At 36.9% G+C, this 67,173-nt stretch overlaps 5 protein-coding genes and 1 long non-coding RNA gene across 6 annotated transcripts in view; 2 read left to right on the forward strand and 4 right to left on the reverse strand.

Annotated features, from left to right (window-relative positions):
• The window catches only part of LOC102919782 (olfactory receptor 52E2), a 1,172-nt gene extending 46 nt beyond the window's left edge, over nucleotides 1–1,126 (reverse strand). Inside the window, exon 1 of the mRNA XM_006997804.3 lies at nucleotides 1–1,126. This exon is cut by the window's left edge and continues 46 nt beyond it. Within this exon, the coding sequence (XP_006997866.1) occupies nucleotides 1–908 (908 nt within the window). The 5' untranslated portion in view covers nucleotides 909–1,126.
• Nucleotides 1,127–7,349: 6,223 nt separating this feature from the next.
• Nucleotides 7,350–15,631, reverse strand: LOC121826455 (uncharacterized). Its single transcript, XR_006068732.2, has 2 exons — nucleotides 15,486–15,631; nucleotides 7,350–7,548 (listed from the first exon to the last, which is right to left on the reverse strand). It is a non-coding gene; the product is annotated as an uncharacterized LOC121826455 (long non-coding RNA).
• LOC102919479 (olfactory receptor 52E1-like) lies at nucleotides 10,094–11,029 on the forward strand. The gene has a single exon (XM_006997803.1). It carries the CDS (start codon nucleotides 10,094–10,096, stop codon nucleotides 11,027–11,029), a length of 936 nt encoding a protein of 311 aa, XP_006997865.1.
• Nucleotides 15,632–15,688: 57 nt separating the features above from the next.
• LOC102919167 (olfactory receptor 52D1-like) lies at nucleotides 15,689–16,633 on the reverse strand. Its single transcript, XM_006997802.2, has one exon. It carries the CDS (start codon nucleotides 16,631–16,633, stop codon nucleotides 15,689–15,691), a length of 945 nt encoding a protein of 314 aa, XP_006997864.1.
• Nucleotides 16,634–33,518: 16,885 nt separating this feature from the next.
• LOC102918866 (olfactory receptor 52J3) lies at nucleotides 33,519–34,454 on the forward strand. Its single transcript, XM_006997801.1, has one exon. It carries the CDS (start codon nucleotides 33,519–33,521, stop codon nucleotides 34,452–34,454), a length of 936 nt encoding a protein of 311 aa, XP_006997863.1.
• A 12,163-nt stretch (nucleotides 34,455–46,617) lies between these two features.
• On the reverse strand, nucleotides 46,618–47,586 carry LOC102918560 (olfactory receptor 52D1-like). Its single transcript, XM_015990787.1, has one exon. The coding sequence runs from the start codon at nucleotides 47,584–47,586 to the stop codon at nucleotides 46,618–46,620; it is 969 nt and encodes a 322-aa protein (XP_015846273.1).
• Between the last annotated feature and the right edge of the window lie 19,587 nt (nucleotides 47,587–67,173).

The raw sequence follows: 67,173 nt of genomic DNA on the forward strand, positions 1-67,173 counted from the left end.
CGGTCATAGATTTGCTTGGTTCTCACCCCATATATGACAGGATTGAGCATTGGCGGCACTACAACATAAAGGTTGGCCAGAAGTATATGTATATAGCGAGGCACATTTCGACCAAAGCGGTGTGTCATGAAAGAAAAGAGAGCCGGTGTATAGAAGGCAAGAATGACACAGACATGAGAACCACAAGTGCTGAGGGACTTGATTCGGGCTTCCTGAGAAGGGAGATGAAACACAACACGTAGTATTTGTATGTAAGAAAGGGCAATAGCTACTATGTCAAACAGTAAATTACATATGGCACATAAGCCATAAATGATATTGGCCTTGACACTGGCACAAGACAGACGAGCAAGACCCATGTGTTCACAGTAGGTGTGAGGAATTATGCGATGCCCACAGAAAGGCAGTCTCAAAATCAGAAATATAAATGGAATAACAAAGATAATTGCCCTCACTAGCACAGCAAGACCAATCATAGAGACAACCTTGTTGGTGAGAATGATACTATAACGAAGTGGGTTGCAGATGGCCACATAGCGGTCATAAGCCATTGCCAAGAGGACTGCTGACTCCATAAGCGTGAATTTGTGGATGAAAAACATCTGTATAAGGCAATCCTCAAAGGTGATCTCTCTGAGATTAATCCAGAAGATCCCAAGCATCTTAGGAATGGTTGCTGTCGAGAGGCCCAAGTCAATGGTAGCCAACATTGCCAGAAAGTAGAACATGGGCTGGTGGAGGCTGCTCTCAGTTTTGATAACAAACAAGATGGTGAAGTTTCCTAAGAGAGCAATCATGTACACAACACAGAAGGGAAAGCCAATCCAAATGTGAAGAGTCTCTAGTCCTGGGATTCCCAGCAACAAGAAGGAGGAAGGGTGAAACTGGGTGTCATTGGGAAGGAGCATCCTATAGGAGAATGCATGAATCAGTCTTCAGAACTGTGTGTTTATCCAAGCTGCAGCTCTCAGGATAGATTTTTGAAACTGGAGACCTAGAGCTATTTTAAGTGATGCTATATATCCTGTTCATATTCATCTGGAAGCCATCATATCAATTTGAAATGCATCATGTACCAAGTCTTTTAGAATATTAACAAATCAAGCACAAGTCTTGGAGGAAGCTATACACTACACAGTAAATAAAAGTAAAATATTGATCATGTCATCATCTATTGTATAGTCATCCTTCTCTTTGAAATCACTAGCCTTATAACCAATCTAACCAATCTTTAAGAATTATTTTACACTAATACTGCCTTTTGTGAGTGTTTTGTTATTTCAACCATTTTTAATAAGAGAGCATCCTTGAATGTTAACGGACTTAGGCTTCTGCTAGTCCCTGAATATAGTACTAAAAATGACAGTATTGTGATGGTTAGTCAAGGCTGTCAGCTTGACTGGTTAAGAAACACCTGGATGATTACTAAAATTCACTCCCAGATGACGTTATGAACCAATCTCCAGACACTATTAAATCATAAGTATAAATGACATAGTAAAAGTTTAATTTATTGGTATATTATAAATTTGAATGCTTACCTGAGTTATACAAATAAATTATTATCCTCAAGCATGCAGATTCAACACAAAATCCTCCACAAACATTATAAAAACACACTATCCCTCTGAATATCTTAATATCATGCTAAATGTTATATATTAGCATCTTTAGTTCATAAGTGAAGCAGTCATAGATTTTGCAATCTAAGGGCTTGATCAGTGCACGATTTGTATCCAGAGAAGTATCTCAATGAATCCTATTAATTAGTACAGCAAATGTATTTTAATTTCTTTAAAAATGAGACTACAAGGAAGTACTATATTTATCTAATAAATGTTACCTGCACAGCTACATATAATACATCAATAATTCTTTTTTAATTTTTATATAAAATATTTTGATCATGTTTTTCACCTCTTCCAACTCTTCCCTGATTTAGCCCACAATTCTACCCACTCTTTTTGTTCTTTCTCCCCACTTCCCTTTCTGTATCTTTCTAAAAAGAAAGACAAGAAACCAAAACAAAACCAAAATAAAGAAAACCAAGAAACAAAACCCCCACAAAAAAAATCAAAATAGAAAGATTATGCAGAAATATTGTAATTGTATTATAATAATCAAAAAGTCTAAAAAGACAAAAATGCATTTAGTAGTTATTTAAAACTATAAGCATATTCTTTTCTCTATTTCCATATATTTAAATATAAATATTTCTGTCAAAGATCATCAAGCTGTGCTGTTTCTCATTGGTAGAAGGATTTTCTCAGCATGCTATTGCTCTGAATTCAAACCATAGCATTGCCATTTGTGTGTATATGATCTGTCTATCTATCTATCTATCTATCTATCTATCTATCTATCTATCTATCTATCTATCTATCTGTCTGTCCATCTGTCTATCTCTACCTACCTACTTAGGTTATATGAAGTTTTTACTTGTCTATTCTACTACATACTAACAGTTCAAACCATCATTTCTTGAAACTGGTATAGTGTGATGATTTCAAATGCTTCAGAGTATGAAGTCTGCATCAGATTGATTGTCATAAAACTTAACTTTCTGAATAATTCAACCTATATTTGAAGGAAGTTAAGAGCAAATGTTACTTTCCACAAATAATTTAAATTTTTTAATTTATAACTATTTCTTGATATAGAAAATAGAGATAATTAAGCCAAACAAACATTAAACTTTAAATCTATTATATTTTTAGAATAAGTAATTTTTTTCAAAAGTAGTTTAAACTTTTTTTGCAAAGAAATGCTATCATTCACTAGACATTAAGCAGAATAATTTTTCTAAAAGGCACTGACTAGCCTCTTCTCGTAGTCTTATATGACCTCAATTAACCATCTCCTATTCTTTTCAAAAGCTCCATCTTCAGTCTCTGCCTCTAATAGACCCCATGTCCCCTATCCTTTCTTCTGTGTTCTCTAATTCCCTTTATATGTCTGCAAGCTAAAAAAGGGGAGACTCACCAGGCTGAGCCCCAGGATGGAATCTTGCCTTTGTTGTGTGTCATTCTGGCCTGCTTTTATCAGGGTTTTGCAATTTTTCAGGAAGTACCTTTCATTTCCTTTTCCCCTAGAGCCAGTATTATTTAAAAAAAAAAAAAAAAAAAAAACCAGGAAATCCCTGTGGATTTCAGTTCTTTTTTTTTTTTTTTTTTTTTTTTTTTTTTTTTTTTTTTTTGGTTTTTCGAGACAGGGTTTCTCTGTGTAGCTTTGCGCCTCTCCTGGGACTCACTTGGTAGTCCAGGCTGGCCTCGAACTCACAGAGATCCACCTGGCTCTGCCTCCCGAGTGCTGGGATTAAAGGCGTGCGCCACCACCGCCCGGCACGGATTTCAGTTCTTATTCCTGCATGATCAGTGAAGAACACTGTAGCTTGTGAGAAAACCAAAAAAGAAGAAAGTAGAGGTGTGGACAAGCACCCTTCATATGTGTGTAAACCTCTTCTGAGCTTCCTATGTATTAAAGCAGTAACACATATACATAAGAAGAGTTAAGACTGTGTTACCCTTTAACAGGACAACAGTGGTCTGATGTCTGAGAAAAGGTGTCTGGCCAGTAGACATCAGTGGTTAACAAAACCCGGCCCAATGCCAGGTGTGGTTTATTTCTTTTCTAGTTCTTGGCCACTGAGGCTCCGTTGATGCCAAAACATTATAGGCTATCAATAATGCACTTACTTACCCTCCAGAACTTGACTGCAAGACCCTATTGCTGAAGATATCACATACTTGAGCCATAGAACATGGAGATATCAAACTAGTAGTGACCTGAGAGCTTAATTACTACTTGATAGCTTTTATAGTTCTGGAATGTGCTATGTGCACTAAAAGGAAATCATCAATTTTATGCAGATATAAACCATTTAAGCTACAATAATAACTGACCTGGCAGGACATAACCACTGCTGTAATAGTAGCATAAACATCATGGGAGGAACTAGCCATTTTCTTATTGGACTTTAAGTCATGCTCCATAAAATAAAGCTCATATATAGCACCATTATTGGACAATGAACCCATGGCTAGATAATTCATAGACCCTAGGGGACAACTACTACTATTATTTACTTAGTGGTCATAATATTAAACCAACCCCTAACAATTTATCATTATATCCACAGATCTCCCAACTCTCACCAGAGAAGCTTCTATTTTCACGAGATGGTTATAAACACAGAGACACACAATTGGCCATAGTATAGAGAATAAGAAGACTACAGAATTGTCAGCTCTATGGAATATCTATAATGTATACTTCTTCCAGAAACTGAGGGATCAGTATGTAAGAGGGTGTGGAAGGAGTGGAAGAGCCAGAAGCAGCAGATAACTACCAGTAAAGAGCAGGGTAGCTGCACATATGAGTTCAGAGTAGTTGTGACAGCAAACACAAAACCTGTGCAAGCTCAAGCCAGAGCAGATCTCAGCATAGAGAAGGGAGATGGGTGAGCACACAGTAGTAGTAGCATGCTCTTATGGTCCCTGTGGATTTAAATCAAAAGAACAGATGATTTTGTGAAAAGACAATCATAACGTTTTTCATCATTATTCATAAAACTCATCATAATATATACAATATAAATTTTAAATATGTGCATATAAACTGTCAAATAAAAGATCAAAAAATTATCCTGTTCCCATCTTTCCATAGTTGCCTATAGTTCTTTATGTAGGCTTGAGGCCCTATAAGCTTTTATGTGTCCAGAGGTGGCCTTCTGTGAGGAAGAACACATCTATTGATTGTCTGGTACCAAACAGTCACTTCCCCCAAAGCAAACATGTAGATAGCATTATATAGATGCAATAGGTCATACTTAGGAATATATGCATATATACATAAATGTATGCAATAACAACTAGTGAAAAAAGAAGCCATGAATTTGAAGGTGAATGGGGAGGTGTATATGGGAGGTTCTGGAGGAAAGAAAGGGAAGGAATAAATGTTGTAATTAAACTGTAGTCCCAAAAATTAAAAAAAAAATAAAAAATACACTAATGAATAAATATCAGAAATTAAAAATATATAAATGCAGAATTAAAGTAAAATTATGTGGTATGCCAAAGTAAATAGACAGAAACAAATGCAATGCTACAGAGAAGAGCATTTACTTAATTAGAGGACAATTCTAAAATTTCTCAATCTATCAAATCGTATTGCTTAGACAACGGTACTAATAGTGGCACTAGAACTTTCATAGCAGGACTAGTTGGAAGAAATGTCTGCTGACACTTGCAGGCGAGATTCCCTTGTCATTTGATGCAGTTAACTGAAGGTGTACAAATGAGAATTGACATGAGCAAAAGCATTTCCCTATGACATGTAGTCACTCCCTCCTCGCCTCTAACTACTAGAATGGAATGAAACAATTTCTCTGTTTGTTTTGGGATATGAGATTCCTCAGAATCTAAAAAATAATTACAACTTGATCAAAGAAGGAATGAAAAGGCATGCAAATATTATCACACGTGATAATTCAATATTTAAAAAGTAGCTATTGATGTTCTGACAAGGTGGTTGCTTTTTCTGTTAACAAAAAAAGTTACAAAAAAGGAAAATGAGCTTTGAGTTATCTTGAATGTTAACTTCCCATCTCTGTGGCCTTGCCTTTGGTTCAGTAATTTTACTTTGACACATACTACATGATCTATACATTTGAAATATAACATATTTTATATTTTTATACTTTTTATAGTCATTTTACAAATATTTTATTATGTTTTATTACTTCTCTCTTCATTAGTAACTTCCCTCTTGCTATAATCTACAATATGTATTTCTGACCATTTTACATTGATTCTGCAATATATGTTTTGAATTTCTGATATATATCTGTTTTGATATTTTTTGAGACTATAATTTAATTACAACTTTATTAACCATCCCTCTATGGTCTACAATGATTATTAGATCCTGCATGAGCTGATTTTTATTTTAAATTGACACAAGCTAAGATCACCTGAGAAGTGGCAAGTTTAATGGAGAACATTGATTCATCAGAATTGCCTGTGGCCTGTAGGAAAGTCTGTGGGACATTTCCACTTCATTAATGGCTAATGTTGGAGGACCCAGTTCATTATGAATGATTTCACACCTGGACAGGTGGTCCTGGGTTATATAAGAAAGCAAAGTAAAGAAGCCATGAGGAGCAAGCCAGTAAACAGCACTCCTCCATTGCCTCTGCTTCAGTTCCAGCCTTCAGGTTCCTGTATTGACTTTCTGCCCTGACTTTTCATGATGGACTATAAGCTGTAAAGCTGAAAGAAATAATTTCCTCCCCAAGCTGCTTTGGTAATGATGTTTTATTGCAGCAATAGAAACCTAATTAAGATACTGCTTGTGGACCTCCTTCAGTCCTCACGTCAATTGCTGAAAATCTAATGATGTATATGACTGTGGAAAGTTGAGCTTTCCAAATTATGTCACTTCAGAGACTTCGATTTGAACCAACTGTGTTCTCCTGGATTTGAGCTAGCATACTATAATCCCTTCATATTTTCTCTTCTTTCTAGAATGTTTCTCCTGGCTTCACAAATTCCACATGGCTTGCCTTCTTTCATCCTTCATATGTCTACTTAAATGTCATTTTCATAGTGTCACTTCCCCTAACAATGTTACTGAGAATTATTAACTTTACAGTCAGCATCTCCATTACTCATATTTCTATCTATGGACCTACTTAATCTGTCTTGTTTTTCCACATTTTGTTAGTACTGTTTAATAGTATACAACACATAAAACAGTACCTGCTACACAGTATATGATAAATGTATATTTGTTGAATAGTAATATGATGAAACACACATATCCTACTTTGTATAAGAAGCCAGTCATTATCTATTATGAACAAAACCTTCCAAGATGGAAGCCTGAGCACTCAGCTCTATAACACTATGAGCAACCTTATTCTTCTTGACTTCTCCCTTTTCAGAAAAATGGGATAAACAGCACATATTTGGTGAGATTTTTTAAAATTAACCTTATTTGAAGAATTTCTGTATTATTCACATTTCAAAGTTGAGATCAAGAACATAATACTCATCTCTCTTTCTCTGCACACACGTGCATGTGCACACACACACACACACACACACACACACACACATACACACACAATATGATATGCCAGCTTTGTTGGTGTCATTAGTCTATATTTTGGTGACCATGATGATGTCTCACCCTAAGTCAGGATTAAAGTAAAGGATTCAAAATTAATCATATTAGAAAGAGAATGTTTAAAGATATAACAAGAAAAAAGTCTTGCATGTATACAGGTATTCCTAAATTTGAAAATCTGATGCAAGAATCAGGGTATGGGTTAACTATGTCTAAGAAGATTTAATTACACCATAACAATTTAATTCTGACAGCAGAGCTTTGTTATCCCTCGGGGTCTTCCAAAAGTCTCCCTCTAGAGATTATGAGTGCAGAGAAAAGCAGCTAAGGATATGGAGTATAGAAGGAAGCTGAGGGAGATTTACATCTTCTCTGGATGTTGAAGTTCAAGTGAGAACGTGGATCCTTTTCTGTGGTTATCTGAAATTAAGGAAGAAAGCAGTAGGTGAAATAACCATGGGAGGGCATAACACCTTCTAATACTGAGAAATGGGTAAAGGAACTATCTACAAGAATCGATTGGCATAATCAAATAAACTGAGTAGCAGCTACTTTCATTTGTGTTTTTTTTTTAAATACAGACTTATACAATCTCTTGTAAAAGTTATATGTCATTTGATACCTTTGAGGTCCTTTATGTACACTGCATTTTTTCACTGACCTGGATTATGTCTATGCAATGAACCATCAATGATTTATTTTCTTCATGCTTTCTGTTTCTCATGGTTATTTCTCTTTCAAATTTTTTATTATAGGTTGAATAAATAGCTCCAATGCAAACTCATATTCCATGGGAAGATAGAATAACAATAGCCCTGAAGTTAAACTGATCACAAACTGTCCTTCACCATTTGTAGCCCAGTGAAATACAATTCATCTACTTGCTACTTCCCCTCATGCAGAAGGTAATGCTAATCACCTTGCAATGGTGTAGTCCCCAGGGGTAGAAACTAATTTTTTTTGTAGATGTAGGTGCAGATGCAAGAGTTGCCAGTTGCCTTACATTATGAATATTATCAACTGTTGTAGAATGATCATGAAAGTTAAAATAATAATGAGGGCTTCACATTTGCTAGTTCCTGTTGATATCTGAGAAGTGTAGCTCTGCCAGACTCAAGTCCGCTGTAGTCTTTCTTCTGTTACATTCTGTTACATACATAAAGGATCATAAAGGATAGCCATTAACTTCAGACTTTTTTAAATGATTTATTGTGAGTGAAACACATGTCTCAAGAAATTCTCCTATGGAAGCCTTTCATAATTTTATTTCATGGATGAGTAATCTTATACTCAGGAAAGAAAATAACCTCTTCCCATCCCACATGGTAATGAGAAACAATGTAGATTCAGTCTTTGTGTCTTTCCTAAATATTAAATAATTTCTATAGATAAAACATTTAAATCAGCTTTTTTATCAACTGAATGTGAGTACAAAGAAGGACTCTGGAGATGTAGGTCTCCTAGATCTCTTTCCCCAAGCCCTGCAGCCACATAGTCATCATGGCTCAGCTTAGTGTTTGTTTTCCTAAATAGTTGTTTCTTTCTTGGAATTTTTCTTCTCCTCTCCTACACTAGTAGCTTGCTTGGTTCTCATTACTATAATTCCATGCTGCTTTCTCCTTCCTGTATCAGAAAGAAAAATTTCCTTCCTAAGAATTCTCATGCATGAAAGAGAAAGAGACTTAGAACTTATTTTCCTTATTGATTTAGGGGCAAATGTAATGATAAAAATTTGGCAAAGCAAGAATATGAGCATTAACATAGAAAAGCAGTATATATACATGATCTAACATTACCTAGTAGCTGTGTAATAGCTTATACATTTGAACATGTGTGTTTCTATGTGTATATGTACATAAATCTGTGTTTCTTTCTTGATAGTGCCAGCAGGAAGATACTGAGAGACAAGAAGGACAATCACCAGGTCACTGTTAAAGAGGGATCTGCACATTCCCCTGCAAGCAGACGTATAAGTCAGGTTTCAAGGTGGCATGTCTCTCTGGTGGGAGCACCAAGAAAGGGAAGGTTGGAAGATAACTGTAGGATGAGAAATGGTCTGAGGAAATTGATCAATCAAAATATACACAAAAAACCCTTAGAAAGTCCTGGTCCTGCACTAAGTGAGTTAGGTTTCCTCAGCTCAGGAAAGCGTGTCTTGCACAGCTTTAATGACTTTTGTCCTTTTTAAACCTCTCCACTTTTGCTCATAAAGTAATTAGTCACAAAAAACAATACTTCTATAAAGCTTGTTGTCATTTCATGAGACTTTATTTCATGAATCTTAATTGATGACTTCTGCAATGTCAGTCACTACCTTTCTGTTCCACAGGAATAAACATTCTCAAGCTCATCTTTTGCAGCCAGTCTCAGCTTAGAACCTGGAATGTTCATTTTGGACACTCGATTTTCTTAACTGAAATCTAGAATATAACTGAATGGATGTGTGTGTGTGTGTGTGTGTGTGTGTGTGTGTGTGTGTGTGTGTGTGTGTGTGTTATCAGAGTGCAGGATATACAGAGCCTCTAGAAAAATATATTAGATCCATTAAAACTGGAGTTACAGGTGGTTGTGAGCTGCCTTCCATGGCTTGGAACTGAGGGCTAGGAGCTGAAGCATCTCTCCACCACCACCAACACCACCAACACCACCAACACCAACACCCCTTTAGAATAAGAAGTAGAGTGAGAGCAAAGAGTAGTCATGATATATTGTATGAGAAAAGACTATTTTCAATAAAAGGGGAAAAAGAAGAAAATAAAATTGTTCTACCATTACATTTTAGACATAGGTACTTTCAAACCTCTGTGATCAAGTAACCTGGATAACTATGATAAAAGTTTCTCTGATACAGTCTCTTGTTTTGGTGAGCTATAGAAGGATGCTGTCTAGTATCCCATGTCTGTAACCCACAGTGGATGTGATGCCTTCGGTCTATGCTGTACTTTGGCACAACAATCACAGAAGTATGGTTTTACACAATGTTACTTTATTTCACCCTAATACTTTCCTGCTCTTGGGAATTCCTGGATTGGAAAACATGCACTGTTGGATTGGTTTTCCTTTCTTTGTTGTGTTTCTAACAGCCGTACTTGGTAATATAACCATCCTTTATGTAATTCAGACTGAACATGGTCTCCATCAGCCCATGTTCTACTTCCTGGCCATTCTGTCATCTATTGACCTGGGCCTGTCCACGTCCACCATCCCCAAGATGCTTGGAATCTTTTGGCTTAACCTGAGAGAAATACTATTTGAGGGATGTCTCACCCAGATGTTCTTCATCCACCTGTGCACAGGCATGGAGTCAGCTGTGCTTGTGGCCATGGCCTATGATCGCTATGTGGCCATCTGTAACCCTCTTCGCTATACATTGGTGCTGACGAACAAGGTGGTGTTCATCATTGCTTGGGTCATCCTCCTGAGACCATTGTTTTTTGCCATACCCTTTGTCTTGCTCATCTTACGGTTACCATTTTGTGGGCACCAAATCATCCCACACACATATTGTGAGCACATGGGCATCGCCCGCCTGTCCTGTGCCAGCATCAAGGTCAATATCATCTATGGCTTGTGTGCCATCTCTATCCTGGTTTGTGATATTATAGCCATTGTCATTTCCTATGTCCAGATCCTTCGTGCTGTATTTCGACTCTCTTCTCAGGATGCCCGGCTCAAGGCACTCAGTACCTGTGGATCTCATGTGTGTGTCATGTTGACATTCTACACTCCTGCTTTCTTTTCATTTATGACTCATAGGTTTGGCCGTAATGTACCACGCTACATTCACATTCTTCTGGCCAATTTCTATGTAGTCATTCCACCTGCTCTCAACCCTGTAATCTATGGTGTCAGAACAAAACAGATTAGGGAACGGGTACTGAAAATGTTTTCCAAGAAATAAAACGAAGCTCTGATGCTCACAAAAAAACAGATGCATGAAAGAAAGGTCAGTAAAAGTCAATGTTCAAAATAGGTGAATGTTTATAAGTTTTATAGTCCTATATAGGGAGGGGATTGTCAATTTTGACACAAACCACCAAAGCTTTTTATATTGTATTATTAAAGCCTAATGGCAGGTCATTCCTGTTAGTGCTGACCTCAAAATTATGAAGTCAGAGCATCTGCCACATGTTGGCATTGACTCTCAGAACAGCTGCATTCTTAACTTTGCTTAGCTATTACCGGTGAGGTGAATCTGATGCTATGAGAGTTTCAAGTATGTGAGACAGTGTGAGAAACCCTGTCCTGAACAGAATTATAAACTCTGAGATTTTGATCAATGTGCTGCAATTCTATTTTTTCAAGATTTTCAAGCAAATATTACTTACTGTAAAAATTGCAATCATATTTAATGTTAACAACTCAGAAATAATGTATTATTTTCAAAGAAGGTTTTCTCTGTAAGGTTTATTATGTTTCACATGTGAAGAGTGTCACTGTTACAGAATGCTGCAAGTCCCAGCAATGGCAAGTCTAGCACTATCTACGTTTGGTTTTGTTTGATAGTCTCATTGAAATGAGCTCCATGTGCTAACATCCAGTGTTATCTATATCTATGTAACACGATTGACATTATGTGAGTAAATTTTCCAGGAAACACAACTTCATGCAATTCTGATAAGATATAACTTTCTTTTAATAATTATATCTCAGAATCTGTACAAATTTGTAAACTACAAAGGCCATTTGTGATTTTGTGATGTGTTTGGCTTCCAAATACACTTTTTAAAACTATTCCGCCGGGCGGTGGTGGCGCACGCCTTTAATCCCAGCACTCGGGAGGCAGAGCCAGGTGGATCTCTGTGAGTTCGAGGCCAGCCTGGACTACCAAGTGAGTCCCAGGAAAGGCGCAAAGCTACACAGAGAAACCCTGTCTCGAAAAACCAAAAAAAAAAAAAAAATATGGGGCTGGAGAGATGGCTCAGAGGTTAAGAGCACTGCTTGTTCTTCCAAAGGTCCTGAGTTCAATTCCCAGCAACCACATGGTGGCTCACAACCATCTATAGTGAGATCTGGTGCCCTCTTCTGGCCTGCAGGGATATGTGCAGACAGAACACTGTATACATAATAAATAAATAAATCTTAAAGAAAAAAAAAAACTATTCCATGGCATGCTTAGTCTGTAGAATGAACTTTATGGAAGAAATCTTGTCTAGTTATATTATGGTAGAAATATGATATTACAAATTGTTGGAGGAAAATTGTATTAGTTTTCACTGCACTTAAACTAGATATTCTCTGGGAAATCATCCTGTAGTTATGCTGTGTAATTAGACACACAAGTGACTCTTCTAGGAACTCACTGACTGATGAAGCTATGTCATCCCTTATCTATGTTTTATTCAGTTTATGAAATAGGCTTGAATTTCATTGCTATTATTGCATCCTTGGTTAGATAGAAATGTTCACTCTTATATTGAATGATTTGTATTATGATTGGCATGGTTTTAGTAATTTTGATAAATTTATAAGTGTAGCCATCTAGATGTGGCATGTACCCTTAGGTTTCTATGCACAAGTTTGGTTTCTTGAATAAGTATTTTAGCATTAAGTCCATCTGTTACTTTTTGCTATGTATGCCAGCTACTACTAGATTACAGATTTGTAGTACTGTTGCTTTATTTTTGTGTAGGGTATGGGCTGGATCAGAGGGTCTTTCTTAGTGTCTACTGCACTTTAATCTACTTCAGATTTAGTCTTCCCTTTGTTCCTGTGACACAGATGAACTCAGGTCCCATCATTCTCAGTCTTCTTCAGCACATCACCCTACATATCTAATGTTGAAATATTAAAGACACTATTATTTCTTGTGCTGGTTCCAGGTAAGTCTTAAGCAGATACACAGACTTGACCACTTGCTAAGAATACAGTAATTTTAATAAAACATCCTGCACATGCTCCGATAATGATACTTTCTAAGAAGTGATGGATTCCTTTATACTATATGCAACAAAATTTATAGGGCACACTAGGAAAACAGGAAATTTTAGGGATGTTTTAGATTCTCAATGTCTCTTGATAAAAACTCAAATCTTCAGGTTGCTTTTCATCAGTAAGAAAGATTGTACTTTAAACTCACATCTCTTTTCTTTTCTTTCCACCTTTTAAAGTTATATAGGAGTGGAATTGTGTATTAGAAAGTGGGTGGTTATAGGGCATGGAAGTGATAGCAGTAAACTATGGAATCCATAGCTATGGGAAAGTGTGTTTCTGAGAACTCCAGTAAGATTAGGCTGTAGATAAAATTAATGTTAGACTGTAAGAAAATTATGATATCGAAGCTACAAAGACTTATTTTTTTGTCTACTCATTGGCCAATAGGGTACACAACTGTGTAGACAATTTCCATTTAGTATTTGTAAACGTTATGTCAGATGAAATTGTATGAGTTAAGTGATGAAACACATAAAATACATACGTAAAATTTAGAACCAGTAAACAATTGTATATTCTTTTCATGCTTTTATTTTGAGAGATGCAGACTTTGGCTTACATTTTTATTTAGTCACTAGGAAATTTATATGTATCTCAACCCACATAATTAATTAAATTCTGGAGCCTATACGATTAATACAGAAAATTTAGAAATCATAGATGTCAGAATGCAATTCCCACTGTAGTGTTGTTGCATTCTCTGTAGTGAACAGACACAGGCCATGGGTAGATTTTGTATATGATTTTATCATTTCATCATAATCCTGGTGAGATTTATCCATGAGAAACAATAAACATTAGTGAAAACCAAAAGATACAGCAACAGTTAGAGAGTCAAGAGTATAACCCACAAATTCATGAAAATGTGACCAGGAACAGATTTCTTTGAAACTATAACACAATCCTCAGATGTGTGATCATGACTTCAAAAACATAAGAGAATATGATGACCAGAAAAATAAAGTGGTACAGCTGTAAAAGCATCATTCAAAAATGAGGACAATAATGAAAAATTTAGAAGAGGTGTTAACACATATATTGTCATACAAATGTTGAAATATGTCCTTGTGTTATATAGTGAACAACAAGAAACTTGTCAATATGGTGATTATAAAAGGCCAGCCACATATGTCACATGTCATTACCATTTTAAAATCTCTCTGTCTCTCTCTCTCTCTGCTTTATATCACATCTTATAAATGGCGACTTATGACTTCATTTCCAGAAATAAGTATTTTGATAGTTATTTCTATTTGGGGTTGCAGCAATCCCATAACTGTTTATCATAATTAATTAGGTCACTAAGAAAATGTACATTTTTGTACACAATAAATGATGACAAGCAATATATGTGAATATTTTCCTGGGTATCACTCTCTTGGATACAAATGTACAAAAAACATTATGTATGTTAAAATACTAAATCTCAAGGAAAGCACCAAGAAGATATAAAATATGCAGTGCCAAGTAAATCTAGCGGTCAAATGCAGTAGGTATAAAGTTAGAACTGTTATTCTTCATAGGAAATGCAAGCTACATGATCTCAATGTTGTCATAATTTAAAAGTTTGAGGACTCTTATATTTTTGGTTGTGAGCCTAGCCTTTAACAGCTGAGCCATCTCTCCAGCCGGGCGGTGGTGGCTCACTCCTTTAATCCCAGCACTCGGGAGGCAGAGGCGGGTGGATCTCTGTGAGTTCAAAGCCAGCCTGGTCTCCAAAGCGAGTTCCAGGAAAGGCACAAAGCTACACAGAGAAACCCTGTCTTGAAAAAAAAAAAAAAGTTTGAGGACATTTTCTTTGTCCTATGATAGGGCGAAATTTTAAGTGTACTGAATTTAAGATTAGCTGTCAAAGATCCCTTCAAAAAATGGAGGTGGGGCAGTTAAGTAGGTACAAACAGGAAACAATCACACATTCTAGAAAGAACCAGAAAGTGTTGTAAATGCCTAAATGAAGTTAGATAAAGAGCATGCTTTTGCCTAGCTTCTTGCTTGTTTTATAAACTTTTTAAAAAACATATCTAGGTTGATGTTTCCTATAGTGCTAATGCACAGACATTTATGTTAACTTGAATATTTAAATTAACTTCATGGTAATCTTGGTAATTAGATTCAAATGATTATGTTAAATCAGATACTGAGGCTCTTGGGGATGGAGAGACGGCTCAGAGGTTAAGGTTGTTCCTCCACCAAACAGGCTTGTATATGATTCCTAGTACCAACATGGTGGCTCACACCTATCCATAACTCCCATTTCAGAAGATCTGATGCCCTCTCCTGGACTGTGTGTGCACTGGGCGTGTAAATAGTACACAGATATACATGCAAGCAAATTACCCGTAATCAAACAAACAAAAACTAATAAAGGTGATGAGGCTCCATTTTGAAATAAAGACAATGAGATCCCATTTTGGAATACTTACATTTCATCTTGAAAGTGTTTGTGAAATTTTCAGAAAAATCTAGTTGGGATCTTTAAGTAGAAATGACATTTGGATATGTTACTTCTTAGCAAAACAACACAATCATTTGATCCTAGAAAAGGATCTTCAAAATGATACATGGCAAGTAAAGTCAAAAGTATAATGTTCTATTTTGATGCTACTTAGCAACAAAAGAACTAAGTTCAAATTCTTTGAAAACTAAACAGTTTAAGGAACCTGTCTCTTATCTTCTTGGTTCTTACACCATAAATAATGGGGTCCATCATGGGGGGCACAAGAAGATACATATTGGCAACAAGTATGTGTACATGTGGAGCCACTTTATGCCCAAATCTGTGGGTGAGGAAGGAGAAGAAAGCAGGGGTATAGAACACTAAGATGACACAAACATGTGAGCCACAGGTGCCCAGAGTCTTGAGTCTGGCATCCTTGGAAGGAAGGTGGAAGACTGTGTTGAGTATAAGGACATAGGAACAAATTATCAATATGAAGTCCACCCCACCAGTGAGAAAGGCAACAATGAGGCTGTAAGCTCTGCGGATGCGTGTCTCAGCACAGGCAATCTTGATGAGGGCCATGAACTCACAGTATGTATGGGAGATTACATTAGTCTTACAATAGGGAAGCCAGCGTAGCAAAAAAGGGTGAAGACTGAGAAAGGCTGCTCCCCGAAGTACAATAGCCAGGCCCATTGCCCCAGTTATATTGTGTGTCAAAACAGCTGAGTGTCTTAATGGGTTACAAATGGCTATATAACGGTCAAAAGCCATCCCTACGAGGAAGCCAGATTCCATGGTTGAGCAAGAGTGAATCAGGAAGACCTGAGTGAGGCAAGCTTCAAAGGGAATCTCTCCATCATGAAACCAGAAGAGACTGAGAAGTTTGGGAACAGCTGTAGTGCACACCACGAGGTCAGCCACTGCCAACATGCAGAGGAAGAGGTACATTGGCTCATGGAGGCTGGCGTCTGTCTTGATGATGAACAGAAGAGAACAGTTTCCCACTAGTGCCAAAATGTAGCCCATGCAAAAGGGAATGGAGATCCACATGTGTGCCTCTTCCAACCCAGGAATGCCAATGAGAATGAAAGTTGAGGGATGGACATTAGTTTTATTGTATGTTAACATGATAAGTGTCAAATGTATGTGGATGTTACCTTTAAAGAAAAAAATATTAATCTGAGTTTGAGGCTAGTCTGTTTGTTCTACAGAGTGAGTCCCAGGACAGCCAGTGCTAAACAGAGAATCCCTGTCCCAAACAAACGAACAACAAAGAAAAGAAAAAGGAAGAAACAATATTAATTTATAAAATATTTAAAAGAAGGAAGTCAAGATGCAGGCAACTATATTTCACAGATCTACTGGAATTCTTGTAAATATGTATGTACAAATCATTTTATCAAATAGTAGAATCAACTAAAGTTATAATCAGTCCATCTTGAAACTGTATCACTTAAATTCATATTTAGAATTTACTAGCAGTGAAAGCTGCAAAAGTCAGATTACTTCTTTATTGAGATTCATTTAATTCTTGTGTCTTCCACGCAGTGAGCAAACTTAATGCCTTTTTTCTATTTGTTGACCTCTATATTTTCAATGATATATTATTTTTATTAATATTTTGCCTTTAAAAAAAGTGAAACCAAATGGAAATTAATGAATACGTAAGGGCCATGGATATGGAAGAATAAACATTAGTCAAAGAAGAATGCTATGTGAGAGATGAAAAGCGATGTTCCGCACAGAATTTATACTTTTTAGATGTTAATAAATACTTTAGTAAATTCAAGTTGACATAGGCTGTTAAAACACGGAAACCAATATTTAGAAAAATGTTTCAATATTATGAAATGATTGGAAGGGGATTTATTCACTTCTGCCTAATTATTATTAAAAGTGATGTCAAGACTAGGATGAGGACTGAGTTAGGAGATGATCAAGGCACAGCATTATTCTTGGCCCTTCACTGGCTGCAGAATTTATGTTCCTTTTTACCTTAGACAGCAATTATTGTTTGATTGTATTGGTAGTCTCAGCTCCCATGATTTCCTTTTATATATCAAATTATCCAGACAATATTCTCTCCTTTAAGTTGACTCTACAGGTATTCTATCCAAGTTGTTCTGATTTTTCCATTATCTGAACATTTCTCTTGAATCATTTGATACTATGATCAGCTCATATCGCCATTTGCTGATTACACTAGTTTTGTTTTAGACTATTAGAATACCATTTAGGTCACTTTATATAGTTACTTTTTTTCTTTTAAAAAAGGTAACTGAAAGTGTCTTAAATTTTTTGTACTTATTGTAATAGATATATATGTACCACAGAGTACTTTTATTATGACAATCAACCCTTAAGCCCTTACCCAAAAATGTTTGAACCAAAAAGTTCATAGAAGGTTGATTCTTAATAATGAATTAAAATTATAGTATTTTAGACTTTTATCTGATTTTGACAGTTCATGTTCAAAGAGTTTACTTAGCTAACTATTTTACTTACAGAGATCACAGAGATATATATTCTTTTGAGCTTGAAACAACTAGGCACATGCATCTGAAGAGCCTCAGAATATCTAGGACATGACATTTGTGAATCACAACAGAAGAAGAATCTAAAAACAACAAATTGTTTAAAAGTTATGTAATGATGTAATAGCTAACACTTGCAATTTTTTCCATAGATAGTAATGAGTCAGATTTTCCCCTGAGAGCAATTCATATACTATGACACATAAATTTCATTTGTGAGTATTGATTAAGTCAGTAGCATAGATGTAAACAGTTGGTAGATAACAAGTCCCAGACACCGATTTCAGAAACCTCATGCCAAAACCACTGATAAATTGCCCTAATTATGTGGCACTATAATGATGTTGCTAGCAACAGAAATGATGGATATCATTCTATGTACAGCATAAAGATACACCCTGCCACTGTTACTGGTGAATTATGATTGATATCCATATCTTAGAATGTCACAAAGAAGAGAATCTAACACTTAGACCTTCTTTCTTTTTCACTTTTATTTTTTCTTTTTATTTAAAAGGTTTTTTTTCCACTTTCCATTGGAACTTCTTTCTAATAAACCCTTTTCCCAATGCATTTACTCAGTCAGGAACATTTAATACAACTAACAGACATAGTGTAACTACACTCTCTCAATCGTAGCTTTGTTCTGCTCTGCAGTTAATTAAGTTCATGTGTGCACCTCCAAAACAATGTATTTTTACTTCGTTTCCTAAATTTATTAAATTTAAACCTTGTATATTTTATTCTATATTTTGGTGCTTTTAATATTCTTTTGTATTGAAAAAAATTTTGATCATTTTCTGATCAAGATTTCCTCTCCTCTAACTTCTCTGTTTTCTCACTTCCCCAACTCTACTCCCCACCCTTTCTTTCTCTCTTTTTCGAAAGAAAACAGGTAAATAAACAAGTAAACAAAAACAAACAAGCCAGAATTTAATAAAAGAAAAAGCAAAAGCACAAGAAACACATACACACACACACACACACACGGTATAATTAAAATTTCTCATTTGCTATTTATTCTTACCTTTATATAGTGTAAACATTTTTATCAGTAGAATGTAGGGGCATAGATTATGGAGGAAAATAAATCCACATTGTATTGATTGCAAATGTGCAATAACTATACTTAAAATGAGTTGCACCCCAACTTCAATCATTGAATTAAAATTGAAAATAATATAAATCATAGAATGTCAAGATTAATACTAAATATTGTTAATAAAAACATGGGATTTTCAGTCTGCCTCAACTGAATGTACCAGGCTCTGCTGGCTCCTCATGAGAAGCCTTACATTGTCGGAGGAGGGAATAGGGGTTGGGTTGTGGGGGAAGGCTGGGGGGAGGGAGGAGGGAAGTGAGGAGGATCTGTGGTTGCTATGTAAAATGAATATAAAAATTTCTTAATAAAGAAAAAATTAATGAATAAAAACATGGGATTTTATGGTAAATATGAGTTTAGGGTTAAAGTTCAATGCTTAAGAAAAATCGATACTACTTTCAAAAGAAAATAATATGTTAACCAATATTATTTTTATTATTAAAATATATATTATTATTAAAACAGTACTTTGGCAACCTAATGAATTGGAACTCTATCAGTTATATATGTACACATAAAAGTATAAGTAGTGAGTCATTACTATAATACTATCTATAATAAATGATGTTGAATTATTCAAAATATTCAACTATAAGGTAACTAGATATAATTATGATTTTAATACTATTTACTCAGCATAATTTAATAGTGCATACTTCTATAAACTAATATATATATCAAATAAAGTGAATATTAGTTTTACATTGTTACTGGAGTATACACACAAAACTTTAACATATTTCGATATATGTATATGATTCAAGCATGTTTATACTGAGCACTTTATAAACAAAGAAACATAATCTATACGGGTATGCATCCAACTTGGCACTCCAAAGTGGGATGGATGAAAGGCAATATAGACTAGGTATAATATATCTTTATTATTATGTTTGTCTTTTTAAATAGTAACAACATATTAGTTGCTCTCGATTTCCCTGTAGTGTTACAATAAGTAAACATTGAAAACTTATGTTGATATTCATCAGAAAGAAACCACAAAACAAGGTATTATGTATATAATGGAGTTTCCCTTGTATTTCAAAATGTTAAGAAGCTTAGCTACCATTTGAAATGTATTTCTTTCTTCCTCTTTGTATACATAATTGTCTAGTTTTCTATCTATGAAATCAATGATCATATGCCATTATTCTTGGTGGGATTACTCATACAAGAAACAGTTTAATAACTTGTGAACAGAGCCGAAGACTCTATTCACATATCACCTTTGCATTATTTTTTCTAGCTTTCTTGAGCTATCATTGACACTTGTTTCTGGTGTTCTTACGATATGGCCTTTACCTGCCTTCTACTTTTTGTTATATTGTGTTTTATATTTGGTTAATACTTTCTCACTTAATGTATTAGAGATTATTATTGGTGAAAATGATACTTTTCCTTTGCCATTTTATAATGAATCAATAGGGAAAAAAGAAAATGACATGTAGGAGATAACATAATTTCAATATAATTTTAAGATAAGCAGTAATTTAGAATCATAAACCATTCACCTCCTGAAGGAATCCTGACACTGTGTTGCAATAACAATTTCTTGATTATAGCACCAAATTTTAAGATAGGTTTAAGGATTGTTTTCCAACATAGTTGAGTTCTGTAACTCTTTGTTGTTGTTTTTTTCTGACTTCATGATGGAAAAGTTTGGTAACATAGAAGGTATTTTGATATTCTTTCGGGCAGAATAAAATCAGTGATGTCTGATGTTGGTAAATCCTGAATCCCTGAGCCACCTTTTACTGTGAATGAAACTACTTTGCTGCCATCTTATTTCATTTTCAGTTTTAATATTTGGTGGTTGGCAATACTACTTATGACACAGGTAACTCTAGGAAATGACATTTATGAATCATAACATCTGGTCAATACAAAACACTGGGAAAATTATAGTACTGAAAAGTCACATGAGTAGCTACAGTCAGCCTTTTCAAAGCTGTTACACCGTGAAGTTGTAAACCTGTAATTTTAAAACAAACAATTACAAAACTTCAGTCTCTACATTTATCTAAAACAATATAGAGCAGGATTAGCAAATAAAAAAAATGACACAATGGATGCCAGAATGCTTTCAGAAGGAGGAAATGTTGCTTAAACATCCCAGATGTGTGAGGTCTGCTCAGTGCATGCACTGATACAGCTTATTTCCATCCTTCATCAGTCTTCTAGCATACTTAGTACACAGAAAAGCCAGGTGCCATTCATTCTTAGGAAAATTAGTAAGCCTCTCTCAGTTTCTATCAAAGATATCAAAGAATAGCTACCATTGCTTTTATCGCCAACGTAGCCTGGTTGGGAACCATAAGCCCAAAGGGGCTCTGCAATCCAAAGAAATTTTACACCAGCCAGCTTAAGCAACTGGCTGCTCTAAGTAGAACCCTCACTCCCTCCTCCAGCCAGTTGTTCACCCACGACACAATCAAAGTTAATGTGCAGTCCGTACCTCACTAGGCATTGTGTGTGGACCAAGGCGAGTCTTTGAGGAAACCCTGTTCTCTTATGTCTTATAGCTTTTCCATTTGAACTCATTATGGATGTTTTCCAGCTGCTTCTGACTCCCATTGGCAGGGAAGGAGAATGGCTTCTCCATGGGATCAGAAAGAGAAACCATTGGGGGTTTGAAATTTGAGATCAGAAAGCTATACACAGATACTTAAAGTCAACATCTCAATAACAGCAGAATTCAGAAGCAAAGAAGTCAGGTAGACTTCAACTTTCTGCAGCCTGATTCCCAGCAGGATTGCTTAAGTCTCAGAAGAACTCTTTTAAATAAAGCATTTATACAAGTGTGTATTGCGCATAATCCTCTGATACCTCCCTGTCCCCTTCTTTCTCTTCCCTTCCTATTATTCACCTCCTAGACTGCTCTGTTTCTATTTTCATAGTATATAAGCATACGTAACTTTATGTATATAGAATCCAGGAACTACTATGAGAGAAAATATTTGATATTTGTCTTTCTGGGATTGACTTGATTCACTTATATGGTTATCTCCAGAGGATTCCATTTTTCTGCAAATGGACATGATCTCATTCTTCATCTTGCCTAGATAATATTCATTGTGCATATAGAACACATTTTCCTTATCTAGTCTCCTGTTGAACACCATACTTGGCTCCACAGCTTTCTTGTTATGGACATTGCTATAATAAATACTCGTATGAGAATATCTTTGATATATTGACCTAGAGTTCTTTGGGTGACTGCCTGGGAGTATTATCTCTGAGTCATATGAAAGATTATTTACGGTTTTTGATAAAAATACTCCTTGAATTCCATAGTGGATTGACTAATTTATATTCTTACCAGCAGTGTATCAGGTTTTCCCTTGGTCCAGAGCCTGGCCAGTGTTTCTTGTTTGTGTCTGTATGTCTGCTGTTATGACTGACATTAGATTGAATCACAATGTAGTTTTCTTTGCATTTCTCTGATGTCTAGATCCAAATTATAATTTTTACTGTGTTGTTTTAATAATTCATCATAAGAAATTGCATAGAAAATTACTGAGTCATATGAAATAACAATTTGATGAGACTGTATTACATCTAAATATTAATGTGGAAAATTTGTTACATTTAGTGAAACAGCTCTGATTTTTTCTGTCAGTATATGCTTTGACCCTATCTGTAGACTCTTTGGAGTTTTTTAATATATTTTTGAAATGTCTTTGTGCTATTTGCTACAGTTTGGTCTACTGAAATTTGGAATTTCATAATTTATTTATGATACTTGCATTCTTATATGTTATAAGGGAATAGTCTATATTAATAACACACATATAGTCTCATTATTCATGTTATCTATACTAAAATTGTTTTATTTCCTAAAATGTATTTATAGCTCCATATATTGATGGCTTATTCTTTTATTTATTTTACTTTATGTATGTGTATGTTTACAATGTTGGTGTGTTTATGCTTGAATATCAAGGTGGCATGTGGTAGTCAAAACACAGCTCTTGGGAATCTGTTCATTCATTCCACTGTTTAGGTCTTTGGGAAACTCAGGCAGCCAGGCTTGGTGAATACATTTATCTGCTGAGCCATCTCCCTGTCTTTTTATGGCCTATTCAAAATAATTAGAATCATACATAAAGCTCCATAGCCTGATAAGATTATTCCCAGAAGCTTAACAAGTAATTCTCTGGTTAAGTTTGTTTCTCCTTTTCTTCTGTTCTGCACATGTGCCACTGTCCCCAAACACATTTCATTTTCGGGAAGTGTTCTTTTTTTTTTTAATTTAAAAAAAAATTTAAAAAAAGTTTTATACTCTGGTTTCTCTTCAGATCGTATAAATCCTTCACCTTTTTTTCATTTCACATATCAATCCTACCTCCCTTTCCCTCCACTTCTCCCGCCTCCCCTGCCTCCCCTAATACCATCCACTCCTCAGAGAGGGTAGGTAATTCCTCCCTTGGGGGTCAACAAAGTCTGGCATACTAAGTTGAGATAGGGCCAAGCCCCACCCCTCTGTGTCAAGGCTGAGAAAGGTATCCCACCCTAGGGAATGTGTTCCAAAAAGCCATTTCATGCACCTGGGATAAGTCCTGGTCCCACTACCAGGGGCTCCCCAAGTAGATCTAGCCATATAACTATCACCTACATTCAGAGGGCCTGGTTCGGTCCCATGCATGTTCCCCAGCTGACAGGACAGAGTCCACAAGCTTGGGTCAGCTGTCTTTGTGGTTTTCTCCATCCTGATGTTGACCTCATTTGCTCTTGTGACCCTTCCTCCCTCTTTTCAACTAAAGTCTATGAGCTCAGCTCAGAGCTAGGTTGTGGATCACTGTATCTGCTTCCATAAGTTACTGGATGTAGGTTCTATGGTAACAATTAGGGTAGTCACTGACCTGATTATAGGGGAAGGTAAATTTAGACACCCTATCCATTATTGCTAGAAGTTTAAGTTGGTGTTATCCTTGTGGATTCCTGGGGATTTCCCTAGCGCCAGGTTTCTCCCTAACCCCCTAATGGTTCCCTCTGTCAAGTTATCTCTTTCATTGCCCTCCCTCTCTGTCCCTGCCTCCACTTGGTCATCTCAGTTCCTCCTGTTCCTTTCCTCCATCCCTTCTCTTCTACCCCACTCCCAGTTTACCCAGAAGACATTAACTGTTTTCTTTTCCTGGGGCCCACCATGTGTGTTCTTGTTAGGGTCCTCCTTTTTACCTAGCTCCTCTGGGTTGTGGATTGCAGCTTGGTTATTCTTTGCTTTGCATCTAATATCCATTTAAGAGTGAATACATACTGTTTGTCTTTTGGGTCTGGGTTACCTCACTCAGGATGATTTTTTTCTAGTTCCATCCATTTGCCTGAAAATTTCATGATGTCATTGTTCTTTTTCTTCTGAGTAGAAAATACCATATTATTATTTTTTTTTATCTATTCTTTGTTTGAGGGGCATTTAGGTTGTTTCCTGGCTCTGGCTATTACAAATAATGCTGTTGTGAATATAGTTGATCAAGTGTCCTTGTGGTATGGTTGAGCATCCTTTGAATATATATCCAAGAGTGGTATCACTGGGTCTTGAGGTAGATTGATTGCCAATTTCCTAATAAACTGCCATACTGATTTCCAAAGTGGCTGTACAAGTTTGCACTCCCACCAGCAGTGGAAGAATGTTCCCCTTACTCCACATCCTCTCCAACATAGACTGTAATTAGTGTTTTTGGTCTTGGTCATTCTGACAGGTGTAAAATGGTATCCCAGAGTCATTTATATTTGCATTTCCCTGATAACTAAGGATGTTGAACACATCTTTAAGTGTCTTTCGGCCATTTGAGATTCTTCAATTGAGAATTCCCTGTTTAGATCTGTATCCCATTTTTAATTGGATTATTTGGTATTTTGATGTTTAGTTTCTTGAGTTCTTTATATATTTTGGAGATCAGACCTCTGTCAGATATGGGGTTGATGAATATCTTGCATCATTCTGTAGACTGCCATTTTCTCTTATTGATAGTGTCCTTTGTCTTACAGAAGCCTTTCAGTTTCAGGAGGTCCCATTTTTTAGTTGTAGATCTCAGTATCTGTGCTACTGGAATTATATTCAGGAAGTAGTCTTCTGTGCCAGTGTGTTCAAGGCTACTTCTCACTTTCTTTTCTATGAGCTTCAATGTAACTGGGTTTATGTTGAGGTCTTTGATCCACTTGGACTTGAGTTTTGTGCAGGGCAGTAAATACAGGTCTATTTGCATTCTTCTACATATCAACATCCAGTTATGCCAACACCATTTGTTGAAGATGCTTTCTTTTTTTTCCATCGTATATTTTTAGCTTCTTTGTCAAAATCAGGTGTTCATAAGTGTGTGGATTTATGTCAGGGTCTTTGATTCAATTCCACTGATCCTCGTGTCTGTTTTTATGCCAATACCAAACTGTTTTTATTAGTATAGCTCTATAGTAGATCTTGAAGTCAGGGATGGTGATACCTTGAGAAGTTCATTATTATACAGGATTGTTTTAGCTATACTGGGTTTTTGTTTGTTTGTTTGTTTTTCCATATCAGGTTGATATGGAAGTCTGTGAATAATTGTGTTGAGATTTTGATGGGGATTGCGCTGAATGTAGATTGCTTTTGGTAAGAATGCTATTTTTATTTGTTAATCCTACCTATCCATGAGCATGGGAGATCTTTCCATTATCTGATCTCTTTCTCAAATTCTTTCTTCAAAGACTTGAAATTCTTACCATATAGGTCTTTCACTTGTTTGGTTAGACTTACCCTAAGATATTTTATATTATTTTAGGCTACTGTAAAGGGTGTTGTTTCTCTGATTTCTTTCTCGGCCCATTTATCATTTGTATATAGGAGGGCTACTGATTTTTTTTTAGTTAACCTTGTATCCAACCACCTTAATGAAGGTGTTTATCAGCTGTAGAAGTTCCCTCATAGAATTTTGGGGATCACTTATGTATACTACCATATCATCTGCAAATAGAGAAAGTCTGACTTCTTCCTTTCCAATTTGTATCCCCTTGATCTCATTTTGTTGTCTTATTGCTCTAACTAGAACTTTGAGTACTGTATTGAATAGATATTGAGAGAGTGGAAAGCCTTGTCTTGTCCCTGATTTTAGTGGATTCACTTTGAGTTTCTCTCCATTTAATTTGATATTGGCTGTTGGTTTAAGGTATATTGCCTTTATTATGTTTAGGTATGTTCCTTGTATCCATGATCTCTCCAAGATCTTTATCATTAAGGGGTGTTGAATTTTGTCTGATTTTGTCTTTCACCATCTGATGAGATGATCATGTGTTTTTTTTTTCTTTGAGATTGTTTATATGGTGGATTACATTGAAAGATTTTCATATGTTGAACCATCCCTGCATCTCTGGGATGAAGTCTACTTGATCATGATGGATGATTTTTTTGATATGTTCTTGGGTTTGGTTTGCCAGTATTTTATTGAGTATTTTTGCATCAATGTTCACTAGGGAGATTGGTCTGTAATTCTCTTTCTTTGTTGCATCTTTGTGTGGATTAGGTTTCAAGTAACTATGACCTCATAAAAAGAGTTTGGCAATGTTCCTTCTGTTTCTTTGGTGCAGAACAATTTGAGGAATATTGGTATTAGCTCTTTTTTGAAATTCTGGTAGAATTCTGCACTCATATCATCTGGCCCTGGGTTTGTTTGGTTGTATTTCAGCTGCATTGGAATGTTCAGGTTTTGCTATTGTAGGATCATTGGGTTCTGGTGATGCCATATTGCTCTTTCAGTTGTTTAATGTATTCTTACAACAGTGTTTACTCATCTTTTCTTCCAACTGGTGTAGCTTGTGCCTGTGCCTGTGCCTGTTCTTTCAACTGTTGCTATTTGCAACTGTGCCTGTGTAGTCTGCTGTTTTTCCAACTAGTGTGGTTTGCACCTGTACCTATGTAGTCTGATGGGGTTAGCAGGGCAGGGCTGACCATGGGGAAGCTGACCAGGTGCTTGGGGTTGGGTGGCAGAGTGTCTTAGTTGGACAGCATCCAGTGGGTGGTGGGAGTGGGGGCGCATCCTGGGAGCAGGTGTCTCAACTGCTTGCAGGCTGGTGGGGACTGCAGCAGAGCAGTGGAGTTTCACCAGGGGTGGGGGTGGGGTCCAGCTCCCTTGCTGGGAAAGAAATTAAAGACCTCTCATATTTGAATGAAAATGAATACACAACATACCCAAATTTATGGGACACAATGAAGGCAATTCTAAGAGGAAAATTCATAGACCTAAGTGCTTATATGAAAAAACTGGAGAACACTCATGTTAGGAACTTAACAGTATACCTGAAAGCTCCAGAACACAAAGAAAAATTACACACAAAAGGAGTAGATGTCAAGGAAAAAAAGCAAACTCAGGGTTGAAATCAATAAAATAGAAACAAAGAGAACAATACAAAGAATCAATGAAACAAAGAGTTGGTTCTTTGAAAAAATAATCAAGAAGATTGACAAACCTTATCAGAAATAATCAAAAGGCAGAGAGAAAATATACAAATTAACAAAATCAGAAAAGTGGGGCATAACAATACACATTGAGGAAATCTAGAGAATCATAAGGTCCTACTCTAAAACCTTATTTTACTGAATTGGAAATCTAAAAAAAAATGGATATTTTTCTCTATAGATACCACTTATGAGTTAAATAGAGATTAGATAAACAATTTAAATAGACCCATAACTCTCCTAGTGAAATAGAAGCAGTCATTAAAAGTCTCCCAAGCAAAAAATGTCCAGGGCCCGATGATTTTAGTACAGATTTCTACCAGACTTTCAAAGAAGAGTTAACACCAATACTCCTCAAATTATTCCACTAAATAGAAACAGAAGGAACTTTGTCCCATTCATTTTATGAGGCTACAGTTACCCTGATACCCAAACCACATGAAAATTCAACAAAGAGAATTACAGGCCAATTTTCCTTATAAACATAGATGCAAAGATACTCAATAAAATACTTGCAAACTGAATTCAAGAACACGTCAAAAAGATCATCATCCACCATGTTCAAGTAGTCTTCATCCTACAGATGCACGGATGGTTAAATATGACCAAATTTAAAAAAAAATGTAATTCATGCCAGGCAGTGGTGACTCATGCCTTTAATCCCAGCACTTTGGAGGCAGAAGCAGGCAGATCTTTATGGGCTTGAGACCAGCTTAGTCTACAGAGTGAGTTTCAGGACAGGTTCCAAACCTACATAGAAAAACCCTATCTAGAACAAAAAAAAAATGTAATTCACTATATAAACAAAATGAAAGACAAAACCACATCATTATCGTATTAGTGCAGAAAAGGCCTTTGAAAAAAATCCAACACCCTTTTATGATAACAGTCCTGGAGAGATTAGAGATACAAGGGAAATACCTAAACCTAATAAAGGCAGTTTACAGGAATCCCACAGCCAACATCAACTTAATATAGACAAGCTCAAAGTAAAATCCACTAAAATCAGTAAAAAGACAAGGTCATCCATTCTCCATACCTATTTAATATGTAGTGCTCGAAATTCTAGCTAGAACAAAACAACTGAAGGAGATCAAAGGGATACAAATTGGAAAGGAAGAAGTCAAAGTATCTTTATTTGTAGTCTATGTGATAGTATACATAAGGGATCCTAAAAATTCAATTGGGGGAACTCCTATAACTGATAAATACGTTAAGCAAAGAAGCTGGATACAAAATTAAATAAAAAAAAAACAGTAACCCTCATATATACAAATGACAAATGGACTGAGAAATCAATGATACAACACCTCTCACAATAGGCTCAAACAATATAAAACATCTTGGGGTAGCACAAACCGATGAAGTAAAAGACTTGTGTGATAAAAACTTCAAGTCTTTGAAGAAAGAAATTGAGGAAGATAGCAGAAGATGGAAAGATCTCCTATTCTCATGAATCTGTGGGATTAACAAAATAAAAATGACCATCCTATCAAAAGCAATCTACAGATTCAATACAATCCTCATCAAAATTCCAACATAATTCTTTACAGACCTTGAGAAGACAATTCTTAGCTTCATGTGAAAAAACAAAAACAAAAACAAAAAGCCCAGGATAGCTCAAACTATCCTGAACAATAAAAGAACTGCTGAAAGGGCTTACCATTCTGATTTCAAGTTGTACTACAAAGCTATGGTAATAAATTCAGCATTATATTGGCATAAAACAGACATGTTGATACATGGAATGGAATGGAAGATCCACACATAAATCTTAAAAACCCAATGGACACTTGGTTATTTTTAATGAAATCAGAAACCCACACTGGGGGAAAAAGAGCATCTTCAACAAAATGATGCTGGTCAAATTGGATAACCGCATGTAGAGGCATGCAAATATATCCATACTTATCACCCTCCACAAAACTCAACTTGAAATTCATCAAAGACCTCAACATAAACCTGATAGAAAGAGAAATTGGGAATAGCCTTGAACTCATTGGCACAGGAGTAATCTTTCTGAACAGAACACCTTTAGCACAAGCAGGCACTATGATCAACAACTAATAAATGGGACCTCAAGAAACCAAAAAGCTTCAGTAAGGGAAAGGCACTATCATTTGGTCAAAGTGGTGACTACAGAATGCGAATTTTTTTTACCTACCCCACATTTGATAGAAACCTAATATCCAAAATAAATAAAGAACTTGAGAAATTAGATATCAAAAGAACCAAATTATCTGATTAAAAAATGGTGTATAGTTCAAAACAGAGAATTCTCAATACAGGAAACTTACATACCTGAGAAACACTTAAATGTTCAACATTCTTAACCATCAAAGAAATGAAAATTAAAACCACTTTGAGATTCTATTTTATACATGTCAGAATGGCTAAGATCAATAAAAAGAGGTTACAACTCAAGTTGTCAAAAATGTGGAATAAGAGGAAAACTCCTGCATTGTTGGTGGGATTGCAAGCTTGTACAGCCATTGTGGAAACCATTAGAATGATTCCTCAGGAAGACAGGAATTGATTTATCTCAATATCCAGCTATACCACTCTTGGGCATAAAACCAAAGGACACTTCATACTACCACACAGACACTATTTTTTAATCCATGTTCCTTGCTGCTCTATTCATAATAGCCAGGAAATGAAAACAACCAACATATTTCTCAACAAAAATGGGTAAATAGTGTGGTATATTTATTTACACATTGGGGTATTAATAGCTCTAAAAAAATGACACCATGAAATTTGCAGGTAAATGGATGGAACCAGAAAAAAATCATCTTGAGTGAGGTAACATAGACGCCCCCCAATAAATATGATATGTATTTACTTATATATGAATATTAGCCATTAAATAAATGATAACAAAACTTACAATCTGCATACCTGGAGAGGTTAGGTACACATTAAGGAACTGAGGGTGGGTGACACATAGATTTTTCTGGGGTAGAACAGAATAGATTTTATGGGCTGACTAGGGCTTGTGTAGGGAATGGTAGAAACAGAAGAAGCAGGTGGGGAAGAAGTGAAAAGAGGCTGATGGAGGAGTTGGAAAAGAAATAGCTAGAATTAGGGGGCATTTATGGGGTCATTTGGAAATCAAATGCAGTGAAAACTTCCTAAAATGTATGAAGGCAATCCTAATGAAGTCTCTAAATAATGCTGCTTATGTAATGCAATTTTTTTCTCTTTCAATCATGGCAAAGTTTTTCTTGGTATGCTATTCTAGGTTGGCCTTTGTAATTTTTAGGACTTGGAATGCAATGCTCAAGGCTTTTAGTTGTTTTTCTGTTGGATTTTACTTAGGATGTTACTTTCATTTTTTCTTTTTCAGCTTTCAATACACTCTCATAGTTCTGTATATTTAGTGTTTTAACTATAATATGCCATGAGGGATTTTCCTTTCTGATCTTGTTATTTGGTGTTCTATGTGATTCTGTGTGTATATGTTGGACATGTTTTTCCTTGGTTTAGGGTAGTTTTTCTTCTATGATATTGTTGAGATTCTGGTGTATGGCATTGACTTTGGATTCTTTTCTATAATCTATGCCTGTTCAAAGTTTTGGTTTTATTGTGGTGTCCTAAATTTTCTGGATAATCTATCCTGTGTTTTATTTTTTTCATATTCTTTATTTACTTGATATCCTACATTCTGCTTGCTTCATTGTAACATTTTCCTATGAGTTTTCTAGTTGAATTATTGAGTTTTCCAATTCCATCTTTATTTCAGCTAGAGTAATCTTAAATACTTCTATCACCTTATGGAATTTTATTCTCAAATCCTTCATTGTCTTTGCTATTTCCACCAGCCTCCTGTTTGTGTTTCCTGGGCATCTCTCAGACATTTATTCTCTTCACATTCTCTCTCCTTAATTTCATTGAGCTCTTTCTTTGTGTCTTCTCTGATCCCCTTCAATTCTTTGATGAAGTTTATTATTGTTTTTTTACATTATATGTCCTATAGTTCATTTAGGTAATTCTCATTTGCAAGCATTTCTATAGAACTGATAGATTGTGGAGAGAAGATGGTGGCTTGATATTTCACATTGTTTGGAGTCTTGCAATGATGTCTGGGCATGTTGACTTCTTTTGTTAATTGTAAATCTGATATATACAGGGCAAGTTGGGGCAGAAGAGAGAATATGCAAGTAGGATAGGCCAGAGATTGGGTATGGTTTGTGTGGAATGAAGTAAGGTGGACAGAGAGAATTGGGTTAGTGTTGCAAGATGTGCTTCCTGGTCAAAACTAAGAGCATAGGTGTAGATCTGGTGTGGTGGTAAGATTGGATGTAGAAAGATTGGGGGTGATAGGAAATGTCCTGACTGAAACCTAGAAATGGGTTACATACAGTATATGCAATGGTGGCTTGACTAGTACGGGCCACTGGATGTGGGAACTAGTCTAGATTTGTCAGGTTGTTGCAGTGGATGGATGTGGAGGCCTAGGGAGACTCAGTGGGCTAGACTTTGGAGAAAACTGGTGAGATCTGTTTGTGTAGAGAGGTTGGATTCAGTGTATAAGGGATCTGTGGGTAGAACACGTAGCAAATTTGATTTTTTAGACAACTGGTTGAAATTGTGTTTATTTACTAGGAAAAAGAGGTTAAATCTGTTTATGAGTGTCAACTAACAAAAACCAATACAGATACAGTAATTTCATGGAGCTGAATGCCATGGAATTTCTGCTGTAGTGATCTGGGGTCAGTGAGATGTTCAAATCTCGTAATTTCATTTCTATGTTCTTTTGGAGGAAAATAGTAATATTTTATAGTATTATCTGATAAATCCTGACGTTCATAGCCATGTGTCTATAAACACACACACACACACACACACACACACACACACACACACACACACACGCACGCACACCAACACAAGTTTCATATCTATTAGCTACCATTTTAGCTTTATTGCTGGTGTTATCTCATTTTATCTTTAATGTTTTATGATAGGGAATCCTACTTATGATACAGATAAGAAAATGAGCTTCAATTATTCTTGGGCATTTTTGTCATTGTCATTCTGTTTCCAGAGCAGGATCTAGGATTACATAAGCAGTCTCTAAGGATTCTGTCCCAGAGCTGAGTCTAAATCTGAGGTTAAAATGGGATATATTTTTAGCAAAATCCTTGTAGTACTTACACAATATAAATGTGTATTTTGGGTACTTTTCAGAAAGGAGTTTAAGTACTATGCTATTTGAGGTTTTGCAGAAAACCACAGTGAATCTGCTGCTGACATCTGGTGAGCAGGTAAGACAGTACGTGGAGAGACATATGAGAAGTACAGGCTAAGATCTGTTTTCATACATGTGTCTCTAGAATGGTCTGTACTGAGAAGTCAGAATTTCTATTCTGAGGTTTAACATGCCTAAAAGTCTGAATCCATGATTTGTGTTCACTATACTTTGCTTGCTGCATTTGTTACCACCTCTGTAGTGTATTCCCTTTACCTATAATAAATCCTGCAACAGAGAGGATTCCCAGAATCAAATCACATTCTGTAATGTTTCTCAAAGGAAGAAGAGAGGTCTAATTATTACAAATCTGCATTGAATTTGCCACAGTGCCTATGCACAGAGGTAAATGAAAAACTGCTGTATGAACACGATCAGAATTATTCAAATGGCTGAAGATACGAGTGAGCACACAATCTGCTGCAACAGGCTGCATTTCATAGTAAAAGTGAGTTCAGCTCTACACATGTTGTTAACAATTGCACTAACCCCTCCATCCCCCCACCTCCTTATCATCTTATTATTTTGTGTTCTCTCTGTGTGTGTCTCTGTATGTCTCTGTCTCTATCTGTCTCTCCATCTTGTGTGTGGTGTGTGTGTGTGTGTGTGTGTGTGTGTGTGTGTGTGTGTGTGTGTGTTTCCCTCATTTTTTTCCCAACAGGAAGAAAAGCTTACCCTCTTCTAACCAGTGCAAGATGACAACCCAGAACAGAAGCATTTCCCACCCAGCCACATTTTTCCTCATTGGGATCCCAGGTCTGGAGGAAATCCATGCCTGGATCTCTCTGCCTTTCTGCTGTATTTATCTTGTGGCCCTAATGGGAAATACCACAATTCTGGTAGTTATCAAGACAGAGCGTTCTCTCCGAGAGCCCATGTTCTACTTTCTGGCCATCCTTTCTTCAGTCGATCTGGCCCTTTCTACAACCTCTGTTCCCCGTATGCTTGGCATATTCTGGTTTGATGCCCATGAAATCAACTTCGGTGGATGTGTGGCTCAGATGTTTTTGATCCATGCCTTCACTGGCATGGAGGCTGAGGTTCTCATGGCCATGGCTTTTGACCGCTATGTAGCCATCTGTGCTCCACTACACTATACAACGATCTTGACATCTCGGGTGCTGATGGGCATCAGTATATGTGTTGTGATCCGTCCAGCCCTGTTTATATGCCCCATGATCTATCTCATTTACCGACTACCCTTTTGTCAAGCTCATATAATAGCACATTCTTATTGTGAACACATGGGCATTGCAAAATTGTCCTGTGGAAACATACATATCAATGCTGTGTATGGCCTTTTTGTGGTCTCTCTCTTTCTTTTGAACCTGCTCCTTATTGGAATCTCATACGGATACATTCTCCGTGCTGTGTTCCGACTCCCATCGCAGGATGCACGGTTAAAAGCCCTCAGCACATGTGGTTCCCATGTTGCTGTTCTCTGTGTTTTTTATATCCCATCAGTCTTCTCTTTCCTCACTCATCGATTTGGACACAACATACCACACTACATTCACATTCTTGTTGCAAACCTCTATCTGGTCATTCCTCCCTCACTTAATCCCATCATTTATGGCGTGAGGACAAAGCAGATAAGAGAACGGGTTCTCCATGTATTTACTAAAAGGTAAGAGTCTCTCATATTCATTGATCCACCCAGGAAGACTCATGCTTTTGTCTTAGTGGATAGTTCCTATGCCTTGCTGTGGGCTATCAATTTGCAAGACTAGTTGGTTTGTCTCAGCCTGTGGGTTAATAATACAGTTCTGCAGAAACTTCATCATATCTCCAAGTTGGAGGACTGTTAGACTAGACTGGACAGGCTACTTTAAGAGAAAGTCATGTAGAAATTGTTTGTATGGCCTCATGAAAAATTCTGGCTTCCTTTGCTATTTTCTTCCATTTATGCATGCTTGCAGTCGGTTTTTGTTGTTGGTGGTGGTGGTGGTGGTGGGTTTTTTGTTTTGTTTTGGATTTTTTTTTTATTTGCAATGACATTGTGTCTGTTGTGTATCTTGCACCATTCTAACATTGGAAGATAAACTGAGAGCCAACTCAAACTACTTGGCTCTGAAAACATTGTGTTTCTGTATGCTCCTCTAAATTCACAATCCTTGGTTCAAAACAATCATTGCAGAATTGGTAGCTTAAACTTGAATAGTCTGCCAAATATATGGGACTCAGTGGAGTGACAGCTGTGGTGATAATCTAATTGTACTGAATTATTATTTTGATTGTATGTTAATAAATAAAGTTGTCTGGGAGTCAGAGCTATTAGAGCCATAGCAAGAGTGTGGCGGTGGTGGCACACGCCTTTAATCCCATAGATATCTGTGTGTTCAGGGTCAGAGCTATTAGAGCCATAGCAAGAGTGTGGCGGTGGTGGCACACGCCTTTAATCCCATAAGATCTCTGTGTGTTCAGGGATACAGCCAGCATTGGAGACATATGCCTTTAAGACCTAGGGGGCTGTACATTCAGACAGTGACGAGGCAGTCATGTGTTTGGGTTTACAACCAATGAGAAGGCAGAACAACATACTTTAAAAAAACGAACCGACAGGAAGTAGGTCTCTCTTTTCGCGAAGCTGGGACAGCAGGAGGAAGGGTGAGATTTTAGCTCTGAGCTCTGACTTCTCGGCTCTCTCTTTTAAAAAAAAAAAAAAGAGAAAGAAAGAAAAGAAAAAGACAATTACTAGTTTTAAATACTTTACATTGGATTGAATTGTTTTATATTGTACACAAATTTGAAACTGATATTGTTAGAAAATGCTATATGTATATTTCTAATTGTATTTATTCCATCCATTTAACAATGTAATGCAAATTTCTGATCCTTGAATGTTATTATTATCAACTATTAGGATATAAAGAAATGAAAGCTAGTAGTTAGACATTATCATAGAACTTGTAGTCATATTAGATATGTTTTAAAAATTGAGCAGAGATGTTTTAGACAGGTCATCTTCAAACCCTTCAGAGATCTACAGAATATGGCATTTAAAATGTTTTAATAACTTAGAAAATTTTTCTTTTTTGAGACATGTCGGCCCCTGGCAGTACCAATCTACTTTAGAGAAAATATGGGCATTGAAGAAACTGCATATGGAGTCAACTTTCATTCTGGCAAAAGTTAGCCACTGGACAACAAAGTATCCTCAAATCAACAGGACAAAATGGACAGACAGATCACGAAACAAGGGACTACTTATTCTTGCCAAAACAAGTGTGGTTATGGCTTTATCAAAAGGCATCTTCTGAGGCCAGGACAATATGGCCCCATCCCTGAAGTGGCCTTCGCATCTGGAAAAGGTACGGTGCCCTTTTCTTCGAAGGCAGCTTAACAGGCAGAGGGCCGATGGATTCTGTTGTACAATGGAACAGCAGCTGAAAGCTCATGCCTCTCAAAAGTAGACTGGCATTTAATAGAGGGATGTGGAGAAGAAGGGGATGCTGAGATGAAGCCATATATACACAGCCAAGAAGAATGGACAGCTGAATTAAAAAACTGTCAACAATTTCCAGAATTTAAAATCCTGAATCATGACAGGACACTAGTGGAATTCAGGTGTTTCTGGTACGTGGACTGCTCTCACCCAATGTGAGGTTGAACTGTTGACCTTGTGTACATCCTACTTCACAAATGAGTCTGTCAGATACACTAAGCCTATAGGCTGAAGATGATGCCCCAACACTGCGGAGAAATCTCAGGTGACTGCCCAGGCAGCTGGCTGTTTCTGTCAACTCACAAAATTTTTTGGAAGTTGCTTGCATGCACTTCCTGTTTTTATTTTTGTTAGCTAATATTATTCCCTTCTTGGGTCTCTGAGGGAGTTGAAGATTAGTTAGTTATGGTTGAAGATTAGTTAGTTATAGTTGAAAATTAATTAGGATAGAAAGTACATTAGATACATCTTGGGATTACCAAAATAGGATAGATAATGGAATTATTTTCTCTGATTTGTCAAATACCTGTTTAGGTATTTATTACTTGTATATATTGTATATAGTTATTGTACTTTTGTATATAGTTTTTCTTTTGTTAGTTATAACCTTTTGCTTTCTTTTTCTTTTTATTAAAATAGAAAAGGGGAAATGTGGTGATAATCTAATTGTACTGAATTATTATTTTGATTGTATGTTAATAAATAAAGTTGTCTGGGAGTCAGAGCTATTAGAGCCATAGCAAGAGTGTGGCGGTGGTGGCACACGCCTTTAATCCCATAGATATCTGTGTGTTCAGGGTCAGAGCTATTAGAGCCATAGCAAGAGTGTGGCGGTGGTGGCACACGCCTTTAATCCCATAAGATCTCTGTGTGTTCAGGGATACAGCCAGCATTGGAGACATATGCCTTTAAGACCTAGGGGGCTGTACATTCAGACAGTGATGAGGCAGTCATGTGTTTGGGTTTACAACCAATGAGAAGGCAGAACAACATACTTTAAAAAAACGAACCGACAGGAAGTAGGTCTCTCTTTTCGCGAAGCTGGGACAGCAGGAGGAAGGGTGAGATTTTAGCTCTGAGCTCTGACTTCTCGGCTCTCTCTTTTACATTGTTTCTGTGTTTCTTATTTAATAAGACGGTTGGTCACATCTACAGACAGCCAAAGCAAACTCTTTTCAAGAACATTTCCTGTAAGGTCACCAGCAATGTATCATTGACTACCCTGCATTTGCTCCATAGCATAACATAATCCAGTTACATGGAGCATTCATACCTATGTGACATATGTTTTAATTGCCTGGCACTATGGCTAGTCTTGTTTGTTCAATTTATATTTTGATCTTGCAACACTCTTTTTCAATATCCAAGGTACCTTTTCATGAATCTATGACATATTTCTCATTCTCTTTAAGAAGAAAAGGAGAAGCTGCATTGTGAGCTGAGACTAATCAATTTTTACATGAGGCTAGAGAGGCCTTTCAAGTGATTTACTAAAGACAAAGCCTAGAAATGAAATTTGTGTCGTCAAAAAAATTAATTTATGTATTTTGAAACTAAAAAAAAGAAGTAAAGTGAAAACATAAGCGATGGTTTCTGCCCTGAGTAACAGTGAACAACCTTCCACTTACTCCTTTCAAAGACAGCAGCTACTAAGACATATGCAACGTTATTGCCTTTAGCAATGCCCTAACACAGTTGCTCTCCTGGATTTTGGGGGCAAATTCTAGAGAGTGGTTTTGCTAACTAAAAGTATTTAGTCTTATACCAATCATGGATTTTTTGTTAGATCATTTTTAATGATCTAATTAATATAAATAATGATGTAATTATATAGACTAAATGTTTTAAAGTAATACTTTTATTAATTCTTTGAGGCTTTTATACAAATCATTTTTATCTTGGTTAACCTCCACCTCTTCTCAGATCCATCTCAACCTACTTTTCCATTCAAATTTGCATCTTCCTTTGTTTTCTGTTTGTAAAAATCCATCAAAGTCCTAGCTAGAGAAATAAGACAAATGGATATAAGAGCATACAAGTAGGAAAGAACGTAGTCAAGATATTCTTATTTGCAGCTAAAATGACTCTATGCACAAAAGATCTTAAACACTCCACCAGATATCTACTACATCTGATCAGCATGCTCAGCAAAGTATAATACAAAGGTAACACAGAAAAGTCAGTTACCAACTATATACCAATAACAACCACTTAACACACAAAGCCCATCACCAACTACTTACCAACAACAACCACTTAACATGCAATGTGTCACTAACTATAAACCACCAAGAGCCACTTATCACACAAAGTCAGTCAACCAACTATTTACCAACAACAACAACTTAACACACAGTAAGTTGCCAACTATATACTACCAACAAGCACACCAAGAAAGAAATTAGGGAAACTATCCCATTCCCATCAGCCTAAAAAAAAAATAAACCTTGGAATAAATTTAACCAAGAAAGTGAAATACTTGTATAATAGGTTAAATTTTTCTGTGTGTTTATAAAACTAATTCAGTTTAAATATGCATCTACTTGTTTTATTTTAATTGGAGAATATGTTGCCAATCTCTACAGATTTTATGTAAGTGTAATTTATCCTGCTTTTCTTTCTTAAGTAGAATTATTAGTGACAGGGATATCATCAGTAACAATGTCTTTCTACTTTATTAATCTTTGTTTTTGAGTCAGTAGTTTTAAAAAATAAACTTCATGTTTTCCAAAAATTTCATCATAAACCTTCAATTATTTAGTTACTTTGTCATTCTTAAACCTGCCTTCTTGATTGATTCTTATAAAATTTATCACTTCTTTTGTTGGATATTATTAAAAGTTTCAGACCTCATTTTCAATTTGTGTTAAAATCAATTTGTGCCAGGCAGTGGTGGCTCATGCCTTTAATCCCAGCACTCAAGAGACAGAGGCAGTCTGATCTCTGTGAGAACAAGGCCAGCCTTGTCTATACAGAGAAACTCTGTCTTGAAAAGCCAGAAAAAAAAAAAGCAAACAAAACACCAAAAAAAAATGTAACCTTTCTATGTGAAACAAAACAAAAATATGTGTTCTTTTTGTTTTTCTTTTCATTTATCTTAAAAAAATTCTTGTGCATCTATTTACCCCATGTTGTAATCATGAAATATAAATTCCAGAGTTAAGAAAAAACATTAAATGAAGATTTTTGTTTCTTGAGACATGTTTTTAGCAATTTGTTTTTGCAAAAAAAAAATGTCATAAATATTTTTTCCTTTTCTAGGATTCACAAGCTTACATAGGATACACCACGTATGCTCAGTCTGCACTATGGCTGACCACAGTTTCCCTTGAGCTTGCTAGTTTTTACTTTGTCTTTATGTTTACATTTTCCTCATTGCATTTGTATTTGAATCAAAGAGTAGAAATTTGTAGAATTTTGAGCATTCAATTCTATTGCTTTCTTACTTGTTTTTATTTCCTACTAACTAATGCTGTTAATGAAATTCCTTTATATGAATACAAATTCAGTTCTTTAAAAACATCTTTCCCTTATTCTTTAGATGACATGCTTATTTTTGATGTACATTTATCGATATATTTATTATATATACATATATATTTTGACTAATTGTGAATTTTATTGTTTGTGTTGGGGGTTGGGGGGTCAAGGCAGACACACAGAGGTCATAGAACAACTTTGTGTTGTGTGTTTCCTCTGTTGACCTTTACATAGCTTTCAGTGACTGAGCTCAGGCCACACTCTTGCCTACCCCCCCCCACAGATATGTATATATATATATATATATGCATGTATTCATGTTCAATATACTCATGTATTCTTGTTCAGTATTCAATAAATTCTTACTGTCTGAAATTCTATTTATTTATCATTTTCAAGAGTTTTTCATCGTTTGTTTATATATTTATTACCACTTATCCTTCTGTACATCCCTGGCAATATTGAAAAATAAAATTTGAATTCTTCTGTTCACGAACTTTACCTTTCTTTCAAGAATTGCATGTTTTGTCTTTAGCCTTTTTGTCTGCTCAATATAAATATTTCAAACAGTAATTTTTTTTATTTTGTAAGTACTCATGATTATAAGTTTCTGTCTTCCTCACAAACACACATCATTTAAGGATTCTAGCTGCATATATGTAAAATATTGGAAGATATCTTGTGTTTCGTACATTTTGATCATATTGTTAACATTTTAAAAGTTGTGATTATTTACTGAGAGGTTTTTCTTTGCTTTTTTGATTCCCTTAAAGCATCTAGACTAAGCAGTTTTTGCAAGTAGGATTTTAAGAAGGAGTGTTCTGGGGTGAAAGTATGAAAGTAGGAGGCTTACTTGGGAGTGGTAAAACAATGAAACACACTGTTTCATTGCAAAGAGGAATAAGGTCAGAGATGGTATGGTGGTTTTCAATCAGCTATCTTCAAGGTAGGAAAAATCTCCTTATGTAGGTGATCCAATATAATCACATGGACCATTAAAAGTGGACAAGAAAAAGATAAGGTTGAAAGGAGATGCAGTGATAAAGCATGGCTACAGTCATGGCATATGAGGATGAATTGTACTCCTGATGCTTATCTTGAAAACACTGAACTGGGACTATGAGCAGACTATAAAAAATCAGAAAAAAAAATGTTCTCCATGAAGAAAAGAGGGCACCTTGATTCAGCTAATGAGAAACATACTGACTTTCTAAACAACAGAGCAGAGAAGTGTTAAGCCTGTAGTAATTTACCTCACTAAAATTTTGGTTAAGGTACCAGACATACTTGTTCTCTCAAAATCAACATGGTAGCAAATTGGGTGAAGGAAGAAGGAGGGAATGATTTGTGGTGTCCTAAGGTGAAGCCTTTACACTCAGAGGACTGAGCTGCAATGTCCCTTCACATTGTTCTTGGTCAATGGATCATGAGAGTCACTTATTCTGAATGATAAGTGTCTCACGTCCAAGTCTTTCATGAACAAGCCCTCCAATGGAAACCTGAACATTCAGCTTTTAGCATCATGTGATATTCACTAATCTTATGTACTTTTTTCTTTATGCTTAATAACATTAGGAGTAAAATAAATTATACTTATTTGACAGGTTTATTTACTCTGCAGAGAAATTTCAAAATTGAGACTAATGAAATATGCACATGGTTTTATTATATTAGTCATTGGAGAGGAAGTAACAACAATATCAATAGTATCTACCTGCTAGCTCTTTATCTTACTTCCATTACTGACAGAGAAATCACTGAACCAGCATAATATATCTCAGTGTAAGAAAAATTCTGCAAGTTTATTTTTATTGTTCAAATACTAAAAACTGAGTCATGATGTTGATATCATGGTAAACCATGTAATTTTGTAATGTTGGGATGAAATTAATCAGTGGTATGTGGCAATTTATCAATAAGATAAACTCAATTTTAACACTGTCACTGACATAAACATTATGGGTAGGTAGACAGCCCATCTTTGAGGATTTCAGGCCAAAGATCACAGAACAAATTTCATGTTCTCTATTAGAAAAAAAATGTTTAAAATTTTGTAAGGTTAAACAGTTCCCCTGATGGAAACAAGATAGTTTTAGCCTTGTGTCCCTGGTCTTACAACAGGTCACAGTTTATTACTGTCTGATAATGGTCTAATGAGAAATATTTAATGAGACAAGATTAATACTGTTCAGGGCCTTTTTTTTTTTCATTATCATCAGGCACTTCTAAAGGTCTCATTTTGGGGATTGTTTTGATTGAAGTACCAAACACCTCTCCCCTATGCAGATTTGTGCCTATTTCCCTGTCAGTCATGGAATTTCATCTGCCTCAGACCCATGCAGGCCCTGTCTGTGCTGCCACAGTCTCTGTGAGTTTGTAGGTGCATTGGTCCTCCTGTATTCAGAATATATTATATGACAAAATTATTTTTAACAGAAGAAAATTTCAAAAGAAATGGAAAGGCTTCTTGTCAAGTCAATAGAGAAAAGACATTTGGGCCTTCCACATTAAAGAGACAGAAGCAAATATATATATTTGTCCTATCAAGAAGGAAGAGATCAGAAATAGAGACCGGAAGTTAACTATGGAGCAAGTCTTGATCACATGTGTCTGTAAGTCCAGTGATGTGAAGGCTGATAAAGACAGATCTGTGATATGGTTAAATTTGGGTGCATAATTATTTCAAGTCCACTTTGGGCTACAGATCAGTAGCTTTTCTCAGAAAACAAGAGAAAAAAAACCTACAATGATAAACAAAACAAAACAAAGAAGGAATAAAGGCAACATCTATGTGTTATAAATGCTTTTAGAAGATTAACCAAGAGGGCATCTACTCACATTCAAAATTGATTTAGGAACATCTATCTTGTTGCCTTATTGTTTATGTGAAAATTATATTGTATTTGCATAATTCAGAAGCATCACCAATAAAGACTCATAATGACGTTTATTTAGTTAAAAATATGTCTCATTCATAAAGCAAATTATCACAACTCAAAGTATTCTTCAGTAATTGAAGTCTAAACATTGTCAGGAAACTCTTTTTACATTTAAATAAGCTTAGAAATATTTTTGTCTCATACATATTTTATTAATCAAGATCTCTGACTCTGTTAATTGTAGCCACTGGTGCAAAATTAAATCCCAATCTTAAGGTTCATGAAGAAGAAACTTTCCCTGTATTTCTCTTGCAACCAGTTTTAGCAGAGAATTTGTCAAGTATATGCTGGAAAACTTGATTAATGTCTATTAAATGGAATATCAAAGTTAGTTAAACACATATGAAGTACATAGAAGTTTTGTCATATTTTGTAGTTTAAGGTTGGAGTGAGATTGACTTTACTGTACTCATTTTAGGCCATCCCATGATATTCCAATTCTGAAAAGTAGAGTTAAGGGAGAATAAACTACCTATCTATTTTTTATTATAAAGAAAACTTATTGTATCACCAACAGAGGAAATTTCTATTTGTAAATATGGCATCTTGAACATGAAATTCAATGGAAAATTATTCAGCACTTGTCACAAAAGTGACTCTTCTGGCTTTACTGGTGACACTGAAATCATCTTTTAATGCTTTTGTTCTAGTCATGAAATAGCTTTATGTCTAAGCATCTTAGTTATTTTTGAATGTGGTTAAAAATGTTCACTCCATGTCTATATGTTGACAAACGTTTGTGGAATTGGTTGAGCAAATGGTAAATTCACCAGGGTAGAATTTGGGTTGGAAGTTTACTGCTGGTGGGCCAACCTCAGCAGTTTCAGAGGTCTGAAGGACGGGATACCTAAAAGGCGTAGTAATGACTCAGAGACAATGCTCGTGCAAGCTGACAGGTCACTTCGGGCTTCTGCAGTTGCTAAGTAGCTTTTGCTACAGCTTCTGATTTTTGCCTTGGTAACCTCAGTCTTTTATTTTCATGAGCAAGGGGAAACAGAAAGAAAAGGGGAAAACACTCAATACAGAGTGTTCTTATGATTCCAAAGGTTATTTTTAGAAAATGACCAATATATTCTTCATCATCTTTGATTAAACACAAAAACTATCCCAGGCTTAACACCAAAGCAAGCATAATCTATTTTTATTAATAATGATTATACAATCTTCTGAGCGCCTGACCCAGAGGCTAGCAATATGCAATTTCACAAAAAAGAACACTTATTTTAAAAATAAGAACAGTAGTTAATGTACCAGACAATTGTTTCCTTCTCACACAGCCTGCTCTGACCTCAAGACCCCTGAAGCTGCCTAGGTTCCTCCTCAGCCCTCTGCAAACACTAAGCCCCATGACTGGTGGGCCACAATGACCTCAGACAAGAGATCTGCCCCTGCAAGAGTCAATGACTTTTGTCCTTCTTATCCCAACAGTTCCAAGGAAGACCTGATCCAATTTTCAGAGCTTTCCTGAAGGAAAGGAAGCTCACTTTTCCTGGCAGCTCTTTTCACTCTAGGAACCCAATAAAACTTGCAGCAATCACTCCAACCATTACCACATTGTTTCCACACTCCTTTAGGAGGAATCAAAATATCTGGATTAAAGCTGCCATTTCCCTTTCTTGGTGGAGGCCACCATTTTCCTCCTATTCTAGGTTCCCACACTTCTTGTTTTTCATCCCATCTATATGTTACTCCATCCGCATTCTTCAGCCAATACCCCTTAGGGTCTCAAGTTTTACACAGTGTCCTTGGAGTATCCTCAGAGACTGAATTATATTCATCATAGCCAAACTGAGTCCATTGTACTGATATACATCATACCATGTGCTATAGCTGACTACACATTTGGTATAATTTATCCAAGCCTGAAAAGCTTCCCCAGGCTGCAGGTTCTTTCCCATGACCATAACTGCCTTGACCCCAGCCTGGATGATCATCTCTGTATAATTTCCCTTGAAATTTATTTCATTCCCATCCTGTTTCACAGAAAGTACCATTGGTCTGGGAATATAGAACATGAAGATCAGATAGAAGTAAAAGACTAGCATTACAAGAAATAATTATATGGAGGAGAACATGACCATGACATGTGCACACCATAAAGCATGACCTTGGCACACGTAGGCATTCTGCCTTGGCCCTCTAGAGGCATGCTAAACAGAAGATCCAGAGGGGAATGCATGGAGGGATGATGGTCCACAATCTCGGGTCCCTCATCTCCAGTTTCTGCTGGCAGTATGTCAGGCATCTTATATGCCATCCTGGCAGTTTACTACCAAGTTACTTTATTCTCACTCAATTTCTTTAAAAAGTGACTCATTACTCATGACATCAGCATCCTCTTGTTGGCTGTGAATGAATCACAGGCTTCTCTTTCCACTAGGTTTACCTTGTGTATAGCATGTGAGCTGATTGGGCAGATAATCTGTCTTGGTGTGTGTTTATCTGCTTATCAAGTCTAGATCTTTCCATTTGTTCTTGCACCACAGATAACCCCCATTTATATATAGTATGTGTTTTGACTTGCAAGATGCGGAATGTTTCAAATTTAAAACATAGGCATCAAAACATGACTCCAAAGTAGGTGTGTCTTCTCTAGAGGAACATTTGCACACTCACGCTATATGTGGGTTTTCTGTGTCTAACTTCCATCATTTAACATATTGCTGGTGAGTCACCCATAAGAAACAACTGAATACCAAAGGCAAACAGAGATTTTAACAGTGGTTAGACAGCAAAGACAATTATCCTCAGATTAATGACTATTTGGGAAGCAACAAATGGTTTCAAAGCAATAATATAGTTCAGAGGTGTATGGTGATTTTCAAAAGAGAAAATTTTAATGTGTTCCAAATGGTGAAACACTGATCTATGAAACTTCCCCTCACGCTCACTCTTGATTTCCCAGCCCTTGGCCTCTCTTTTCTCCATATTAGATGCTGTCTTTTTGTTTTTATTTTTTTGAATAAAGAATATTTTGATAAAGTGTTTGTCTTGAAAACACATCTGTTTGAAAATAATGGCTGTCGTTACATTTATGTTCCCTAACTAGAGGCTGTTACTGCATTAAAACATGTATCTTGAATATCATGAAAGCTAATTGCCAATATGACCAAATATTTGGTTGTTGTGAATTGTTATAACATTCCTAAATTATTATGAATTATTTTATAAAGTTAGATATCAATAAACCTCACAAAATATAATATATCATTATGAACAATTCAGGTAGCCAAATGACAGTGCATGCAACTTCAGAATATTTTTTATTAAAAAAAAAATCCAAATTTTATCAACACTGTCTAAATTTCAGTTAAACTATATTTTATTATCTTTTACAAGTTAGGAAACTTTCCATGACAAATGACTGACAGGCAACATTTTGTGGGTCTACATTAAGAATGGATGACAAGATGCTCTCAAAAAAGAAGGGACAGAATAATACTGGAAGAAATGAGAAATAATTACAACAGGCTATGAAGAGATATATAGTGTTGTCAAAATAGATGAAAACTGTGTTAAAAGTAAGATGTCCTCAAAGCTTTCTGCTTTTCTATAATCCCCAATTTCCACACAAATCCAGAATCATATTTTCTATAGTGAGGATATAGGCATTATGTTAAATGGAACATTTAAATACTGTGTATTGCAATCATAGTAATTAAATTCAAATAATTTTTATAGGATAATGATTAGGGTATCATTGTAGAGTAATTATTCCTTGTTTGGGAAACAGGTCTGAAATTCACAGGAAAACTACAATTGTATATTTTTAGCAAACAATTATAACTTCATGAGTCAATTTCCACTGAAAACCCTTAGTTATCTTACAAAAATACTTTAAAATAAAGAAAATTAACTCATGTCCTAAATTAGATAAAAGAGTGTTCTTAGATTTCACTCTTCAACAAAACCAATTTAGTTTGTAAGCTTTCAAAACCTGAATACTTTGAGAAATCTGTTTCTTATGTTCTTGGTCCTTACTCCATAAATAATGGGGTTCACCATAGGTGGTACAAGAAGATAGATATTGGCCACAAATATGTGCACTTTGGGTGTCACTTTATGCCCAAACCTGTGGGTGAGGAAGGAGAAGAAGGCAGGGGTATACGACACTAAGATGACACAAACATGTGATCCACAGGTGCTCAGAGTCTTGAGTCTGGCATCCTTGGAAGGAAGGTGGAAGACAGTGTTGAGTATAAGGACATAAGAACAAATGATGAGTATGAAGTCAACACCCCCAGTGAGGAAGGCAACAACGAGACTGTAAGCTCTGCGGATGGATGTCTCAGCACAGGCAATCTTGATGAGGGCCATGAACTCACAATAAGTATGAGAAATTATGTTGGTCTTACAATAAGGAAGCCAACTTAGCAAGAAAGGGTGAGGACTGAGAAGGGCTAGTCCCCGAAGGACAACAGCTAGACCTATCTTTCCGGTTACAGTGTGTGTCAAAATAGCTGAGTGTCTTAATGGGTTACAAATGGCTACATAACGGTCAAATGCCATGGCCAAGAAAAAGCCAGACTCCATGGTTGAGCAAGAGTGAATCAGGAAGACCTGAGTGAGGCAAGCTTCAAAGGAAATCTCTCCATCATGAAACCAGAAGAGACTGAGAAGTTTCGGAACAGCTGTAGTGCACACCACAAGGTCAGCCACTGCCAACATGCAGAGGAAGAGGTACATTGGCTCATGGAGGCTGACGTCTGTCTTGATGATGAACAGAAGAGAACAGTTTCCCACTAGTGCCAAAATGTAGACCACACAAAAGGGAATGGAGATCCACATGTGTGCTGCCTCCAATCCAGGAATGCCAATGAGAATGAAGGTTGAGGGATGGACATCAGACTTATTGTAGACAGACATAACAAGCGCTAGATGTCTTAGATTCTTCTTCATGGGTGTTTTCTATAAAAGAATAAAAATAATTTCTAAATTCGAAACTTCTCATTGGTTAAAATATATAGGGAGTACCTTTTGCACTAGAGAAATTTCTGTATCTTTAAATGTACAGCAAAAGGTTATTTCATGGCATAAAAGAATTATCTATAATTAAAGAATTACTCTGCCTTTGAAAACTTACCACTCAAATTCAGAAATAGTTGATATCTGTAAAGAGATCTTCATGAAATTTTTTATTTCAATGGGCTGCCCTGAAGTATTTGTTCTCCTTAACCACACAGAAAACAACTTTCATACTTTCTATTTATGTATTAACATTGTTATTTATATTACTATATAAATTTTCATTTTCAGATATGATTGATGCATAGTTGCACATGAGAAAGACATTTAAGTACCAAAATACATATTTAAATGTTTGCAAATTCTATTATCTTTCATTGGAAAGAATTTGATACTGATTGAAAATTGAAGAATGTGTATGTTATAGTGAAAGGAGGTCAAAAAAATTGAAAAGAAAAGTAGTCTATGAGGGACTAGATGAGTATTTTTTCCCTTTCTTTACCTTCCTTTCTTTTAAAAAATGAATTTTAGTAAGTATACTTTAGAGAAATTCCAAATGACTATGTGCACATACCTATGATATAGGAATACCAATACATTGGCTAATCTGTCAGTGATAGTGGATGAATGACCATGTACACCTTTATTCATCCCTATCTGAAAGCCATTAAAAATGACAGCACTAGTGGTCAGAAAAATTATACTAGGTGATAAATAAGGCAAGGTGTTATTCATGAAACTTCACTGTACTTTTAGTTTTGACCTTATTTGGTGATTTTTGCAGTAAGTTAATTATAACATTATTTTAGCTACTGAAACATCTTTCCATTATCTATGAGTCAAACAACCTCTCCTTAGCCAAGTTGATAAAACAGGTATTATTCATCAAAACTTCAGTTCAAAATTTTTCCTTTGCCTAGTGTGTTTTTTGTTGCCTGATTGTCATCCTCAGATTTCTGCTATAAATTGATAATTTCACTTACTTAACTTATTATTAATACAGAACCTGGAAAGTTGTGTGAGTCTCATCATACATAAATTATTTTTATTCTCTTATATTTAGAAACACAATTAAAGCTGTTCCTAAAATATTTACTATTACAGATAGCCTTACATTATGGTTTGATTATGATCATGAAAATTAACAGTATCCAAAAATCAGGTTTAAACTATATATATTACAGACTGGATGTCAATATCAAATTGGAAAGATATAACAATTTTTTATTTGAAATTTCAAATACAAATCATGTGCTCACTTCTACTATGTGACCTTCAGAGAGCTTTCAGATGGATGTTCTTTCTTAATTTTAGAAGAAATAGTTGGATAGCTAGGTCAAGGCAGCTTTGTAATTTTTAAGCAATGAAATTTCTAAACTATATCATATAGTGGTTAGAACAAGAATATAAAGAAAAAAAGGTACTTGGGAAGTTATTTAATTATATATTATCCTATGCTTCTAAACCTACCAGTGATTGATAATAAGGCAATTGTTCTTTGGAGAACATTACATGTATTAACCCATACATCTACCTTCTTGTTGAGTAGAGTCATAGTAACTTTATAAGTTTAAAAACCTGGTAAGTGATAAACCTATATTCTATCTCACATACTAACTTCAGGACATTCACACTTAATTACACTGAAAATTATTCATGCAATTTATTAATCATTAATATTATTTTATTATATTGGTATAATAGAAATGATGAGTGTTATTGTTTATACAACATTAAAACATGACTTCAGTATTAAGTTGATTACAAGTAATGTTAAAAGCTCCAATTTTTCATTACATGAAGAAGCTCCTCCAAATTTAATCTTTTCCTTTTCAAACTAGACCATCCCTAATGCAACTTTGAACACTTAGCTGAGAAGAAAAATTGAAATAACTAGCTCTCTCTCTCAAGCTTACCTTTTTCTACAATTATGATTATGTACTTTTTGCTTATAAGGTAGATGCATTCTGCACAGTTAGCACAAAAACATATGGGATCAATTGTTCCAAGAAATCTTATAGAAGCTGATGTAAGTGACTGGTTGCTTTGAGTAGAGCCCTGGACACTTCCATTTGACTCATATACACCTACCTGATCATATGGTGAGAGTTACTGTGTATTCATTACCTCATTGCCAATTCTTCAAGCATCAAGATGAGCATCTGCTAGGCTTAAGTAATCTACAGTTTCTTCCTTGTCTTACTGTGTGTCATGACTGAATCCAGTTATTGACAATTTTCAGTTGCCTCAGACTTCCATGGCTAAGGAATGAGGATGACTTTGTTGTAGAATCAGGAGAAAGAAAACCAAAAGATTTGAAGTTGGAGATTTGAGAGCAGAGACAACTTTAAGATCTTTGGATTCACATCTTATTTACAGGAAACTCTGGAAAACAGAGCAGGCAGGGAGACATCCTCTGTTTCTGCACCCTCCCTCTCAGCAACATTTTTTAATTGTTTGAATCTCACTATTTAACTTTAAATAAATGTTAAAAAGAAAAGATGGAGACTTAGCCTTTTTAAAAATAAAAGTGGGATTCTAGTTTCAATTCTGTTGCTGTGATAAAGTATCCTGACAAAATTCACCACAGGGGAAAAGGTGTTTTTATCAGCTGACAAGTCCAAGTTATAGTCCATTACTGTGAGGAAATCAAGGAAATAATGTTAAACAACTAATCACATCACATTCACACTCAAGAACAGATAAAGAAGAGATGCATGCATGCTTCCTTGCTTGCTTTTTTGTTCTCAGCTTGATTTCTAGAGCTTTTTATAGTTCATGACCACTTTCCCAGGGAATGGTGCAACACACAGTGGGCTGGATTCCCACATCAATTACCTTAATTAAGATAATGAACTACAGACATACCCACAGCCAGCCTGAGTCATATAATCCCTTTCCAGGTTATTATAGTTTGTCAAGTTGACAAAGCATATTGTGACACAGGTCAACTTTACTACTTTTGTTAGATATAAAATTTGGTATTGTATAAATTTATTTTTATATTGAATTGTGTTCTTCATATATGTATTAAATATGTATGTGCATATTACACATATATATGTAATTAATTCTCATGATTTATAGATTCCATATTTTAAATATATCTATTTGCTAAAGCATAATTGTAAGTCCAAATGAGTATTTGTGGCTCATTCAAAGTAATAAACACATACAAAAATCTCCCAAATTTTTTAATGTTCTAATACACATATTCTCAGAAGAGGGTTGGCAAAATAAGATTCTTAAATTCTAGTTCTAAATATCATAAACAAAATCTTTTGCGTGTTGTTATTCAGTCTCTTTCCTCCTCTTCCTATCTTTATTTCCCTGTAAAATGGTCTATCATTGTAGTACTGGGATCATGTAAAGTGTTCCAAAGAGCCAGAACTTGGTCATGTACTTGGTAAAAATAACTTTGTTAGATAAGTTCCATGCATAATGAATTGCAGTGCTTTGTGATATGAGTTACAAGTTAAAGCATCAGTGCATGTCCCTAAAGAAAATCAAGTTTCTCTATGTATACATTAATGCAGACTTTTGGAGACTGGTTCTAAAGGCTGTAGACAGGGGCTTCAAATAAAAAGGCCATAGCATAGCAAAATGTAGGATTTTTCTATCTGAGGTATATTTCTAGAGATGGAATAAATTCACACACAAGCTGAGGGTCATGCACTTTATTTTTCCAGCTCTGATTCTCCGGTTTCTTTTCAGCTCTAATTCTCCCAATTTTATTTTGTTCAATACATCTATATACATATTTTACAGGAGGCTTGAGTCAATAAGAAGAAAAGTTACAAAAGCTGTATCTCAGGGTCACAGCACATTCCTTGAGTAAACAATAAGGAGCAAAGTCATTTACCATGGCAACACATAGGCAGGGACATGGTGCTCGGCACTTTCCTGAACAGTGGCATTGAAAGCATCCCAAACCTAAAAATACATTCTCTTATTCTGCTTGTAACCCCCTGTTGTATCCTGCTTATACAAGGAAAGGAACTTATAACCCTTTACTTAAGTTGTGAGGCCAGACCATTCTCTGTAGCCTGGCTAATCATGAAAGTTTTTCATGGTTTAGATGGACATAAAGCTGTTTCTCTCTGGACTTGATTAATTGATTAATTATTATTTGAGATCTAAACAATAAATAGTTAGTTAGGTGAACCTTGAGAGATTTTTTTGTTTTTTGTTTGTTTGTTTGTTTTGTTTTGTTTCAAGACAGGGTTTCTCTGTGTAGCTTTGGAACCTATCCTGGAACTCATAAGTGCTGGGAGTAAAGGCATACACCACCACTGCCTGGCTGAACCTTGAGTTTTATATCATAAACTGAGGTTAGAAGTTTTTGTAGAGTGTTAATTGCTAAGGAATTTAGTAGGGAGTGGCCTCTGGTCTGTGTTATCAGCCAGGCCTGGCTACAGATACTGGCATGATATTTTAAGTTGCTTTTGTATCTAAAAGACATTGATTCAACAAACCAGATATCTGCATCTCTGTCCTTATGTATATCTGTGAAGGTTTAACTTAAAATATGTACAAAGAGATATTTATTTTAGCGAATTGCACATAATTGCTTTGTCACCTAGCTAAAGATATAAAACAGGCTTCTAAGTTTCTCACCATTTTGTAGAACAAAGGCTGAACTATGAAGGCTTATTTTATTCACCAGAATTATAGTGTAGGGAGAACTTTTCCTTCTAACAATCACTGAAGTAACTATGCTTAAAAAGTGAAGAACACACTGCCAAGGTTGTGGTACAAATCCCAAGGCTGTTTTAGGGTGGGATTAGGGTAGCACACAAGAGAATTACAGACAGAAGCAGTCAGTTATTCATAGGCAATATTCTCATAAGCCTTGCTTATGAGTTTCCTCCATCAGATTAGTTGATCATCTGGTAGATTTGCCTTATAAATATCAGTTGTCATCTACTGTGTATCTTTGTGGATCCTGAAAAATCATAATGTCTACCTGGGAATCTTTATATTTATCTATAGTGTGTGATGAATGCATGGAAAAGAAGTTTTACATAAAATTTACAGCATGACACTCTAAGCTACGATGGAGTCACTTTATACTAAGTGTCATGTGATCAAACTGAAACTCTGAAGGGAAAATCCTCAAATGAACCAGGCTTAGGTTACTAAACAAAAATTCCAGTGTCACATACTAGATAATTCCCTTCAAGTTGGTGGTCATGGATGGGGGATCCCAGCAATCTTAAAAACAATATATAGGTTTTGCCATTGCCTTTTTTCTTTTACTAGAACTTGATTATAAAGCTCTATTGCTGGAGACACCACATATTGTGATCACTAAACATGGAGATCAAAACATGGTACTTGCTTGACAACTTCTTTTATCCTGACTATCTTACACTGTGCCAAAGGTGTTATACAGGCACCTGGGGGAAGAAAAATCATGAACAATTTTTACCCAGCTATGAGCCCTGCTAACTATAATATTGACAAGCTTGGCAATTCATACCCATTTGTGAAGTGGTGGTATAAATACTATGGTAGATAACCAATAGCTTTGTGATTTCATATCTGTAGAAATCATATCTGTAAACCTAACCGAGAACCCATGGCAGTGGTGATCAAATACCCTAGAGGAGAATCTTTTGCTGAATGGAAATAGTGTCAAACTTCTTTCTAGTTACTTATCATTATACCCATAGATAAATGCAGCTATCAGCCCTCATATATCATGGCTGTGCAAAGTGTCCCATCATAGGTAATGGGCTCCAAAACGCCAGCTCATGCACCAGGGATGAATTCTGATCCTACTGCCAGGGATCCCCTTAAGCAATCAGGCTACACAACTGTTTGACTTATGCAGAGGGCCTAGTGCAATCTCATGGAGGCTCTACAGCTCTTGGTCTAAAGTTCCTGAGTTCCCACTAGTTTGGTTTGGTTGGCTCAGTAGGCTTCCCCATCATGATCTTGATGCCCCTTGCTCATAGAATCCCTCTTCCCTCTTCAACTCTTCAACTGGACTCCTGCAGTTCGGCCTGGTGCTTGACTGTGGATCTCTGCATCTGCTTCCATCAGTTACTGGATGAAGGCTCTATGATGACAGTTAGGGTAGTCACCGATCTGATTACCGGAGCAGGCCAGCCCAGACACCATCTCCACTATTGCTAGTTGCGTAAGCTGGGGTCATCCTTGTGGATTCCTGAGAAATTCCCTAGCACCAGGTTTCTTCAGATCCTCATGATGCCTCCCTCTGTCAAGGTATCTGTTTCATTGCTCTCCCACTCCATCCTTATTCCAGCTTGACCAGCTTAAATTGGGTTGTTGGTTATTTTGCTGCCTAGTTTCTTGAGTTCTTTATATGTTTTGGAGATCAGTCCTCTGTCAGACATGGGGTTGGTGAAGATCTTTTCCCATCCTGTTACTTTATGTTCTCATCCTCAATACCCTACCCTCTATTGCCTCCCAACCTGAGATTACTCATGGATGTCTCATCTATTTCCTCTTCCCAGGGCAATCCATGCATCCCTCTTAGGGTCCTCCTTATTAGCTAGCTCCTCTGGAGCTGTGGGTTATAATCTGGTCAGCCTTTGCTTTACATCTAATATCTACTTATGAGTGAGTACATACCATGTTTGTATTTCAGTGTCTGGATTACACTACTCAGGATGATATTTTCTAGTTCCATCCATTTACCTGTAAATTCCATGATATCAAACAAACCACACAGAGATGCAACAAAGAAAGAGAATTACAGACCAATCTCCTGCATGAACATTGATGCAAAAAATAGCAATAAAATATTGACAAACTTAATCCAAGAACACATCAGAAAAATTATCCACCTTGACCAAGTAGGCTTCATCCTAGATATGCATGGATGGTTGCATCTCTGTCAATTGCAATCTGTCAATGTAATACACCATATAAACAAACTCAACAATAATAACAAAAAAAAAAAAACACCCACATGATCATCTCGTTAGATGCTGAAAAAGCCAACACCCTTTCATAATGAAGGTCTTGGAGAGAACAGGAATACAAGGAACATACCTAAACATAATAAAGGCAATTCATAGCAAGCTGACAGCCAATATCAAATTAAATGGAGAGAAATTCAAAGCAATTTCACTAAAATCAGGAATGAGACAAGGCTGTCCAGACTCCCCATATTTATTCAATATTGTACTTGAAGTCCTAGCTAGAGTAATAAGACAACAAAAGGAGATTAAGGGGATAAAAATTGGAAAGGGAGAAGTAAAACTTTCACTATTTGCAGACGATAAAATAGTATACATAAGGGACATAAAAAATTCTACCAGGGAACTCCTACAGCTGATAAACACCTCCAGTAATGTGGCAGGATACAAAATTAACTCAAAAAAATCAGTAACCCTCCTATATACAAATGATAAATGGGCTGAGAAAGAAATCAGAGAAACATCACCACTTACCCTAGGCACAAATAATATAAAATACCTTGGGGTAACTCTAACTAAGCAAGTGAAAGACCTTTATGATAAGGACTTTAAGTCTCTGAAGAAAGAAATTGAAGAAGATATCAGAAAATAGAAAGATCTCCCATGGTCATAGATAGGTACATAGTAAAAATGGCAATCTAACCAAAAGCAATCTACAGATTCAATGCAATCCCCATCAAAACACCAACACAATTCTTCACAGACCTTTAAAGAACAATACTTAACTTCATATGGCAAAAACAAAAAACCCAGAATAGCTAAAACAATCCTGTATAATAAAACCACCTCTGGAGGCATCACCATCCCTGACCTCAAGTTCTACTACAGAGCTATAGTAATAAAAACAGCTTAGTTAGTATTGGCATAAAAACTGACATATGGACCAATGGAATCGAATTGAAGGCCCTGACATTAGCCCACACACCTATGAACACCTGATTTTGACAAAGTAGCCAAAACTGTACCATGGAAAAAAGAAAGCATCTTCAACAAATGGTGCTAGCATAACTGGATGTCAACATGTAGAAGATTGCAAATATATCCATATTCATCGCCATGCACAAAACTCAAGTCCAAGTGGATCAAAGTCCTCTATATAAAACAAGTTACACTGAACCTGATAGAAGAGAAAGTAGGAAGTAGTCTTAAACACATTGACACAGGAGACTACTTCCTACTATAACACCAGTAGCACAGACACTGAGAGCAACAATAAATTAGACCTCCTTGAACTGAGAAGCTTCTGTAAGGCAAAGGACACAGTAAGTAGGACAAAATGACAGGCTACAGAATGGGAAGAAATCTTCACCAACCCCACATGACAGAGGGCTGATCTCTAAAATATATAAACAATTCAAGAAACTAGACATCAAAATACTGAACAATCCTTTAAAAATAGGCTACAGAGCTAAAAGGAGAATTCTCAAGAGAAGAATTTCAAATGGCTGAAAGACATTTAAGGAATTGCTCGACATCCTTAGTCATCAGGGAAATGCAAATCAAAATGACTCAGATACCATCTTATGCTTGTCAGAATAGCTAAGATAAAAATCACTGAAGACAGTTTATGTTGGAGAGAATGTGGAGTAAGGTGAACACATCTCCAATGTTGGTGGGAGTGCAAACTTGTATGACCACTTTGGAAATCAGTATGGTGGTTTCTCAGAAAACTGGGAATCAATCTACCTCAAGACATAGCTATACTACTCTTGGACATATACCCAAGGAATGCTCAATCATACTACAAGGACACATGCTCAACTATGTTCATAGCAGCATTATTTGTAATAGCCAGAACCTGGAAACAACCTAGATGCCCCTCAACCAAAAAAGGGATAAAGAGAATGTAGTACATGTTCACAATGGAGTACTACTCAGCAGTAAAAAACAATGAGATCATGAGGTTTGCAGGCAAATAGACAGAACTAGAAAATATCATCCTGAGTGAGATAACTCAGACTCAGAAGGACAAACATGGTACGTACTCACTCATAAGTGCATACTAAATGTAAAGCAATGGAAAACCAGACTAAAATCTATAGCTCTAAAGAAGCTAGCTAACAAGGAGGACCCAAAGAGGAGTGAATGGATAGCCCTGGATGGAGAAATAGATGACATCTCCATGAGTAAACTAGGGATGAGGGATGGGCAATGGAGGATAGGGGATGGGGGATAAGAACATAAGGGAATGTGATGGTCCAGCTGGAACAGTGATGGAGTGAAAGAGCAATGAAAGAGATACCTTGATAAAGGGAGACATCATGGGGATAGGATAAACCAGGTGCTAGGGAAGTTCCTAGGCATCCACAAAGATGACCCCACCATAAACTAATAGCAATAGTGGAGAGGGTGCTTGAACTGGATTACCACAGCTATCAGATCGGTGAACACCCTGTCATCATAGAGCCTTTCTCCAGTAACTAATGGAAGCAGATGCAGAGATCCACAGCCAAACACCAGGCCAAGCTCCACGAGCCCAGTTGAAGAGAGAGAAGAGGGATTCTATGAGCAAGGAGCATCAAGATCATGATGGGGAAACCTACAGAGACAACCAATCCAAACTAGTGAGAACTTATGAAATTTAGATCAACAGCTGTGGAACCTGCATTGGACTGGACTAGGTCCTCTGCATAAATGAGACAGTTGTGTAGCATGATCTGCTTACGGGGCCCCAGCAGTAGGATCAGAATGCATCCTTGTTGCATGAGAAGGCCTTTTGGAGCCCACTTCTGTGATGGGACACCTTGTTCAGCCTTGAGGCAAGGGAAAGGGCTTGGACTTGCCTTTACTAAATGTACCTCCCATGGGAGGACTTACCTTTTTGTAGGAGGGAGTAGGGGGTGTATTGGGAGGGGGAGGCTGGAGGGGCAAGAGGAGGGAAGAGGGGTATTTTGGGTATGTGAAATGAATAAAAAATTTTCTTAATAAAAAAAGTAATTTGTGTTTGTGATTAGAGGATTTTGATGTACCAGAAAGAACACTTTTGCCTCCCTGAGACAGGGTCTCTCTGTGAGGTCTTGGCTGTCCTGGAACTCCCACTGTAGGCCAGGCTGGCCTTGAACTCACAGAGATCCATCTTCTTCTGCCTTCCAGGTACTGGGATTGAAGGTGCGCACCATCAGTGCCCAGAAAGAACACTTTTGTGATTATTTTTTATAACAAGTTCAGTTTATTATATGATATAATTATAAAGGAATAGCACCTGAAGTTTCATAATCTAAAAGAAATTATCACCATCCTCTGAGGGGTTCCCTGCAGGTGTGAGACAGAGAAGCAAAACTGGAAAAGAGGTGAGATAGGAAACCCTGGTGCAGACTGACTTCCTTATCCTGGGTCAGACTTCACAGAGTAAATTGCCAGGTAGTCTACTGCATTGCAGACAGATTTTAAACACAATAGAATTTAGAAAAAGGGTCTCCAGGCAACAATAATTCCCATAATCATTCCAGTTCCAGGTGCACCATATAGCTTAAGATGTAGCTATAATAGAAACTCTTTTACAAAGTTCATGTGACCATGAGGGAGGGTTCTGTAGCTAAAAGGCCTAAAATCTAATGTAGTCTCTGACCAATAGCATAGAGGTCAGCAGGTCATAAAGTACAAGTGATATCTGACTAAGGATGGGTAACAGTCTAGAGAGGGAAGAGCCTGAAATAATTATTCTAGGGAGTTAGGGTGAGGTCTGTCCCTATAGACAGCAAAAAGTTCACCAGGTCATTAACAACCTCCACTCTTTGCTTTTTGGATGGATTACAGTTACTTGATTTTATCTCTTCCATGGGGGGGCACCCCTGCATGATTACCATTCCTGGTTCTCTTAGTGCATCTCTGCCCTCTACAACCCTCATTATCAGTTATCATTTATTGCTTCATTCTGAACTTGGGTGAATCTATTTGAGCTTGTGCTTTATTACTAATATGAATGGGGCTTACTGGTGCCCCTGAAACACCTCCTGTGGGGCTACCATTTCAAAACTGCCAGTATTTCTCATTTCATCCAAGGTAATGTGACTCCTCTCCAGAAGGCAAAAGTGCCCAGAGGTTTTAGTTACTACCTTTCAGCTTCCTGTAGTTTCAAGTTAAGAGACAGGATAAGAATAGAAATGTAAGGGCCACTGAAGAAAGAACCATAATAATTGAATTAGCATCTGGACATAGGGAGTTGACAACAAATTCTGAAAGGTCTGGATCTGGTCCTTATCTCTAAACATGCTGGCTACACCTTAAATTTCATAAGAAAGAAAGAATATCAAGCATATAAGAACAAAGATTTTGGGAATTATTCACTTAATTGTTGAATGAGATATTATACAGTATAGATGATATGGGATAAGTTGCCTTATTCTAACCATAATATCCATTTATTTATTAATTCTTTTGTTTACTTGTATGAATGTTGCTTTTTCTCCAAGGAACACTTAAAAGAGGACTTGACAAACTATGGTTTAGGGATGGTAAGATGGGTTAGTGTTGAAAGTGCTGTTGCTCAGAACCCAGGTAAACATTGAAGGCAAGAACCAACTTCACAAAGTTGTCCTGTTGTTAGGTTTCAAACCCAGGACAAGTGGCTGAGGTGCCTACTTAACATAATGTATCAAAATGGATACTGGCTTCCATGTTCTCCCTGCATACCTCAGCCCCTACCTGTTATAAGGCCCTCTTGGCTGGCATATCCTACCCCTACTCTGAACTCTACAGCCCAGGGGACTGGGCTGTCCTATCTAATCCAACCATTTTGTTTACATGCCCCTTTCATCTACTATTTTGGGCCTCATGATAATGGACCTGGTTCTCATCTCTTGTTCTCCCTACCCATCCTCTTCAGATGGCACAGCTCAGTCTGGTCATGTCCACTCTGGATTCTACCAGATGCCCCTGCCTCTGGCTATGCTCTTCCACATATCTATAATAAACTTTCTCCTCCACCATACCTAGGATCAGTCATGTTTCTTTTCCTTTGATTTCTTGTTTTTGTTCCCTGATGACCCCCCAGAATTGACTCCTGACTTGTACATATGTGCTGTGGCATGAATATCCACCCATATAATCTCACATATACACAACCAAAACTTAAGAAAATTTAAAATTTAAAACAATGTAGGTTAGATCTTGAAGTGGGAAAGAGACAGGAACTTTTAAAAATAATAAGACCACAATAATTACATATAGAGAAAAATATGTAGAAAAAGGAGGACAAAGCAAATTGATAGATCAGTTATTTGTTGTTTTATATTAAAGCACCTGAAAGCAACCATCTATTTGTTTCATAAATCTGCAGTTTTGGTAGGGATAATGCCATGACGTTTAGAGGCACAAATAATATGACTTTTATAGGTGTGAATATCCAGATGACATCATCTCTCTTTCCTTCTGTGAGGCTTCTCAAGATGGGCAAATGAGGGTTTTTCTTAACATTATGACCTCAACACAGCTAGATGTTTTAAATGGAGTCTCAGATTCAACATGGAATGAAAAATGTCAGAATGAATACTACAGGTCTTTCCTTGTCTAGCCCCAGAATCACATATTTCCTCTTTCTACCACATGCAGGGTCAGTCTGAGTACAATGTAGAATGAGACTATGTTAGATATGAATGCTAGGCTGAGGCATCTACCACTTTGAATGGAATCCAAACTTTATTCAAACTATGATAGTTGTGGTGGTGATATAGTGTTGTTCAATATATTGTGCACCCTAATAAACTTATCTGGGGTCAGAGAACAGAACACTAGATATAGAAACCAGAAAATGGTGGCACACACACCTTTAATCCTAGTATTCTGGAGGCAGAGATCCATCTGGATCTCTGTGAGTTCAAAGCCACACTGGAAACAACCAGGCATGGTGACTCACGCCTTTAATCCCAGGAAGTGATGGCAGGAAGCAGAAAAGTATATGAGGACCAGGAACTAGAGGCAGGTTAAGCTTTTAGGCTTTTGAGGAGCAGTTCAGCTGAAATCCATTTGGATGAGGACTCAGAAGCTTCCAGCCTGAGGAAACAGGATCAGCTGAGGAATTGGCGAGGCGAGGAAGCTGTCTGTGGCTTGTTCTGTTTCTCGGATCATTCAGTGTTCACTCCAATAACTGGCTCTGGGTTTGTTTTTTATTAATAAGACCTTTTAAGATTCCTGCTACATCTTGTAGCAATCCTCTACTAGCTACCATTTGCTAACATCTTTTATGCTTTAAAGGATATTGTAAGGACTATGTGTAGGTGATTCATTTTATCCTCACAGTATTGCTAGGAGATAGACACTGTTGCTGTCAATATTTTGGATGAGAAAAGAAAAGCATAGAGAGCTTTAACTATTTGACTAAAATTCAGGAGGCTAGGACATAGGAGCACTAGGATTCATACTCTAATTTGGGCATCAAGTTCAAACTCATTGATTTTTCTTCAGTTGAATGTTTTTGAAATGCTTTAATATTGTTCAGAAGAGTAACAAATATAGTACTGGAACTGGTTAACTGTGTGTCAAATACCTATGAAAGGGAAAAATCAGTAGCCATTTTAAGAGATGCTTCCCCCTCTCCTCCTCCAAAGGTATTTGCTGACCAGCCGTTTTAGAAGTGATCAGAAGTTGAACTTAAGGCTGGGACAATAAATCTATGTATGCTGGACTTGGCAAAACAAAATATTGGGAGTAATGGGCACAACTGACCAGAAGTTGACCTTAGAGGTGAATAGGACTACAACAATAAGTATGAATGTGTCAACAAAAACATGTCATATGGAATAAAAATTTATGTCTCTATAGATACCCTGAATCCTTTTAGCCATTAGTAACCTTATGCTTACCTCACCTCTAGCCCCCTAGTCCAACCCCTTCCTGCATGTAAACTTTTCCTATATATACCCCTTAAAGTGAGTCTCAGGGCCGTTCTCCTCCACCTGCTGTGTTGGATGCTGGACTGTGGACCAAGCTTGCTTGTTTTTTTAAATAAAAACCTCTGTGTGCTTGCATTGGAAAATGGCTCTGTGGTGGTCTTGCTTGGGGGTCTTGTGACCTGAACACAACACCTACACTCTCATGGCTGACACATAAGTGAGTTTTGAGAGACTCTCTTTTGTTAAGTGTGAATGGAAGCTGATACATTTTAAAATACCAAGATGAAGCCTGCGGTGGTGGCACGCCTTTAATCCCAGCACTCGGGAGGCAGAGGCAGGCAGATCTCTGTGAGTTCAAGGCCAGCCTGGTCTACAGAGCAAGATCCAGGAAAGGCACAAAGCTATACAGAGAAACTCTGTCTCAAAAAACCTAAAAATAAATAAATAAATAAATAAATAAATAAATAAATAAATAAATAAATAAATAAATAAATAAAATACCAAGATAAGCAATGGACTTTATTTACTTTCAACAAGTCTCTAAGAACATTGTTTCTTTGACCCAAATATTTGATAGTTGTGTGTGTGTGTGTGTGTGTGTGTGTGTGTGTGTCCACAGAAGTCAGAAAAGATCCCTTTGACCTGAGGTTATAGGTAGTTGTGAGTCTCCTAATTATGGGTACTGGGAACCAAACTCAGGTCTTCTATAAAAGCAGGAAGTGCTCTTAACCCTGAATCAACTCTCCAGGCCCAAATTTGATAAATTTGAATAGTTATGATTTTGAGATTTTGTATTTGGTATACAACACCTGTCTTGTTGGCTTAGGCCAGACCTCGTTGAAGAGACTAATACCTAGTGAGCACTGATAGTCATGATCAGAAGACATGGCTCTGGATGACTGCAGGCAGTCTCTTTCTTCCCATCCTGTTCCCTTCATTCTCCTCTCTGTTAGTCCCGCCTATAGTTCCTATCTGGCTACTGGCCAATCAGTGTTTTATTTATTAACATATTTGCCATACAGAACATCCCACAGCAAGCAACTGATGGGAGCAGATGCAGAGACTCACAGCCAAAAACTAGGTGGAGCCAAGGGAACCCTGCAGAAGAAGGGGAGGAAGGATCATAGAAGCCAGAGGGGTCAAAGACACCAGGCGAACATAGCCCATAGATTTAACTAAGCAGAGCTCACAGGGGCTCACAAAGACTGAAGTGACAAGCATATACATTATGGTTGTGTAGCTTGGTGTTCTAGTAGGACTCCTAACAGTGGGAGTGGGGGCATATCCCTGGCTTTTTTGCTTGCATTTGAGACCCTTTCCCTACTACTAGGTTGCTTTGTCCAGCCTGATATGAAGGTTTGTAATTAGATTTATTGTAATTTGTCATGCCCAGTTTGGTTTATATCCTTGGGACGTCTGCTCTTTTTTGGGGGGGTGGGGGGTGGAGGGACATGGAGGAGTGGATCTGAGGGAGAGTGGAAGTGGGGGAGGGGCTGGGAGGAGTGGAAGGAGGAGAAACAGTGATCAAGATATAATGTATAAGGGAAGTATTAAAAAAGCGTATAGTGACTTTTCCTGGGATGTTTTGTTTCCTCTCTTTGTCCTAGAGTCAGATGAGCTTCTGACCCTAGGACAAAGGAGAAAATTTTTACATAAGCATGCTTGATTTGGGATAGGAAGGCCATAAACCAAGACCACATCCATCTTTTTAATAAAATAAAACAGCATAAAATAATGTTATCCATAATCAAAAGACACTTGAATCCCTGCAAAACCAAATCTAGTGATCAGAGTAAGAGACCAGAGCAAGCAGAGAAAGCAGATGGTTAGAGATAAGAAATTCTGAATGTGGGTCAGCTGCAGCAGCACAGTGAGCAGCAGGAGAGAAACAGAGGCTGCCACCACCCCCACCCTGCCCTTGCCTCTGGGCTGGGATGATGCAAGAGCCCCTGTGCACAGCCCTTTCAGATGCCATAAACTCCCTGGAGGCAAAGGCAGGGTTGGGGTGGTGGCAGTCAGAGCTCCATGGCCAGAGATAGAAGCCAGCTGGAAGATAGGGCAAGCAGGAAAAAAGACATTCTTGTCTGCAGAGGGAGGGAAAAGGATTGCAAACAGAAGGGTGTACATAGAGAAGTGCCTGATGTGGAGTCAAGCAGGAGATGTCTGCCTCTCAGAAATCCTGAAAATGTGACCTGCAGATTAGCAGCAATGTAGCTGTGCTTAGTCTGACTTCTATCTCTGCAACAAACTTGAAAATTCAAACAGACAAAAGATAATGCAAGTGTTACAGCTCTGGAGGGAAAGGTATCCTGACTGTCAGGAAGTCAGTCTGTACCTACAGTTATGAAGAGAAAAGAATCCTGACTGTTGGGGAAGTCAGGCTATACTGCTATACAGCTGTGTTCTGGTCAGGGATGGTTTCCCTGCACAATGTGGCAATCTTGCTCCTTTCTGAGAGAGCCCTTGCAGCTCAGCTTTGCTCCACTCTGGTAATACAGTTTCCCAGCAGAGATGTCCATTGCTTCTCTGCTCTGCTCTGGTGAAAGAATGACTTCACCAAAAACTCATTCAAGAGATTTATTGGGACAAGGAGAGTGGCTGCCTCTGCTGGGATAGAAAAGGGAAGCCTCCAACTGAACAGGCACAGGGCTTATATAGGGCTTCTTAGGGCTGGAGATTTTCCAGGGTGAAGATTTTCAGGGTGGGAATTAGTAAGATTTCAATCCCTGAGCTTCAACAAGTTCAGAGATTGACTGGATTTCATGCTCAGGGATTGGTTGGTTTTCCTGCTCAGAGGCTTGTTTGTTTTATGCTCAGTTGGTCAGAGACAGAGTGTTTCTTTGGCTCTAGTTTCAGGACCAAAGTGTGTTTCTTTCATTGACCCTTTTTAATAATTTGGCTCTAATTTCAGAGCCAAAGTGTGTTTCTTTAGCTCTGGTTTCATGGTCAGGGTGTATATTCCACCGCCCTTTTCCCCTATAAACTGTAACACATGCATTATCTTTTCTCTATTGGACTTTTCACTTGCATTGTCTTTTCTCAGGCTTAGTTGTCTTATTAGAAGATAACTAGCATTTCAGCTGCCATGTATCCATTTAGAAAAACTAAGTGGCAAATTCAACCAACATATACGTCTGGGGATAAGCTATAATTTGCCTTAAAGTTCTTTAAGGAAATATGACACTGTGGGGCTAGCTTTGAGGTTTCCTCTGCTCAAGATATAGTCCAATATTTCAGTCAACTTCCTGTTGCCTGAAAGATGTAGCTTTCTCAGCTCCAGCACCACATCTGCCTGCATGCTGTCATGTTCCCCACCATGATGAAATGACTGAACTTCTGAACTGTAAGCAAGGCACCCCTCAATTAAATGTTTGTCTTTATAAGAGTTGCTGTGGTCATTGTGTCTTTTGTAGAAAGGCAATATAAGAACACAATCAGGGAAGACCAGATGAACTCAGACATGTAGTGGCCACCTTCATTTACACACCAAAACCACAAGGACGGTAGGTCATTCACTCTGCCCTGGAGACTGGGTCTATGATCTTGTCTGATCTTCCCCTTGTCTCTCCAAATGTCTGGACTTCAAAACAGAAAGGAACAAGTCAATGATCAGTCTGAACTTCAGCAAGTTTGTTAGCAATTTTTAATTTTGTTTTTGCTTTCAATTTGCAAATTTGGGCAGTTATAATATGAGATCCCTGGGGCCTAACAAGTGGACTTGATCCCTCTGGGGTCTATCACCTATAAGCAACCTTTAATTTGTAGAGCTATGATCTTGGGCTCCCTGGACTTCAAAGTATACTGGGGCCTATTCTAGATCCCTGGTACTGAGTCTAGGGACTCCTAGGGATCTTGAAGGGGCATCCAAACGTTATGGAGTTTGTGACATCTTAGAAAAGACAATAGACTCAATCCAATTGTAATTAAGTGTTTTATTGATTAGCTGGTATCAGGACAACAATCTCTGAGCCAAACTTGAGATTGTCATCAGAGTAATGAAAAGATTCTTATGATGAAAACCTTTAGAAGACTTTCATTATCTACTCAAGTAAGGAAAAACTGCTCTATTATATAAGTTAATCATATAAAAAGTAGATGGTCACAGCTATACATTTTTGGCTGTGTGTGTTTATATGTGGGAGGTATCACTGAGTTGGGGTTACTGAGAATTTATAATCTAGGAATTGGAGTCAGACACAAATGTCCAATGAGTTCCAAGATGGATGGCCAGCATAAAATGGAGCTTTTTTTTTTTAAGCCATCACACAGCCTTTTCTTCTGTACAGCTCCCTGAGAAGGATTTGTGAAGACATCACATTTAGGACAGAGTGCTTCAAAGTCTCTCACTTTCTACACATTGCCCTATTGTGGGTCTCTGTGTTAATTTTCATCTACTGTAAGAAGATGATTCTTTGACTTAACTATGGGTATAGTATCATTTATTACCGTGTTATTTAGCCTAATCTTGGCTGTCTTGAAACTGGATCTCTAGACTAGGCTGGCCTCAAACTCAGAGATCTGCCAGCCTCTGCCTTCCCAGTGTTGGGATTAAAGGTGTGCCCTACCACACATGACTCTAACCTTTTCTTTAGGTTTTTTTCCCCCCACAAGTTGGAAACTTAGTTGGGTGCGATCTTACCCTGAGGTCACCACTCCCTTTATTCCATTTCTTAATCCATTTATCTTCTTGAATACTGGATTTAGATCCATTCTACTTCCTGATACACTGTTTCCTCAGAATTTTCATTTTGTAATTTACTTTGTGCAGCCTGTTCCTTTTCATTATAAAGCTTTATAAATATGAACACTAGTAACAACATGACAGAGTCTGCAGTAGGCTGCCTTGAGATTTTTTCTGCCAATGGAATTAATCTAAAATTCTTCACTTGAGCCTCAGGCAGACTCTTTGGATAAGGGCAAAAGCACCCACTTTCTTCACCAAAATATTATAAGAGCAGTCTCTAGCCCACATACTAACATTCATCTCCTTTGAAACCTCTTGATCTCCACAGTCCATCAAATTACATTCAGTAACACTGTATTCCATGCTCCTATTAGTATGGCCCATTAATCAACATTTAAAGCATTCCACTGCTTTCCTAACCCAAACTCCCAAAGTCACCATTACTCCAAACAAAAACATGGTCAGGTCTATCACCACAGTATCCCAGTTCCTGGCACAAACTTCTATCTTGGTTAGGGATTCTATTGCTTTGAAGTGACACAATGACCACAGCAACTCTTATAAAGGAAAACATTTAATTAAGGGGTGCCTTATAGTTCAGTCATTTCATCATGGTGGGGAACATGACAGCATGCAGGCACTTGTGGTGCTGGAGCTGAGAGTGCTACATTTTTCAGACAGCATAGGAAACCTCAAAACCAGCCCCCACACTGACCCACTTTCTCCAAGAAGGCCGTATCCACTCCAATTAAGCCACACCTCCTAATAGTGCTACTTTCTATGAGATTATGGAGACTAATTACATTAAAAACACCACAACCATGTTTTCTCATTAGCCTGAGAAGGTAAAAACACCCACTTAAAGAACTTTAAGGCAAATTATAGCTTATCCCCAGACATATATGTTGGTTGAATTTTCTATTTTGTTGTTCTAAATGGATACATGGCTAGAGTTTTCCTGCCTTGCCCACAATCAGGACAAATCTTTGTCACCCGCCAGTCCCACAGCCGCTCAGACCCAACCAAGTAAACACAGAGACTTATATTGCTTACAAAC

Source organism: Peromyscus maniculatus, chromosome 1 (genome assembly GCF_049852395.1).
Source record: "Peromyscus maniculatus bairdii isolate BWxNUB_F1_BW_parent chromosome 1, HU_Pman_BW_mat_3.1, whole genome shotgun sequence".
Classification (NCBI taxonomy): domain Eukaryota; kingdom Metazoa; phylum Chordata; class Mammalia; order Rodentia; family Cricetidae; genus Peromyscus; species Peromyscus maniculatus.

What these genes read in the sequence shown, in the direction of transcription:
- LOC102918866 (XM_006997801.1), top strand. Translation starts at nt 33,519, where the DNA reads ATGACAACCCAGAACAGAAGCATTTCCCACCCAGCCACATTTTTCCTC.
- LOC102919167 (XM_006997802.2), bottom strand. Translation starts at nt 16,633, where the DNA reads ATGTTAACATACAATAAAACTAATGTCCATCCCTCAACTTTCATTCTC.
- LOC102918560 (XM_015990787.1), bottom strand. Translation starts at nt 47,586, where the DNA reads ATGAAGAAGAATCTAAGACATCTAGCGCTTGTTATGTCTGTCTACAAT.
- LOC102919479 (XM_006997803.1), top strand. Translation starts at nt 10,094, where the DNA reads ATGGTTTTACACAATGTTACTTTATTTCACCCTAATACTTTCCTGCTC.